The following is a 72,089-nucleotide window of genomic DNA, read 5'->3' as shown; positions in this document are numbered from 1 at the left end:
GTAGCCAGCTTGAATACTGTAGTGTTGTCTGGCGACCTCACTATTCTGCCCATTGTCTTAGACTTGAACGTATTCAAAAAAGGTTTTTATGGCATATTTCCTATCAAGCTAGAATTCAGAAATCTATAACATCCTATAAAAATAGACTAAAATATTTTAAAATGATTAGCTTAGAACAAAGAAGAGACTTACTGGACCTTACGTTTCTATATAAACTACTTCATAATAAAATTGATTGCTCAAGCTTACTCTCTAAATTAAATTTCAGGGTGCCTTACAGATATCCTCGAAAACCTATTACGCTGTTAGTACCACCTCTCTGCAGAACTGTTTTTGCTCAAAACTCAATACTACCACGTTTGTGTAAACTATACAATGGGCTTAGTGATTTGCTCGATATCAGTACGGACTCACCTAAGACTTTCCGTAAAGTTATTACAGAAAGAATGTTACAATAGCATATAAATGTAAATATGTAAACTTATAGTACTTTGTAATGTGGTTTTTGTTATTTCTGTTCTTCACTTTTCTTTTTTTTTCTCCTTTCAATGTCGAAATATTGTTACTTAATGTTAATCAAGCACTTTAATATTTAATTATATAATTGTAATCGGAGCAAGAACGCTATGCATGCAGTTTTTGCTTTTGAATGGGTGTACATAATGTATCTTATTTTGTACATGATTTCATTGGTGTGTAATTTATGTAACATCCGCTAGCAAAACATAATAAATAAATAAATAAATAAATAAACTTAAGGCGGCTACTATTTTTCATTCTTGATTTTTCATTCGTAATATGAGCAAGGTATTAAAATATAGATTAAATATAAATAAACAATTAATATAAAAGCATCACAGTTATATTAATAATTCAAGCTATCGTTACAACGCAACAAGTTTGTCAAACATCAAATTGACATTGTTGCCAATCATCGTGGTTTATTAATTAATGCTGGTGCGTCCCAATAATGTGTACCGAACTCGTATCGTATCACTTAATGGTTCTCGTCATTAAAAGCTGGAAAATACGACCGAATTTTATATACAGTGGATCTATAAAATCACTAATTAAATGAGATCCGATAAGTCAGAAATTTAACTCGGCTTAGTCACAACGTTAACAATAATTCGACCGTCCACGCGGTCGAATATTCCAACCAATTAAGAAAATTTATATTAAAAAGAAACCCATTTGTATAGTGACAGTATTTTTATTAATTATATTTTAAACAAATATCATAACATTTTGTAACAGGATTACAGTAATTATAAAAGTAAATCCCTGTTTCCAAACCAATTTGAATTATGTTCAAAGCATAATTTGTTTTCAAAGTTCTAATTCATGTTTGCTGCATAAGAGTAACACGACTGTATGGTTTACAATTCATTATTTTAACATAATTTGAATATGATCTCTTGTTCTACGTTCGCGTGGTATTTTAGCTTTTATAGCGTAGACATAAAACTGATTGTACATAATAAGCTGTTGTTAGTCTGTTACATGAATGATATATGAGTGTAGAGGTATTCTTTAAAAACAACTTGGAGCTCACAACAGAACACGATCCTGATTTATCGGAATGTGATAACAATTAAGAACATTTTCAGAGTGAGAATCGAAGCAGCTCTTATAAAACAGCATTGCAGGGCTCATCATTAACAATAAAATATGTAAATTATTTGCTGTCTGATACCTGCCGGATTCTCCGCTAGCTAAGAATTATAATACAACGTATATTTTCTTATCTCACCCACCTGTATTTAACCCTTATGTGAGTGACAAGTAAAACACCTTTAACAGAGTGACGAGGTACCCGGGTACCTTCATACAGTTTATAAGTAATGTAAACAATCAAGGTCTGCTTTTGTGTTACATATACTTTGAATATTATTATTTTAACTAAGCTAAACAGTTGACAATCTGTGGCGATCAAAGTGGAGGAGAAGTGGAGTGCGGTACATGGTTATCGACGCGCAAGAAACACTGAATCCATTCATTGCATCGTGCTTGACATTTGACTGCATACGTTTGTTTCTATTGTTCGAGTATATTTATATTTTGTGAGTTTATAATTATTTCATTATGAATATCGGAGCGAGTACTTCTCAACAAAGATCACGTGTTCGAAGATATAATTCAACAGAATTACTAGCGATATTAGAAGAATCTTCTAGTGACGAGGGTGAGTTTGTTGCTTCTGATAATGAACATGATTATATTCCTTTGGTTGAAGAGAGTAGATTTGAAATTTCGGACGTTGAGCCAGAAGCTGAAGTCGAAAATGAGATTGATTCTTACGATTCCGATGCGAGTTTTGAAGGGGAATCGCTTGAAAATATTCTTATTGCAAAAGATGGAACGCGGTGGCAGTCTGAACCACTTCCCAGAACACAAACTAGTAACCGAAATATTCTTCGCCAACGGGGCGGAGCTGCATCTTTCAGTAAACTTTATAATCAAATGGAAATATTCAAAAATATATTGTCCAATGAAATGTGTGACATAATCTTGAGGGAAACTAATCGTAAAGGGACAAAGGTTACTGAAGCATACAATAATAGACTGATGGAAAATTACCCTGATATTAGCAAGCGACCAAAACAAAAAATATTCAAACCATTCACAGAACAAGAATTGGATGCATTTTTTGGTATTCTAATCTTTAGTGGGGTGCATAGATCTAATAAAGAGCATTTGACTGAACTTTGGAAATCCAGTCACTTACCATTATTTCGTGCTGCGATGTCCCATGATAGATTCAAAATGCTGCTACGCTTCATAAGGTTTGATAATGATGTAACGCGCCTTGAACGTTTGTTAGCTGATAAAGCCGCTGCTATACGAGATATTTGGACTATGTTTATTTCAAATTTGAAAAAACTCTACAAGCCTCGTGAATGTATTACCGTTGACAAACAGCTATATGGATATCGTGGGCGGACTCGCTTTACTCAATACATGCCATCAAAACCAGAAAAGTATGGCATAAAAATATTCTGGGCTTGTGATGCAAATAATTCCTACCCCCTAAATGGACTAATATATACAGGAAAGTCAAGTGATGGCATGCGTCAAACAAATGTAGGAGAATGCACTGTATTAGATCTAGTGGCTAAATATAAAAATTCAGGGCTCAATGTAACTACGGATAATTTTTTTACGTCGCTGCAACTGGCTCATTCCTTGAATTCATGGAATATGACACTTGTTGGAACGGTAAGAAAAAATAAACGGTTTCTTCCTGCAAATATGCAAGCACACAAGGAGAGGTCGATTTATTCCTCTAACTTCGCATTTAGCAAAGCAGCAACTGTATGCTCTTACGTACCTAAAAAAAAGAAAGCAGTAATAATGTTGTCATCAATGCACATGTCACCAGTAATTGAAAGTTATAAGGAAACTGCCAAGCCTGAAATAATTTTATATTATAATAAAACCAAAAGTGGAGTGGATAACATGGATAAGCTTTTAGCAGAATATACTGTAAAACGCAGAACAAATCGGTGGCCTTTAGCACTTTTTTACAACATCATTGACATTGCAGCTTTGGCGGCATATATCATTTACATGGAACATAACCCACAATTGACCTCGAGTGACAGACGTAGAAAATTTTTAAAATCATTGAGTTTACAACTGTGTAGTAAAAATATAGAAGAGAGATCAAAAAATTGCATTGTGACATCAAAATTACATGTGAGATCTGCAATGCAGGACGTGCTTGGTCGAGAACTTAGGCCGTCAATTTCTTCTGGACCTACAACTTCTATAAGTCAGACTAGACGAGATTCTACCGGGCGTGTTGCAGTCGTCGGAAGTTGTTACCTATGCAGAGAACTCAAACGCAAGCAAAGAAAAACTCGAAAAGCTTGCACCAACTGCAGAAAACCAATTTGTGATGAACATGCAGTAACTCGTCCAACATGTAACACCTGCTTCGAGAGCTGTACTAATTCTGTATGAACAAAGAATTTGTAACTATTATAAAAATAAAACATGTTTATTATTTAATTTTAATACGAAATTATAAATGCTTTTTTCATAGTCATACAACACACAAAGAGGTACCCGGGTACCTTGTCACTCGATTGTGAGTTTAAAATATGTTTTGGTTTCCACAAAACATTGTAAATAATAGACTTGGTCAAAACATTAAAAGATATGTAATTTATAAATAGTTAGGAGCTCTCACGAAGTTACAGGTACCTACGGGGCGTAAAACATACTTTTTTTTAAATTTAAAATAGCCAAAGGTACCCGGGTACCTCGTCACTCACATAAGGGTTAACTAGCGTGGTGGAATATTATTCAAAATAATTATTTACATCAGAATCCACCATATTGTCTTTAAACTTTTACAAAATCTTATATTTCTTAAGTTTTTAGTCACTTTTTATTGTTTGCTTTAAAAGAATATATTTATGTCATACTTAATTACAAGCGCAATTTCAATAAAAACTTTTAAAGATATGACGATATTCAGCCCTACCTACCATTATTTTTATTAACAGAAACAAACGATGAACAAATTTAATCAAGGAATAAATCCACAATGTTAACACGCGCCTAAAATTAATTAATTCCAATCTTGATGTTTGTTCAGTGTAAACCTATCAGGACAAGTAATAAATGAACAAAGTTTCACAATAGTCACTTTATTAGTAAATATATATTATGTTATATATATATATATATATTTTTTTATAGATAAATGAAAGTTTCGACGGCGATACCAATCAGAGCTGAAAACTGAAGCTCCACAAGCTAGTATAATATTTAAGCCGTTGGTTCTTTTTGACATTTTTTTTTGTTTTTTTTTTTACTCTGTAGCTGAAAATAGTGGTCATCTTCGAATGGTATGAATATCATATTCGAAATATGAAACAGGAAATTTAATGAAAACATTTTAGGTATTGGTTAAAAGGTCAGGTTGCTATAAAAATATATTTTGTGGCGATGAAATTTTATACGAAAAATCCTTTATATTTGTGAACTACGAAAAGTAAGTTTCAGATTTCCTTAAAACCACCTAAAAATTAATATAGAAGCTGAAAGCTTGTATAGTATTTCATTTTATTTATTATAGAGGCACGAAATAAGACACCATCTTGATGATGTCCATTCTGAAAGAAGACCTAGCCTTCTATGACATATCATAGAAGATAAGTTTTCCATCAGAATCATAATTCTGTACGTATGATAGTGCACAAGTTTATGTACAAAACCAAGTGCAATCTTTATTTAATTACAAAATCCGATGGAAAAGCACATCCGATACAAACAAAAGAATTCATGGAGTATCAACAGATTAGGGGCGTTTCGAGGTACGCCACTGTAAAATCCGTTAACTTCCTGATGAAAAATTGTTTGCAACAAATCCAATAATTTCTTTATTGACTTGCATTTTAACCTAGGTACTCGTTGTCTGTCGCCGTATAAGCCAGCCATTAAGCCAATAAAGCAGTCTGAAACATGATTACGATGCTGTGAAGCGCATACGAGTATGAAAATATGATTATGGGTAGGGTAAAAACTTTAAATTATTCTTTGTTTCTCATCCTTGTTGTCTAAATATTAATGATGTTAGGAAAAACTATAAACACAGGATAGTATTTACTCCTAGTTAATTTAGTTCTTCAACTGTGTTTTAAATTTAAATAAAATCATTAAAATTCATGAACTTACAGGTTATTTAGACGAAGCTACAAAGATCCGGGCCTCCTAAATATTCATAGATTCAGTTTGTTTTCAGAAAGTTTACAGAAGCTAAGTATTGATCAGAAAATTTTACCCCAACGAATTTGAATTCATTACGCTACTCTGCCTCAAAGTAACTTCATGCTGCTACGAGTATCCGCTCGTGTAACCTTAATTCCTTAAAAGTCTCTCTAATTAGTTAAATTACTAAATCCTTTATATTCGTTCTTCTTTGATTTCTTTCACTATATATACACTATAACTGTAAAAATATTACAACTACTTGATTATATAAATTAATAATATAATAAATAATTAAATAGTAACAATTTCTTACCATCAAAGTCGAAGTCTTCATTTAAATAAAATATACATTTGAAATAATATTGTAAGATTCTAACAAATGAAGATGTACTGACAAATCTTACTTTATTTCTTTAACATAAGAAGCAATCTTAGGCCTGTTACTCGCTGTCAACGTCTCGGTATTATCAATAAACCAGGTCGTTAACAATGTTGGTGTAACAAAATAGACTATCTTTTCAGCTTATCAACGCGTAAGAAACGACATTATATTCTGAGTTATTCGATGACAACATTAAATTATGAATACACTAAGTTTCATAAACCAATTTGCTTAAGCTTTTGAACACCTCCTTCTCGCCTAATATTATTCACTTCATAAAAGCCCTCGGCAAGAACCTCTGAAATCTGAATGTCTTCATAGACAAACAGTTTTATTGAGGCTATAACTTACAGTAAAGAGCCAATTCAAATGACGTCACACGCCTTGCTTAAAGTGCTCTCTTAGACTCAGAGTCAATATTATCTTTACATTGACTACTGTTATTTAAAACTGAATTTAATTTTGTATAAAAAATCCATTTCGCTTTTTCTTTGTTTAATATAAAAATAAATTAATAACTATTATTTTATATATATAAATGAGCTCATAATACACTTGATGAGTAGTTATATGACTAGAGTATAAATGACCTAGTTTTATGTGCATACCGATATGTCCCCTTGATACTCATATCATGAAGGTTGTGGCTTCGAATCACCAACTTTTAAATTGTCTTATTTGTATTTATAGTTCATATCATGCTTTTGAATAAAATCTGTCACCTGCATAGCCTTAGTCAAGAGTGGAGGAATAAAGGATAAACTAAAAATATTTAAAGGAGATAAGGCTCTTTCCCAGAAGCGGGATTAAGAGCTATTACTTAGGATTTTAAGTAAGTAGATAGTTAAATCTAAGCAACAAATTAGAATATATAAAGATACCGTTATTTTACCGTAGAAAGAATATTTAATTAAGAATATAAGAGCTCAAAACAAACAAACACATACTATAATAGCTTACAAAAACTGTCATTTTAATTGTACCTTTGAATACGAGCGGAAGTAAACTATTCTATAGAATTTCAATATTAAACCGATATTGAAGAAGCGCTTGATCCATCTCCTAGGATTAATCTCTTTAGCTAAACTTGCAGAGCCATTTTGCCGTCGACTGGAGAATTCAATTGCATATCGATTTTCAATTTTCTATTCACTTATACGTATCTGTTTGAACGTAATAACTTAATTGATTTAATGTATGATTTTTTATCTATAATTTAGTTTTGAAACACTCGGAGAAAACTTTTTCACATGATTGTACTATTATTCTATTTGATAAAATTTCAAACGTAGGCATTTCATTAGAAAAACGTCGTCCCTTTGATTGCTCTATTAAAAGGTACTTAATAAAAGCTATCTTCATAATTGCATTAAGTTTTTTTACGGGCATTATTATATATCTAAAAAAAAAATAAGCAAGCCATAGTTCTGAGACGGATGAGTTTGAATCAATTTTACGCATTCACAAAAGAAAAAATAGAAGGTTAGTATCTTATTTTTTATCATAGCGACTCCTTTATTTTAGCTATACGAGTATATCTATGTACACTCATAAGTATGATGAAAAAAACATACGAAACTAATCAGTTGCATATAATTTTGATTTAACGTAATAGCACAAATGTGACGTAAAATTAAATCGCTTAGGAAATCACGGCTCCGAGATGTGAAACTTAATCTCCATCTCATGATCCGATGTAAAGGAAAACATCGTGAATAAACCTGAATATGGCAGTTGACAATCTACCATGTTTATCGGCCCACACGCATTGGAGCAGCGTGCAGCTTACTCCCCAACTAAGTAAGCTACAAACCTTTCCTTAAAATAGGCGATGGGTCCTTAGGCCAATATCCATCAGTTACTTCGTTAAATTATTATTTAAAAACTAACAAATCAGCAAGACATATGTATCTTTGTTTGAAATAGATAATTAACTGTATTACAGACTATTTCTAGATATTATACATATAAAGCAGACAGGAGTCCTTTTTTTTACAATAAATTTTATTTTATTTATAATTAATAAAAGGAGTAATTATATCTCTTTGATTAATAAATAATCAAAGCAAGGTCTATACTTATTGCCTTGTATTGTCCCGCTCAACGAGGCATATGGCGCCGATTAGACTCGACTGGATTCGTTGGAGTGGAAGAATGGGAACGGAAATCAAAGAGCTAGAATACGATCACTACGGGAAATATTACGATTATAGTTATAGTTAGAATGATATGGGTATATTCAATGATTCTCATAATTTGAATGAACTCTTTAATTGAAATTGGAATATTTTACTGGGAGAGATTTTCTGAGGAAGTATTTTGATTATAGTGAGAAAACATTTCTTAAGATTGAATCAGATTAAACTTAGAATATATTAATATTAGGCTTAGAGCAACGAATGTCTACGATCATTACAGCAATGATCTTAGTATCTTATCAATGTATAATGGGCAAGATTTACGAGATAGCCTTTTTGTGTATAATTTTTTAACAAATATTGCTAAAATGTAACATGCCTTAGTCAGTTTTACATCATCTAGGAATAATAATAAATGCATAAAAATATATGGACATATTCTATTTATAAATATTCACAAACTACGTATGAAAGGAGTCGTTTCAGTCATGCATTACTAAAATCATCCATATATTGCAGTTTTTTCAGAATAATTCCAGATCTTCTATAGTTCAGAGTAAGAGTTTTAGTAAAACTTTTAGTTTTAGTCTGAAATGTCATTTATATACATATATAGATATGCAGACATTTTTTTCTTTTTTGTTATTCGTTGTGAAATCTGTGACCTTTTGGTTTGCCTCTTTTAAATACATTATAATATATACATTGATATATTTTATAAAATTTATATGTTTATAATGCGTAAATAATTCTAAAAATAAAACGCGAGGTATCGTGGTCTACCCGGTTGGAACGAATTTGCTTTTGCTATATATTATTTAATAAATAATAGACACAATGAAATAAAATTGATTTTAATAATCCCCTGTGTGTATTAAAATGTTATCAATAGATACGTTTAATAAAACCGTGTATAAAAAGAGGGAGGGAAAGATCGCCTGGAGTAGGCATAACGCTTTTTCCTCATGTAACGTTTCCTCATGTTCAACCAAATCATTGTACTGTAAGCCGTGTAAAATAATTTCGTTCCAAAAAATAAAATTAAAGTAAGTAATAATATAGCTACAGCTTCGATTTAATTCGATCCTGAAATGCTTCTAATAAACATTGTTTACATGTTCTACCAGGCGCCTTTGTGCCGTTGAAGTATTCTGAAGGCCAAATAGGTGCCACTAGGTCTCGACCAAGATTTGTCAACATTACGCTTGTTAGACTAAATTAGTTCTTATTACAATACCAAGTGGGACCGTTTTCGTGATTACTATCATGCGTAACTTGCACTGCAGTATTATCATGTTCATGGACAAGGTTAAATAACAAGGTCATTATATTTACAGGTATACTACACTATTTTATGCAATATTTTCTTATATAATTATAGTGTAGGAAGTTAATTCCCAATCTAACCCTTACTATAACTAATTAAAAAGTTTTGTAAGTATCCTAATATATTTTCAAAAGTTGTAATACCTATATGACATAAATTAAAAGTCTTTTTCACTCCTTAAATTAGTACCTGACATCTATCTATCTATTCCAATAAAGATACTTTTTGTGTGCCTAACTATAAAAGTTACTAAGCCAATATACATAAAACTTGTACCATAAGATGCAGTGCTTTTTCAGAGGTTTTATTACATAATCATAATATTTTCGTATGATTTACTCCGCTTTGCAATTAATTCCGCTGTAAATTTAGTATATTCACGTAACAAGTATGAATTGCAAATTGCAAATTTTTTTTATAACCTGATCATTGTTGTCAGTAAAAATTAAAAACAACTTCTGCAATCTATACAGTAGGTAGTAAAGGTTCATTCCAATTTAAATAGTGGGCTATTTCTGTTTTTGTACTTAATAGTTTTTATTACAATTTCGGAAAGTCACCAAAAATTACATAAAAGGTTACAATTTTAGAAAGTTTACGACGAAACTGTGTTGACTTTTAAACAGCTTTATAACAGAAACGATATTATTGTTCAATAATACAAAGACTTCCAGTAAAGTTTGAGAATTAGGTAACTATGTCTTAATTTTGCACTAAAATCATATGGCCCTGTGGCGCAATGGATAACGCGTCTGACTACGGATCAGAAGATTCCAGGTTCGAATCCTGGCAGGGTCGTGATATAAACTGTTTTATTTTTTAATTGTAACAATTTAAAAACCAGCATAATATCAAATAATTAATTTACGTTGCTCTTTCACAGCTTGATTTAAATGCGGTGATATTGTAAACGAGAATATAAGAGATAATGAAACGATAATTAAATTCAGAGCCCTACGTGGAAAATCAATCAACGAACGATTGAATTTTCGTTTGTTGACGAATGCATTGTTGTTTAAGGAATAAATTGATGGCATACGGTTATTTATTAATCTCGATTAAACAGATTAATGTTGTTCTGTTGCGTATATGTTATAATTAATAACTTTTTGAAAAAACATATGTAAAAATAACTGCATTCAAAGTTGATATATAATGTACATCACAATATAAGTTTTGCCGAGATTGATCCCATTGCGAACGTTTTAGAACATAGTGCAACGTGCAAGGTTTCGTAAATTGACAAAGAAGTGCCTTAAGTGGTACCCAGGTTTTGCACTGTTTCATTCGTATTTCACGCTGTAATATAACAGAACGTAATATTGTTGCCAGCGTTATGTGATACTCCTAGGGCAATTTAGCATTAAGCACGAAGATTAAATTGTATTATTTAATTTAACGGCTTAATAAATATTAAGCTTTCTTTGTGTAAATAAAATATATTACTATCATTTATTTTTAAGGAAAAAATTGTAAATGAAGAGGAATCTTGTAGCGTGTACTTATTTTCGTCAATGAGATGTCATTAGTTCCCTCATTTCCGCAGTGCGGAACAAATTAACTGCCTTAACTAGGGCTCGTTACAGGTGGCTATTCGTTACCACGGCTCCTTTCAGTAGCAAATTATTAGAGTTTCCGAGCAAACTTTTTGAATAATGGACTTCCATTCGATTTAAACGAGTGGAAAAATATAGTTTCTATTACCTTTGAAATCCTTTTCAAAGGCACAGATTCAATGTTCAAAACATTTTTTTATTAGATTTGTTTAATTAATTACTAGATATAACTTTCATTTATTTCTGGACAAATATTATATGTAATATCATTCCTTTTCCCTACTTGTCCTTAGATAAGAAAACTGTTTCACATAATTAGTAAGGATACATATTAACCATTCATTGTACACACAGTTACAGTTTCGGAAGTAATTAGTTAATGTCATGACAATAAATGGCTTCCCTCATCTTCACAATGTCGGGTTCTAGACACGCGGAAGCGTGTCAGCCAAGTTCTAGTATAGCAGAACTGGCGTGCAGCACCGTGTGTAATATTACACGAACCATTTGGAGCCACTTTTGACCTCCTCATAACTCAAAAACTATTTGACATAAATGTGTCAAATTTGGCTCATATATTGAGACTCGCGAGATACATATGTGTTCCAAATTTCATAAACGCATCTCAAATGGTTATTTAGATATTAACGTCTAAAAATCGTCATTTTTATCACTGACTGACCTATAGATCAAAACTATAACCTACTTCCAGGTGACCTAGAAAGTTCAAATTTGGCATGCAGGTAGATAATTAAGCCAATATAAAGGAAAAAATCTGAAACTGGTAATTTTTTATCATATTATTATAATTTTTCATTTTATTGGGTCTATTAGGAACACTTATATATTTAGTTCCTGTAATAACTGTAATAAAAAAAATGATGTAAGAACCAGCAATCAAAACTTATGACAGCCGGTCCTTATGTGGATTTTAAGGTCTTCACGTGAATATATAACAAGTTGAATACCACCCTTAAGTTTTTTAAATCCAAATATTTCCGTTTTATTACTTATGAGTATAGCCGACTTCCGTATTTATTACGTTATTAACTAGCATTTAGTGCACATCAATGGCGCAAAATCATTATACTTAAAAAAAAAAAAATAATAGGCATTTCGGTACACAGCGCGCGACGCGACGCCGGAGCAGCGGGATAGGAGCGTTGCGATTAAACCTTAACGCGGACGTGTCTGAGCGAGTGGCAACCGCGCTCATAAGAATTATTTCAATGCCTTCCGATGGAAGCTGCCTAGTCTATTCGACTGCATATTTTTTGTTTGAGTATACTAGTATACAACAATAAAATAAGTTTCGTGAGACTGTAGTAGAGTATGTATATCGTAACTGGAATGATTTAAGTTTGTACTCTAGCGCTACAAACGGGGATCCTTATTGCTTGGAAGAACAGTATCGAGCAAGCATGCTGATGTCAGTAAAGGACTGGTGAATGGATTCAATGGAAAAATAGAGAAGATACATTGGGGACGTCGATAACAGCAATAGCGCACGTAAAATAACAATTTAATTTAAACATACTTTAATTTGCGAACTAGAAGTCAAAACCAAGTTACAGATATTAAGTAATGTACATATATGTTCAAAGGAAACAATTCTCTATTTGCTTAGCATATTCTACTACAATAAACAAATCACAAGGCCTTCGCCTAGACGGTGCTCTTTTCGACATAGGCTCCTCTATATTAAGTAAAGAGCAGGCTTACGTTGGCCTCTCCAGAGTTAAAACCTTAGATGGAGTACTTATCAATTTAAGTCCAATTCAAATCAAGACACAAGAGAGCTCTATTGTAGAGTACAACCGTCTGCGCACGTTATACCACCCCTACTTGGCCAAATTAAGTATAAACAGAAAACGCGTAAAAAAAATCCGGACACTGAATGGGCAATTCACTCGAACATTTCAGAGGTACCTACAAGAAAAATAAGAACGTATCAAAAAAAAGACAATTATACCCCGTAAACGTAGGAAAATAGAATAGTTTAACAAAAACCATTTGGTATTAATTTTGTTATTAATAAGTACCTACTAATAATTTATATACAAAAAGTAGTGATATCCCATTAAAAACATAAATGTAAAAATGAGAGCCAAGTTAAATATTATAATATATACCTTGGTTCTTGTCTTCAACGACAAAAGAAGTGAGATCTAAATTTGTGCCAAGTTAAATAGTCCCTTCTGAAATTTATTTATAGCTACATAAAATATCATTTCTTCTTATAACTTAGGATAATATATTGTTGCCTAAGGTCTGACTTGGCTAGTTCTTATATGTTTATAAACACAAATTGTAGTTTGTGTTTAGAATAACAAATTATAACTCAGAACATCTAAGAAGAATGGAGGACAGGTCAGTATTGCTTAGTTAGTATACGTACATTAAGAGCTGCGATGGTCCAGTCTCTAGAAAATATGAATCTTAACTAGATATTGCGAGTTCATATCCAGACAAGTACCATTGAATATTTGCGTGCCTAATTTGTGTTCATAATTCATTTGTAACAGGCTTAGAACTTACGAAGGCTATAATATAATTCGTATATGAGAACTAGCCAAGTCAGACCTTAGGCAACAATATATTATCCTAAGTTATAAGAAGAAATGATATTTTATGTAGCTATAAATAAATTTCAGAAGGGACTATTTAACTTGGCACAAATTTAGATCTCACTTCTTTTGTCGTTGAAGACAAGAACCAAGGTATATATTATAATATTTAACTTGGCTCTCATTTTTACATTTATGTTTTTAATGGGTATTTATGAGACATCAGAATTATCAAAACGGATTACCTCGCTCTGTTATTAATGAATGGATTTACCTCTTGATACGAAATTTAAAATATATAGAAATTAAGTAGAACAACACTTTAGGTAAATAAAAAAAAATTAAAATATTTACAAGGAACGTACACATTCAGCCTAATAAAAAAATATAAAATATTTATTATATTATTTTCTTTGTTTTTTTTTTTCAAAACGAAATAGCTATTTTTGTTTATTTTTTGTTACTAGGCAAAGCTTCATAAAATCACAACACAATTGGTATATTATACATATCTCTTGGAGGTAGAAATAAATCACTGACAGATTGTACTTTTGATTGATGACAACCATTTCTTTTCAGCGTCTCAGGCGTCTATTCAGAAAGTATTCTTATTAAATATTTCTGAACTGATATTTTAAGGTATCAGAATAAAGTATGCAGAACCAAAATATTTATCATACTGTCTCGTATACATTATTATGTATTTACTACAAAACTCAAAGTATTATTTAGTGGATATTAAAATATCAGTTAATAATATTATAACAATAACATTTTGGTATCATAATATTAAATAATTAATTTAAAAAAATGGGTTAATCTTAATTTTGATGTTTTACTTATTTTCTCTAATATTTACCAGATGTACTTCTTGTATTATATTCTCATTATCTTATCTTAAATAATAAAGGTATATGATTTCTTTAAAATATACTTGTAACAATTTAGCGTTATTTTTTTAAACTCTTTAGTTTTCGATATTCTATGTATGTATTCATTTAGTTTGTTTTGTTTTCTATATTTTTGTTCAACGAATTCTCTACTGCGAAAAATATAAAAACCTAATGTAAGGTACATTATAAATATATTATACGGGGCAGGTTTATCTTTGTTGTACAAATATATAATTGTATAATAATTTGGGCTATATATAATAAAATAAATCAAAAAGGTACTATTTTGTTAAGTATTAAAGTAATATATTTAATATAATAAAGACTAATTTTCCTATTACAAAGGCCAAGAAAACAAAGAAAAGAAAGAACCAAGACATACTTTTTACTTTAATTAATTTTGTCGCTAGATTGCTATGCGTAACGCATTTAAATTATACACAAATAATGTTCTTTTTGTGACAAGTTCACAAAAAATGCTGCTTATTTTCGCAGTTTTGTATACGATTTTCATTCGATGCAAAAGTAGATGAAATTACCAGACATTTGTATTTAAAGCCTAATCCTAATCTTAAGCCGAAATAAAGTATCAAGTTCATGTATGTAGATTTAGGTTTATACTAGTTAGTTTATACCAAATGTTGATTTAATAATAATAATAATAATATTATTATACCAAATGTTGATTTAATTGGGTAAAAATTACAAGCAAGTTATAAGTTGAGCCTAGATGGCTCAATGATTAGAACGTTTAAATCCTGAACCTGATGAATTCTGATGAATTCGTGTTCAAAATCCGGCAATCACTACTGAATTTTCATTTGCTTAATTTGTATTTATAATTCTTCTAGTGCTCGACGATGAAGGTATTCGTCGTGAGGAAACTTGCATGTGTCTAATTTCAACGAAATCATGCCAAATGTGTATCCACCAACCCGCATTGGATCAGCATGGTGAAATAAGCTCCAAGCCTTGTTCACAACAGGAAGAGGAGTCCTTGGCCCACCAGTAGAACATTAACAGGCTGTTACTTTATAAGTTAAAAAAGAAAGAACATTCTTATAAGCACAATCGGTACTACACTCGTACTTAGTACTATTACAACATTTTAATTATAAATAAATATTGTTTTGGCTTTAATTATTTCTAACAGATATATTTTTTTAGTCAGACTTTTAGACTTACATTTGCTCAAGAAGGAAACGAAATATTTTATTAAAACAAATAATGCTCAAGACACTTGGCTCGCGCGAGTTTTGTGGATTTATTCGCTTTCATTGTGATGTTAAAACAATGGCTTCTCGAAAGACTTTTAGTCGTTTTCTTAGAATACTTTAAGAATTTCTTGTCGACATGTGTCAAAAGTCTCGGTGAAATTGTTTTGTATAAAATGCCATTTTAATTTGTCGTCGAATATTTATAATAATAATTAAGTCAAGTCACAACATAGTCAAAAATATTTTAAGAATTAATTCCAACAATTTTTTAGTTAGCTTTGAGAAGACGGAACTTCCTTAAGACACTTTAAAGGAACTTCCGTAGGCAAAAGCTTTTGAAGGCTCAAAAGTAATATAATAAAATTCTTTAAAAAAAACTATATTAAAAGGCAAATTTAATTCGCTTTTAGCCCAATAATTGACTTAAGACATATTTATTAATTAATTTAATTACAAGATCTACCATCTTGTAATGAATTTAATGAGAAACCATTACGTACTTTAACGTCAAATAATTATGCTAATCAGCTACTCTCCCTTTGAGGAGAAGGTTTGGAGCATATTCCACCACACTGCAATACACATGTGGCAGAATTTCGTTGAAATTAGACACATGCAGGTTTCCTCACGATGGGGTACATGTCAGTCACCTCCTCGTGGTGTACCCTGGGCAACGGGGCTGGCTTGAGCTTGCTCGTCGGCCACGGCTAAGACTGGCGGGAGGGATGCCGCCGGGCTGCTCCTGGTACGTCCCTGATCGGCGCGCTTTCCATGAATATTCAGCCGCCTTAAGGCGGCTGCCGCTGGTGGGGTCGCGGTTGCATGCCCTTGGCGATCCCGTGGCCTCACCACTCGGCGGCATGGTGGAAACCCGAGGATGGTTTTAGTGGGTAGGACAGGGCATTAGCACTAGCGTGCCCTGGCACGGGGCATTAGTTCCCGGTTGAGTCCCACATACCCGTCCCGGTCCCCCGACCGCGTATGCGTAAATGCATTTCCTCCTCGTTAAACAAAAAAAAAAAAAAGGTTTCCTCACGATGTTTTCCTTTACCGCCGAGCACGAGATGAATTATAAACACAAATCAAGCACATGAAAATTCAGTGGTGCCTGCCTGGATTTGAACCCGAAATCATCGGTTAAGATGCACGCGTTTTAACCACTCGGCTCTTAAAAGAGTATATATATATATATATATATATATATATATATATATATATATATTATTTTTTATGAATTTTGCACAACATATACTGTTGAAGTAAAAGTGTACTGGTTAAAAACCCTTCATAAGTTAGAGAGCCCATCCATTGAGAAAGTTTATAAATTAATGCTATATAACATCGTGCTACCACCGACGGGCGGAGTAGTAAAGTTTAACGTGATCGAAACCGCTCGGACTTAATTTAGAACAATTATATTGATGCTTATGCTTAAGTAATAAACAATTCAATTTAATAATTAATACAATTGTTTGTATTATTGATTTTGTATTACCCCTAATGAGCTTTGATGATAAAATTTTCATTGAAATTATTGGATAGAGAATGGAGTTTAATTAATAACTAAACCCTCATCGATTTTAAGCACTGTGTCAATTTCTCAGCAACCGATTTAATTTATAACACATCTAATATGCTGTAAGGCATTATTATGTAAACATATACGCGAATAAACTAATACAAAGATGTATGGCCCGCCAAAGCCAATATTTAGCTTTGCTCGAGACGGCCTAAACAGAATATAACAAATACACACATATTATTATCATAATTGGCTAACTAATATAATAGGCCAGTAAATAAAGCCCGTGAAGGTTAAATAATTAGTATCATTATTATTTTTTGATATGTGGTTTAGGACGTTAAAATAATAACAAATTAAAATTTTCAACCCTCTGGGGTGAACGGTTGAGAGGGTGAAAAGCGTTTTTGCTTATAACTTTGTGAAAAAAATTGTTAGATGGTTGAAAATTGGACAGAAGGTGTAAATAATTATAACTTACCTTGTATTAAAATTTCAACCTTTATTGTTTAGTTCAAAAAAAAGTTATTAACAAAAAAGAATGTTTTTTGAACAATGGTAAAACTTGTTTAGACGGGTTGAAATGTTTATAGAAAGTTGTTAATGAGTAATATATTGAAGTGTCACCCTAAATGTTACTTGTTTTATTGTTTTTTCATAAACAAATTCAAATTTAACAATAATAAATGTGAAAAAAAAGGGGGAAAATAGGGCAAAATGATAGTTAACTTAGAAAATTATCATTAACATTCGTATTACAGGTACGATTATTGCAAACAACATTTTATTATTATTTGTTAATTAACAATTACATGAAAATCATTGTTTTTAGTTTTAAAAGCTCAAAAAAAAAGCAAAAACATTGAAAATTCTAACGGCTTGAACGAAGCAATTAAACAGCGATCCTTATGATCGTTTCAACGGTGCTACTTAAAAAATTAAATAAACAAATACAATAATTAATAACATTTGAAGAAATTTATTTTTATATTCATAAAATAAGCATTTAAATTTACATTACACATTCTCATTTCACACATTCTAACAACGCTAAGGCAATTTTACAAGTAGAAATGTTCAAATAAATAAGGTAAAAAAAACATTCTTTTTTGTTAATAACTAATTTTGCACTAAACAAAAAAGGTTGAAAACTTAATACAAGGTAAGTTATAATTATTTACACCTTCTGTCCAATTTCCAAACATCTAACAAATATTTTTCACAAAGTTATAAGCAAAAACGCTTTTCACCCTCTCAAACCCCTAGCGTTCACCCCAGAGGGTTGAAAATTTTAATTTGTTATTATTTTAACGTCCCAAACCACATATCAAAAAATCATAATGATACTAATTATTTGACCTTCACGGGCTTTATTGACTGGCTTATAAATGACGATCCCCGTGATCGAGTAGTGTGTACACCGGTTTTCAAGGGTACACCACTCCAAGGTCCCGAGTTCGACTCCCAGTCGAGTCGATGTAGAAAAAGGTAATTAGTTTTCTATGTTATCTTGGGTCTGGGTGTTTATGGTGACGTCATTACTTCTGATTTTCCATAAAAGTGGTAGTGCCACACTGCATACCTTCGGGTTGCAGCCGAATGGGCCGGCACGCCCGGGGAAGTACCACTCTCGTACTCTCGCGTTTGTGAGAGTTCCGGAGGCCCGATCCCCCCCCCCCCAAACATGATGGTTGTGCAGAATTTGGTTACATTACCCCAGGAGGGTACCATCAGCGACTGCGGTGGAGAATCCCTCTCTGGGCATCCATGCTCAGGACATACTCCACTTGAGCAGGGATGCCCAGGCTGCCCTCCGAATTCTGGGAGGGGCAATTTTGCGCTCGCCACTGTTCGGGGCAAGCGGAGCAGGCATCATAAGGCAACCCCTACCACCCTCACTGTGGACTTCTGCAACATAAGGGGACTCAACTCGAACTTGAACGCCGTCTACTTTCACCTTGAGACGGCGAAGCCGGCCTTGCTCTTTCTTACCGAGACTCAGATATCTTCTCCTGCCGATACGACTTTTCTTTCCTACCCCGGGTATAAATTGGAACATTCCTTTGTACCACGAGCTGGGGTGTGCGTTTACATCAGAGATGATATCTGCTCTCGACGCCTCGGCAGCCTTGAAGGACAGGACCTATCAATTATCTGGCTGCGTGTAGATTATGACGACCATCCACGAATCTACGCTTGCCTTTATAGGTCCCATAGCGGTAATGCCGAAACCGACCGACTGGTTGAGCACGTCCAAATGGCTACAGATTCCGTACTGCAGCAGATCCCATCCGCAGAGGTCGTGGTTTTTGGTGATTTTAATGCCCACCATGCCGAATGGCTTGGATCACGTACTATTGATCATGCGGGTAGATCTGTTCTCGACTTCGCTTTAGCATATGATTTGACACAACTGGTCACCTCGCCAACGCGAATACCGGACGTGGAGGATCATACAACTTCCCTGTTGGACCTTCTGCTGACTTCTCATCCGGATAGCTATCAGGTTATCGTCGATCCCCCTCTGGGCTCGTCGGACCACTGTCTCGTTCGGAGTACAGTTCCGGTTATGCGGTACTCACGACCTCGTTTCATGGGCTGCCGCCGCGTGTGGCACTACAAGTCAGCGTATTGGGATGGGATGCGGTCCTTCTTTGCCTCCTACCCATGGGGGCAGGCTTGTTTCTCGCTGGATGATCCGAGCGTTATTGCCGACTCTGTTGCCAATGTGGTGCTTCAGGGTATGGAACTGTTCATTCCGTATTCTCCGGTGCCCATCGGTGGCAAGTCCCAGCCCTGGTTTGGTCGTTTCTGCAAAACGGCCTCACGCCGAAAATGGGAACGTTACCATGACTGGGCTAACGCATCAGCGTCTCGTGATGTAAAGACCACCGCATTCAGAAAGGAATATAACTCTGCCTCTAGGTCCTTCAAAAATGTGATTGCTAAGGCGAAGACGGAGTACATTGGCAGAATTGGCGAGAGACTGGTGCGTCTCCTTTCAGGAACACGTGCGTTCTGGTCTCTCGCTAAGGCTGTTCTTGGGAATTTCTGCCAGCCTTCCTTTCCATCTCTGCACAAGGACGGTGAGTCATTGGCCCATACCGCGAAGGAGAAAGCTGATCTTTTAGGTTCTCTCTTCGCGTCGAATTCGACTCTGGATGACCAAGGAAATTCACCACCAATAATCACGCGATGTGATACCACGATGCCGGAGGTTAAATTCCGGCAAAGTGCAGTTCGTAAAGCACTTTTTTCCTTGGACATTCATAAGTCGAGTGGACCCGATGGCATCCCTCCAATCGTGCTACGGACATGTGCTCCCAAGTTGGCACCGGTCTTAACGCGTCTTTTCCGGCAATCTTACGCATTAGGCGTCGTCCCGATCTCCTGGAAGACTGCTTTAGTGCATCCGATTCCCAAAAAGGGTAACCGCTCAGACCCATCCAATTATAGGCCTATAGCCATCACCTCCTTGTTCTCCAAGGTAATGGAGTCCATTGTAAACTGTCAGCTCCTGCGGTATCTAGAGGAGTACCAGCTGATTAGTGACCGCCAGTACGGTTTCCGTCGGGGTCGCTCAGCCGGTGATCTTCTAGTTTACCTTAATCATAAATGGGCGGAAGCAGTTGAGAGCAAGGGGGAGGCATTAGCAACCAGTCTGGACATAGCGAAGGCCTTCGATCGCGTGTGGTACAAAGCACTTCTTTCGAAGCTTCCTTCCTATGGGCTTCCCGGGAATTACGCAATTGGATTACCAGTTTTTTGGCAGATCGGAGCATCAAGGTCGTTGTCGACGGTGCATGCTCCGACCAAAAATTCGACAATGCTGGTGTTCCACAAGGCTGCGTTCTGTCACCCACTCAGTTTCTTCTGCATATCAATGACTTGTTGCAAATCAGGAACATTCACTGCTATGCAGACGAAAGTACCGTTGACACCTCATACACCGGCCGTGCTAATATTTCTCGGGAAAACGTCGAAGAAAACCGGAACAAACTTGTGTCTGAAATCGAGTCTTCGTTAAACGAAGTCTCGAACTGGGGCCGGCTAAACCTAGTCCATTTCAACCCCAAAAAGACGCAAGTTTGCGCGTTAACCGCTAAAAAAACACCATTCGTCGTATCTCCACGATTCGAGAACATTCCGTTAGCCGCCACAGCTAGTATCGGAATACTTGGCGTTGATGTTTCGAGCCTCGTTCAGTTCCGCGGTCAACTGGAAGGCAAAGCCAAATTGGCATCAAAAAAGCTTGGTGTGCTCAGCAAGGCAAGACAGTATTTCACGTCGGCCCATCGCCTAAGACTATACAAGGCGCAAATTCGGCCTCACATGGAGTACTGCTCTCACCTCTGGGCGGGTGCTCCCCAGTATCAGCTCCTTCCATTTGACCGTATCCAACGTAGAGCAGCTCGAATTATCGACGATCAAGCCCTTTCTGATCTGCTCGATCCTTTGGCTTTGCGTAGAGAAGTTGGATCACTCTGCATCTTCTACCGAATTTTCCACGGGGAGTGTTCCGAGGAATTCTTTGGATTAATCCCGGCAGCTGAATTTCACCTTCGGACATCTCGACAAAATTCTAAATTTCACCCGCACCACTTAGATGTCCGTAAATCCACAACAGCGCGATTTTTAAGGCATTTTCTGCCTCGCACGACCACTCTGTGGAACCAGCTTTCGCCGGCGGTTTTTCCGAACCGATACGACTTGGGAATCTTCAAGAAAAGAGCGTACTTATTTCTTAAAGGCCGGCAACGCACCTGTAACCCCCCTGGTGTTGCAGATGTCCATGGGCGGTGGTAGTCACTTTCCATCAGGTGAGCCTCCTGCTCGTTTGCCCCCTATATCATAAAAAAAAAAAGTTTTGGCTTTAACTTACATTGGGATCAGAGTAATTTATGCGATGTTGTCCAATATTTATATTTATTTATTTATAATTGGATCCATTATGTAAGATGTCCTTATTAAAACCGAGATTTGAAATAATTTATACATAAATATTCAGTAAAGAAGCAACATATTGCAACATATACAAAATTATTAATAATACAATTTTCCGATATCGCCCCCGAAGTTTGTCGATTTCAAAAGCTCTTGTAATTGTTCACCCCTAAACTACAATTTACAGAATTGGTTATTTAATGGATTTGGATTGTTTGGTTATAGAGTTTAATCATTGTTATAAATATTTTATAGTTAATTCTTCTTCATATACAACGTTATATATATTTATGAGAATAAAGGAAGAGATATTTTACCTATGTTTAGTTATTTGTGGATTTTACTACCTTACGAGCAATAAGACCACGGTGGCCGAGGTGGTCATTGAAAGAGCCTCATCGAGGCTTATATATAAAACCGACGAAAAGTCGATCAGGATGAATTCTTAGTAAAGAACGACAAATATAAAACAATTATATGAATAAAACATTTTCTTTCTTTCGTAATAATGTAATTTTTTTATTTAATAAAATATTTTTCACTCGCTTATTCAACGGATTGTGAGGTGAGAAATTCTGCACACGAATTTTCACGGGTACCTAACACCTGCCTCTCGACAGGAGTAAGATCGCCTGAGTAATTACGTGAAAACGTAAAAAAACTCACTTTCGATTTGATAATATTAGTTAGGACCTGAGCTACTATAAATTATATCATACAAAAATGCAAAAAAGATACGCATAGAAACCACACAAATGCAACACGAAGTACCGAATAGGTTTTTCAACGTAAAAGATTTTTCAAAGCTAATTACGAACAGTCTAAGTGCGATAGAGGCTTTGAGTCTGATTTAGCAAATTGCGACAAGCTCAATCAATCAACGCTGAACAAGTAACGAGATTCCTAACACTTCTATAACATGTTGAGCTACTTCCCTTTTTGATTGATTATAACTGAGAGCACTTCATGTATATGGGCATCATACAAAAGGTTATTTATATCTGCTTTTAGGAAAGTAATACCTTCGTTATGTTGTGGGTTTCCTAGTTTATCGTTTATTTATATTTCTATTATCAAAAAGTCAATATGTAAATATTATTTTATAAGAACGACTTTTAGCAGTTTCCCTTTTATATTACGGGTATTATTTTATAATCATTATCTATAATAGTAGCTGAATGCAACTCATAATATTTTGCGAAAGTTTCTATGATAAATATGAGCATAAAATAAAATTTGTTTGTATAGAGAAGTCAAAGTTAAATAAAATAAAAGTTTATCAATAAAATAAATTACTTTATTTTTTTTTCTTTATATTTAAATAGGACCTAGCAGGAAGTATACTCAGTGTTGGAATATACAAAAATTCAAGCCTCTATACATAATAGATTTCTCTTTCATTATATTATTCAATCTTTCACTCATTCACATTCGCTCACCACTCATTCAATCAACGAACAGCTTTACTTGATTATTTAATATTCATTATTAAAAACATTGTCAAACAGTGCAGACGTGTCTTATTATACCTACCCCATTTCCCTTCAGGTTATGGGCCCAGGTCATGTTTAAAGTTGTTTAAATAATTAAAATTAATAGTAAAAGTGTTACTCAAAATGGATTCGAGAAGTAAAAGAAATATACAACAATTTAACGGTGATCGCTATAGTACTTGGAAGTTTCGTATAAGGTCACTACTAGAAGAAATGCAGTTATTGCCTGTTATTGACGAAGAACCACCACCAATACCAGATAATGAGTGGATTAAGAAGAATATGCTAGCAAAAGGTACGATTGTAGATTACTTGGGTGACACATTTTTAAGCTTTGCAAGAGGTTCTTCTACTGCAAAATCCATAATGGCCGAACTAGACAAAGTATATGAGCGGAGGAGCTTAGCGACTCAATTGGCTTTACGTAAACAGTTACTTAATATGAAACTACAGCCAGATGTGACACTATTCGAACATTTTAACAATTTCGATAATATCATTACTGAATTAATATCGGCTGGTGCAAAATTGGATGAGATGGATAAAATATCACATTTACTTTTAACTCTACCCACATCATACGATGGTGTTATAACGGCACTGGAAACACTTGGAGAGGAACAATTGCATCTATCTTTTGTAAAAACTCGTCTTCTAGATCACGAAGTCAAACTAAAGAATACCACGACGACAGAACTCAAAGTTTTACATACATCAACGAATAAATTCAAATCGCAGAACAAAATTGGATTCGATAAAAGGAAATCATATAATTATTATAAAAAGAAGTCATACACCGGAAATTCATCATATAAAATTTCAAAATTATATTGTGATTATTGTGGACGACGAAATCATATGAAGAAGGATTGTCGATTTTTCAAAAAGTTACAACAAAATGGAGGTAGTAGCGGCAGTAAAACAGCAGCTGCGAGCGCTTTGCAAATCAGAAACGATAACGAGGACAGTTTCGCATTTATGTTTTCAACGTGTAAGTTGTCAAATTCTTATAAATATCATATTAATAATATTGTTTTCATTTTAGATTCGGGTGCAACTGACCACGTTGTAAATAGTAAGGAATTATTTTCTTCCTACTCAGACTTCACAATACCGATTAAAATTGGTATAGCTAAGAACAATGAAAGCATTCAAGCGTTTGGTAAAGGTACAATAAATGTCACTACTAATTTAGGTTTTCAAGGGGCGATTAATAATGTATTATATGCGCCGGACGTGCCATGTAATTTAATATCTGTATATCGTATTCAACAAGGAGGTATGGTTGTTATATTTAAAAATAACAGTGTTTATATTAACAATAGTATCAAGTGTTTAGTATCGAGTGTTATCAGTAATAATTTATTTAAATTAGTTTTTCAAGTGCATACGCGATCTCAACATAATTTAAATTTGTCTCAAACTTCTACATCTTACGAACTATGGCATAAGCGTCTAGGTCACTTAAACAAAAATAAATTTAACATTCTAAAAAACTTAATTGATGATAGTTACCTAATTAATGATATTATGCCTAATGATACATTATGTGAGTCTTGCATACTTGGTAAACAGTCGCGGTTGCCCTTTGCAAAATCAAAAGATAAATCAGTCAGAAATAGGCCACTTTTTATAGTTCATTCCGATATTTGTGGTCCTATTACACCACCTACATTTGATGATAAAAATTATTTTATTACTTTTATTGACGATTTTACTCATTATACAGTAACGTATTTGATGCATTCTAAATCTGAAGCATATAAATGTATGAAAGACTACGTAACAAAATGTGAAAATTTATTTAATTCTAAAGTTGTTAATTTATATTGCGATAATGGCCGAGAGTATCTTTCAAACGAATTCAAAGAATTTTGTGTTGACAAAGGGATAATGTATCATTTAACGGTTCCTTACACCCCACAACAAAATGGTGTATCAGAAAGAATGAATCGTACATTAACCGAAATGGCTCGAACATTGGTTACAAGTGCGAAATTAAATAAAATATTTTGGGGTGAAGCTGTTTTAACAGCTACTTATTTAATTAACATACTACCCACTAAAACTCTGATAAATAAAACACCATACGAAATGTGGCATGGTAAAAGGCCGAAAATAAATCATTTAAAAATGTTTGGATCTACTGCATACGTTCATAACAAAGCTAGAAAAACTAAATTTGATGAGAAATCTTTCAAGTCAATATTGATCGGTTACGATGCAAACGGTTATAGATTATTCAATATCGAAAATAATCAAGTTTTTATAGCTCGCGATGTTATTTTTGACGAGTTAAACTTTGAAAAATCACGCCCTACACGTAGCAGTAGTGACAACATTGAAACCCTTTCAAAATTTAGTAAGCCCGAAATTGATTCGGCAAAGCTAAAAATAGATCAACAACAAGATTCTTTTAATGACAATTCGTTGGACGGTTCATCGAATACCACTAATTTAAGACGTAGCGAAAGAATTCGAGAATTACCCCCAAAGAATTATAAGCAAATGCACGATCTTGATTTATTTTTATCTCTTTTTAATGATACGCAATCTTTACCTACATCATATAAGAATATTTTCGATAGGCACGATTCTGATAAGTGGTTGAACGCTATACAGGATGAAATTGAGTCGCTTCGAAGCAACCAAACGTGGACATTAGTCATTAGACCGAAAAATGTTAATATTATAAGTTGCAAGTGGGTATTTACAATTAAAAATAATGAATTTGGTGAACCTACACGTTATAAAGCTCGGTTGGTTGCTCGAGGTTTCACTCAAGAGTATTTACAAGACTATCACGAAACGTTCGCACCAGTGGCTCGGATAACTACTTTTAGATTTATATTAGCACTGGCAAATCAGTTTGATTTACATTTACACCACATGGACGTTAAAACCGCGTTTCTAAATGGTATATTGAAAGAAAATATTTATATGGAAGTACCGGAAGGTATTTTAGCAAGTAATAACCAGGTTTGTAAATTGAATAAAACATTATATGGCCTAAACAGTCGTCCAGGTGTTGGTATGCACGGTTCGATCTCATTCTCAAGGAAATGGGTTTTAAGAACTCTGAATTAGATCCTTGTCTGTACATATTAGATAAAAATTGTATAGATAAAAACGTGTATATAGTTCTGTACGTTGATGATTTAATTATTACTACTAAAAATAGTAATTTATTACAAGCGTTTAAAAACAGTTTAATGCAAAAATTTCAAATGACTGATTTGAAGGACTTAAAACTATTTCTTGGTATTAGAATTCAAAGAACAACTAATACAATTTCTTTAGATCAAACAACATATTTGCAAAATGTTCTAAATAAATTTTCTATGAAAGATTGTAATCCATCGAATTCACCTTTTCCTTCTAAAATCAATTTTGTAGCTTTAAATTCAGACACTCACTATGATGCACCTTGTAAAAATGTTATAGGATGCCTTATGTATGCAATGCTTTGCACAAGGCCAGATATTTGTGCTTGTATTAATATATTAAGTAGATATCAATCTAAAAATAACGAAGAGTTGTGGAAATATTTAAAACATCTCTTACGATACATTAAAGGTACAATTAATTTAAAATTGGTTTATAAAAAATCTGAATATAAAGAGATAATAAGTGGGTATGCAGATTCCGACTGGGGAGGTGACGAGAACGACAGAAAAAGTACAACTGGCTATTTGTTTAAGGCTTTTAATAATTGTACAATTTCGTGGACCACACGAAAACAAAATACTGTCGCCGTCTCTTCAACGGAAGCTGAATACATGGCTCTCTTTGAGGCTGTGAGAGAAGCAGTCTGGATAAGGTCATTGTTAAATAGTATTTCTATACAAATAACAGAGCCTATTGTAATATTTGAAGACAATAATAGTTGTATATGTATTGCCAATAACCCCACAAATCACAAAAAATCTAAGCACATAGATATAAAATATCATTTTATTAGGGAACAAATCGCTAATCAAATAATAAAGCTAGAACCTATTTCCACAGGAAATCAACTAGCTGACATGTTCACAAAAGCGATACCCTCCAAGAGATTTATAGAATTAAGAAAGAATTTAAATTTGTTTTGAAAAATAATTCATGTTTTGTGTTAATCAAGTAAATGAAGGAATGAGTTTATTTAATAAATAAAACTATGGTTTATGTAACTAAATAGTTAGTATTTTATTTGTAAAAATGAGTAATGAAAGAAATTATGTTATGGTATTGTTATATTATATTAACTTGTATTTTTGAGGGGGACTGTTGGAATATACAAAAATTCAAGCCTCTATACATAATAGATTTCTCTTTCATTATATTATTCAATCTTTCACTCATTCACATTCGCTCACCACTCATTCAATCAACGAACAGCTTTACTTGATTATTTAATATTCATTATTAAAAACATTGTCAAACAGTGCAGACGTGTCTTATTATACCTACCCCATTTCCCTTCACTCAGAACATCGTTTGTAAATAACGGAATTATAAGGCAATAAATACATACACACAATAGGAACAAATACAAACATAAATTTTATTGATAACCGCCTTTTTTAAATAAAGTGAAATTAAACAAATGACTCCTGCTTACGTAACGTCACATAAAACGTAAAAGCCTGTTAATATCCCGATTTTGGATAAAGGACATCACATCTTGAAGATAACGTTTGGTCTATCGTGCTGTTCCACTGTAGGCCGTTGGACACAGATGACTAAACTTCATCCAACAAAATAATCTAGGTTTTTCTTTACCACACCACACCAGGCTTGAAGATCGAAAACTACTTAAGTCGATAAAGTTGAATGTGCAGAAAACCGAAATATTCAAGCACATTGTATGTTATATAAATATTTGCTAAACAAATCATTTGATGCGCGGAATTCATCGAAATTCTGTTTGTGAGGGATGGTAATACACAAAAGATCTTCCGAAAGATAACAATGAAATCACACCAAAATCAGTTAATGGATATCCATTGTACAGGCGGTGTGATGTATTATACCTATATATGAGGAAATCCATATTTGGTAACACGTGAACACGTGCATAGACGAAGGAGAGCAAATTGATTAAGTGGGATTTTTAGTGAACAACATGTTGGTATTAGCGTATTTATAAGTTTATACATAAAAAGGTGTATCTACTAATATATCTTCATACATGCAAATGAATAATATAAAAAAATAGCAACCAAATGTTCATTAATTTATTTGTATTTACGAGTTAAGTACAGACACTTTTTTTATATTACCTTTAGTGTGCACTGTGTGTGTATTGAGATTGCTTACGATAAATTTATCGAAGCGTGCTATTGCAAATATCAGCGAATGGCGTAAATGCTTAAATAAAGCTGACAAATTAAATTCTCTTAATTAAATATGACGTGACGTCACGTATTTACTGTTGCACTATCTACATTAAAATTTTCCAATGAATGCAATGACATTTTGACATGAATTTAAAGTATTTCTTTATAAAGACTTCTCAGGAAAAATATTTATTAAAGTAATTGTGCGTGTTCATGTGACATTTGCTTCGATTATATGTTCCAACGAATGAAGCAGATGCTTTAAATTTAATCTGACAATATTTGATGAACTTTACCAAAAATATCTTAGATCGACTATAACTTATCGCCTTTTTCCTGATGTATACAATCTTTATACTAGTTTAAATGTATTGTTCCTAACTGCTTATGGGTTAAGTGAAACACTTACACAAACTGCAATAAATCACAAGTTAAAATCAAGCAATCTTGGTTGCATTGCAACTGGCTTTAATGGCGTCGCTTCATTTTTGAAATTGGAGTAAGAAACCAATAAATCCACTTTCTGATGAACTTTTCATGCGTCCACTTATATTTGTGTAAAACAAAACCCATTTAGTAAGAGATTAATTTATTCAGTACACATTAAATTAAGAGGTGAAATTAGCACGCTGCTCCAATACAGATCGGATACACGTGTGGCAGTTTTTTTATTATTAGCAAATTGACAAATGTACCACCTGATAGTAGGTGATGATCACCGTCTATAGACAGTATCAATCAATAAAAGATTAATCATTCCTTACATCGCTAATACACCACCGACCTTCGGAACTAATGTGCTATGTTCCTTGTGCCTGTTATCGTTGTTGGCTCAATTAACGCTTGAACCGTAAAAATATACCATTGTTGTTTAGTTTTTTCTATAATACAGCAAATATTATACGCCCCTAGACTGTAAACCATATTAACAATTCCTTACATCACCAATGCAACACAAGTCTCGAGGGCTGTGTTATGTCCCTTGTGCCTGTAGTAACACTGGCTCACTTATCTTTCAAACCGGAACAAAACAATAAGTTTCGCTGAGTGGCTTTAGAACGTAATAATTGGATACCTACCCGTAAGTCCTAAAGTCTTAAAAGAAGCCTGGACCGGCTTTTCACTCAACACATGCAGATTTCCTCGTAATTTTTCTTCACTGCAAAGCAAAAAATATTAAATATAAAAACAAATTTTGTACATGTAAATTCAGCAGTGTTTGCCCAGTTTTAAACCCAATACCTTCAGTTTAGATTCAGGTGTTTTAACTGCTGCGCCACCTTTGACCTTATATTTAGATAAATATATGAATATTAATTTTAAATAATTTTTAATTATGGAAACAATGGACACATAAAGGAATCTGCTATAAAAATAAGTTGTTAAAATAATAATAAAAATCTAGATAGAGGTGAGGTTAGGTTATATTAGAAACTTGTTTGTATTTTTCTGACAATTTACAACCTGGCTAGATTCACTAGAACCTAAAAGTCCTTGACTCCAATTATCCGGTAACAAAAAAATAACTCGGAAGTTCTGTACGTTTCATAAAGAATTTAAAAATCCTTTTTGCAAGGAACTACTAATATTCTTATTTTCTTCTTCATTCAAACATAAAGCTTTTGTTAGGAGTCAGAAGAACAACGGCGTCGAGAGCCATCGAACCTTTCAAAGGGATCGAACCTTTGACTTTATCGTTATACAGCCTTTTCGTTGAGCTATTGACGATCAAGAGTTACTTTAACATCGCATATACATACATACAAATATATTTTATTAAAAAATGTATATACATCAAACAATCTGCTATAAAACATATGGTAAGCGTAACAAAACATGTTTTGGAATGTGAAGGGAAATGGGGTAGGTATAATAAGACACGTCTGCACTGTTTGACAATGTTTTTAATAATGAATATTAAATAATCAAGTAAAGCTGTTCGTTGATTGAATGAGTGGTGAGCGAATGTGAATGAGTGAAAGATTGAATAATATAATGAAAGAGAAATCTATTATGTATAGAGGCTTGAATTTTTGTATATTCCAACAGTCCCCCTCAAAAATACAAGTTAATATAATATAACAATACCATAACATAATTTCTTTCATTACTCATTTTTACAAATAAAATACTAACTATTTAGTTACATAAACCATAGTTTTATTTATTAAATAAACTCATTCCTTCATTTACTTGATTAACACAAAACATGAATTATTTTTCAAAACAAATTTAAATTCTTTCTTAATTCTATAAATCTCTTGGAGGGTATCGCTTTTGTGAACATGTCAGCTAGTTGATTTCCTGTGGAAATAGGTTCTAGCTTTATTATTTGATTAGCGATTTGTTCCCTAATAAAATGATATTTTATATCTATGTGCTTAGATTTTTTGTGATTTGTGGGGTTATTGGCAATACATATACAACTATTATTGTCTTCAAATATTACAATAGGCTCTGTTATTTGTATAGAAATACTATTTAACAATGACCTTATCCAGACTGCTTCTCTCACAGCCTCAAAGAGAGCCATGTATTCAGCTTCCGTTGAAGAGACGGCGACAGTATTTTGTTTTCGTGTGGTCCACGAAATTGTACAATTATTAAAAGCCTTAAACAAATAGCCAGTTGTACTTTTTCTGTCGTTCTCGTCACCTCCCCAGTCGGAATCTGCATACCCACTTATTATCTCTTTATATTCAGATTTTTTATAAACCAATTTTAAATTAATTGTACCTTTAATGTATCGTAAGAGATGTTTTAAATATTTCCACAACTCTTCGTTATTTTTAGATTGATATCTACTTAATATATTAATACAAGCACAAATATCTGGCCTTGTGCAAAGCATTGCATACATAAGGCATCCTATAACATTTTTACAAGGTGCATCATAGTGAGTGTCTGAATTTAAAGCTACAAAATTGATTTTAGAAGGAAAAGGTGAATTCGATGGATTACAATCTTTCATAGAAAATTTATTTAGAACATTTTGCAAATATGTTGTTTGATCTAAAGAAATTGTATTAGTTGTTCTTTGAATTCTAATACCAAGAAATAGTTTTAAGTCCTTCAAATCAGTCATTTGAAATTTTTGCATTAAACTGTTTTTAAACGCTTGTAATAAATTACTATTTTTAGTAGTAATAATTAAATCATCAACGTACAGAACTATATACACGTTTTTATCTATACAATTTTTATCTAATATGTACAGACAAGGATCTAATTCAGAGTTCTTAAAACCCATTTCCTTGAGAATGAGATCGAACCGTGCATACCAACACCTGGACGACTGTTTAGGCCATATAATGTTTTATTCAATTTACAAACCTGGTTATTACTTGCTAAAATACCTTCCGGTACTTCCATATAAATATTTTCTTTCAATATACCATTTAGAAACGCGGTTTTAACGTCCATGTGGTGTAAATGTAAATCAAACTGATTTGCCAGTGCTAATATAAATCTAAAAGTAGTTATCCGAGCCACTGGTGCGAACGTTTCGTGATAGTCTTGTAAATACTCTTGAGTGAAACCTCGAGCAACCAACCGAGCTTTATAACGTGTAGGTTCACCAAATTCATTATTTTTAATTGTAAATACCCACTTGCAACTTATAATATTAACATTTTTCGGTCTAATGACTAATGTCCACGTTTGGTTGCTTCGAAGCGACTCAATTTCATCCTGTATAGCGTTCAACCACTTATCAGAATCGTGCCTATCGAAAATATTCTTATATGATGTAGGTAAAGATTGCGTATCATTAAAAAGAGATAAAAATAAATCAAGATCGTGCATTTGCTTATAATTCTTTGGGGGTAATTCTCGAATTCTTTCGCTACGTCTTAAATTAGTGGTATTCGATGAACCGTCCAACGAATTGTCATTAAAAGAATCTTGTTGTTGATCTATTTTTAGCTTTGCCGAATCAATTTCGGGCTTACTAAATTTTGAAAGGGTTTCAATGTTGTCACTACTGCTACGTGTAGGGCGTGATTTTTCAAAGTTTAACTCGTCAAAAATAACATCGCGAGCTATAAAAACTTGATTATTTTCGATATTGAATAATCTATAACCGTTTGCATCGTAACCGATCAATATTGACTTGAAAGATTTCTCATCAAATTTAGTTTTTCTAGCTTTGTTATGAACGTATGCAGTAGATCCAAACATTTTTAAATGATTTATTTTCGGCCTTTTACCATGCCACATTTCGTATGGTGTTTTATTTATCAGAGTTTTAGTGGGTAGTATGTTAATTAAATAAGTAGCTGTTAAAACAGCTTCACCCCAAAATATTTTATTTAATTTCGCACTTGTAACCAATGTTCGAGCCATTTCGGTTAATGTACGATTCATTCTTTCTGATACACCATTTTGTTGTGGGGTGTAAGGAACCGTTAAATGATACATTATCCCTTTGTCAACACAAAATTCTTTGAATTCGTTTGAAAGATACTCTCGGCCATTATCGCAATATAAATTAACAACTTTAGAATTAAATAAATTTTCACATTTTGTTACGTAGTCTTTCATACATTTATATGCTTCAGATTTAGAATGCATCAAATACGTTACTGTATAATGAGTAAAATCGTCAATAAAAGTAATAAAATAATTTTTATCATCAAATGTAGGTGGTGTAATAGGACCACAAATATCGGAATGAACTATAAAAAGTGGCCTATTTCTGACTGATTTATCTTTTGATTTTGCAAAGGGCAACCGCGACTGTTTACCAAGTATGCAAGACTCACATAATGTATCATTAGGCATAATATCATTAATTAGGTAACTATCATCAATTAAGTTTTTTAGAATGTTAAATTTATTTTTGTTTAAGTGACCTAGACGCTTATGCCATAGTTCGTAAGATGTAGAAGTTTGAGACAAATTTAAATTATGTTGAGATCGCGTATGCACTTGAAAAACTAATTTAAATAAATTATTACTGATAACACTCGATACTAAACACTTGATACTATTGTTAATATAAACACTGTTATTTTTAAATATAACAACCATACCTCCTTGTTGAATACGATATACAGATATTAAATTACATGGCACGTCCGGCGCATATAATACATTATTAATCGCCCCTTGAAAACCTAAATTAGTAGTGACATTTATTGTACCTTTACCAAACGCTTGAATGCTTTCATTGTTCTTAGCTATACCAATTTTAATCGGTATTGTGAAGTCTGAGTAGGAAGAAAATAATTCCTTACTATTTACAACGTGGTCAGTTGCACCCGAATCTAAAATGAAAACAATATTATTAATATGATATTTATAAGAATTTGACAACTTACACGTTGAAAACATAAATGCGAAACTGTCCTCGTTATCGTTTCTGATTTGCAAAGCGCTCGCAGCTGCTGTTTTACTGCCGCTACTACCTCCATTTTGTTGTAACTTTTTGAAAAATCGACAATCCTTCTTCATATGATTTCGTCGTCCACAATAATCACAATATAATTTTGAAATTTTATATGATGAATTTCCGGTGTATGACTTCTTTTTATAATAATTATATGATTTCCTTTTATCGAATCCAATTTTGTTCTGCGATTTGAATTTATTCGTTGATGTATGTAAAACTTTGAGTTCTGTCGTCGTGGTATTCTTTAGTTTGACTTCGTGATCTAGAAGACGAGTTTTTACAAAAGATAGATGCAATTGTTCCTCTCCAAGTGTTTCCAGTGCCGTTATAACACCATCGTATGATGTGGGTAGAGTTAAAAGTAAATGTGATATTTTATCCATCTCATCCAATTTTGCACCAGCCGATATTAATTCAGTAATGATATTATCGAAATTGTTAAAATGTTCGAATAGTGTCACATCTGGCTGTAGTTTCATATTAAGTAACTGTTTACGTAAAGCCAATTGAGTCGCTAAGCTCCTCCGCTCATATACTTTGTCTAGTTCGGCCATTATGGATTTTGCAGTAGAAGAACCTCTTGCAAAGCTTAAAAATGTGTCACCCAAGTAATCTACAATCGTACCTTTTGCTAGCATATTCTTCTTAATCCACTCATTATCTGGTATTGGTGGTGGTTCTTCGTCAATAACAGGCAATAACTGCATTTCTTCTAGTAGTGACCTTATACGAAACTTCCAAGTACTATAGCGATCACCGTTAAATTGTTGTATATTTCTTTTACTTCGCGAATCCATTTTGAGTAACACTTTTACTATTAATTTTAATTATTTAAACAACTTTAAACATGACCTGGGCCCATAACCTGAAGGGAAATGGGGTAGGTATAATAAGACACGTCTGCACTGTTTGACAATGTTTTTAATAATGAATATTAAATAATCAAGTAAAGCTGTTCGTTGATTGAATGAGTGGTGAGCGAATGTGAATGAGTGAAAGATTGAATAATATAATGAAAGAGAAATCTATTATGTATAGAGGCTTGAATTTTTGTATATTCCAACAGAATGAATTAATGTGTGTTCATCGGGAAATAATAGCGTAAGGATACTATGGGGCTTTTAGCGGCTCTAGTCCTTGATTAGGTCGCCTTTGTTAACTAAAACCTCTTTGTTTAAAGTAGCTTATCAAGCAGCCCAGTTAATTACTTTTAAACAACATATGTAATTCACTATTAAATTCAAAACAATTTATTTTAAGCGAAGACCTTCAATACGTCCATACATATCATTATATTATTTTATGTATGTTTGGGTTTATTTTTTTTATATTAGATTCAGTTAGGTTTGCCGGGCTCAAAATAAAAAATCAGAGCGGTTAGAAGAATAAACTAGTTTTCAAAGTCGGTTATCAATTGTATGTAATCATGTTAGTAAAAATGTGTTAAAGGATAAAATTGGATTATACTTTCGTCACATACGAAAAATGTGTGAAATCAGTCATATATGATACAGCTAACACCGTTATATCGTCGAGCCCGAGGGATATTATTCAACCTCGTAAACGTCTTCAGTATCTATAAAATGGATATATTTTACATAAAATCTTATAACGTATTCACCGTCCTATAAAAACGATATTAGCTGATGATATTCGGATCACTGGTTCATGAAATAAACAGCTGAATATATGAACATATCATTTGTTGTATTGTCTTTGATAATATCGTAATTACAAATATAATTAAAGTGTTTTTTTTTATTACCTTTCTTGATCGATCGACTAATGTAAGGTCAATTGTTAAGTGAATGTAACGAAAATGGTCCATTTTATGTAGATCAAAATATAAAAACATAATTTTTTTATCCGAGAAGTAAATGCAAGCCCTAGCTCATATTTTTATCTTTAAAAATTACGGGTCCCATTGTTTTGTTTGTTCTGAGACCCATATAATTTTGCCACATAACACTACATATTTTGAAGTTCCATTACATAAGTTACAAAATGATCTTGTTTTTTTCTTGTATATTTGATTTGTTTCCACGCTGATATTTTTATTGACAATTCTTTTTTGATTGTCGATTGATAAGGTATTTTTTCGTACATCTATTATTGTTCAATCTCTTTTCAGTTCAATGAGAGCACAATATTTCCGATAATATTCGTTTTATTTCATTCATCTAGCACACTGTTTGAAACAAAAATATATTGTGAGACAATTCGAAAATGTAACATAAATTAACTCTTTTTTCACTTTAATAAAACAAAAAATAGAACAACCTTTTTTTTCAAATTTGGTGTTACGAGACTAGCCCTAGTCTCCAATACGGTGCTACGTCATAGGATATCATAATTAATTATATCATTAATAATGTCACATTATTATTATTTACATTTTTTACTTTTTCAATGCTCTCGTTTTATCGAGGTTTTATTTTCCGTTTTTGCGGGATTTTGTCCAAACAAAAACGGTTAGGACTACCTAATCATTAGATAAGAATTTCCGAACAATTCTACATGTATTGAGTATGACTGCTTTCTGTAATAAAATAAAAGTGAGTTTGTGAATACCAAGCGCCTGTAAGCTGGAGAAAAGTGATTGAGGAATGACTCCAGTTGATGAAATGATAATGGGTATAGTTTTTACGATTTTTACTTTCCATTGAGATTTAATTTCGATAGACAAATCAGTATACTTGGCAATTTTTTCGGTGAAAGTTGAAACTATGTTATGAGTATTAGGCACAGCGATATCTATAAGGTATACTGTCTCATTTTTCTTATCATGTAACATAATGTCCGGTCTATTAAAGTGCACAGTCTTATCAGTTATTACAGTCCTATCCCAATACAACTTAAAATCACGTGATTCGAGGATGATGTCTGGTTTGTATTTATAATAAGCAGTTTTGTCATTGACGAGTTTGTATTTGAATGCTAGGTATTGGTGAACAATGGCAGCTATTTGATCGTGTCTATGTTTATAATCTGTCTGTGTTATTGAACTACATGCTCCTGTGATATGTTGTATAGTTTCTGAGCTATTGCGGCAGTGTCGGCAAAGGTCTGATTGTAGTGTGTGGTCTTTGATGATGTGTTTTCTATAGTTTCTGGTATGTATGATTTGATCCTGGATTGCCATCATGAAACCCTCTGTTTCAGGGAAGAGATCACCGCGTTTGAGCCACATGTTAGACGCTATCTTGTCTACAACTGGGTCCATCAAATCGCGGCGATGTCTCCCATGAAGTGATTTCTGTAGCCAGGTGTTAATTTTTTCTTCTGCGGAGACAACTACTTCATTTTTCTGTTTGGGATGGTCTTTAAGGTTGAGAGGAGTGAGTTTTATGTCTGCATGAACTATAGCATAATGGAGTGGGGTCTTAGTGGCTTGGTGATGAAAGAATGCACGTATAGAGGTAATTTGGGAGTTATGGAGATTTTTGATATCGATAAGGCCTCTACCACCTTCTTTTGACGGTAGCGTTAGCCGTTCAATGCAAGATCGTGGATGGTGTTTTCTATATTTTGTTAGTGTTGTATTTATAAGACGTTGGAACTTAATTAAATTACTTTTAGACCAGTGTATTATGCCAAATGAATATGTTAATGTTGGAATGACATAGGTATTTATTGCTTTTATAGTGTTTCGGGCATTTAGATGTGTTTTCAGTATTTTATGCAGTCGTGATTTAAATTGTTTTTCTAATATTTTCTTAGTTTGTTTCTCGTGGATCTGTTTAGTTTGGTTAAAGCCTAAATATTTATAACCAGATATTTCATCTACGGGTTCTATTATTTCACCAGTTCGAAGGCAATATGAGTTTTGTTCAATTTTGCCTTTGTTAATTGATTGTATACTACATTTATCTATGCCAAATTCCATATGAATATTTATTGAGAAGTTTTCTGTGAGATCAGCAAGATTATTAATTTCACTGAAACTATTTCCATATAATTTGATGTCGTCCATGTAGAGAAGGTGTGAAAGAGTGTAACTTTTATTATTGCATGTAAGTCTATAACCCAAGTTGGAATTGTTAAGAAGTGTAGATAGTGGGTTTAGAGCTAAGCAGAACCACAGGGGGCTCAGCGCATCGCCCTGAAATATTCCACGTCGGATTTCTATTGTTTCTGTTTCTAAACTATGGTTGCCATTAAACATTTTGAGAGTAGTTCTCCAATGAAGCATTGTATTTTTTAGAAATTCTATAATAAACGGGTGAATTTTATAATGTTCAAGTATGTATATGAGCCAGCTATGAGGTACTGAATCAAATGCTTTCTTATAATCAATATACATAGTGTAAATATTTCTTTTTTTGGTGATTGCTTGCTTAGAAACAACTGCATCAATAGTCAGCTGCTCCTTGCAGCCTAAACTACCCTTCCTACATCCTTTTTGCTGTTCCGTTAAGATATTTTGTGAGATCACATGACTGTAAATTAATTGACTAAGACAAGAGGTAATGATCTTATATATAGTTTGGAGACAAGTTATGGGTCTATATTTAGCAGGATTTTTTAAATCAGTTCGGTCTTTCGATATCATATATGTTGACCCTAATGTGATGTAGTTAGGCATCATTTCCGGTTTTTTTATAAAAGCATTTATATGACAAAGTAGCAACGGATGTAAATATGTAAATTTTTTATACCAGTAGTTGTGTATTTTATCAGATCCAGTAGCTTTCCAATTATGTGTTTTGTTTATAACTTGTTCCAGAATATCAATATTAATTTCATCAAATTTCATTTCAGGTAAATCTACTAATATTTCCCTATCTCGTTTAATCCAATCGGTTTCATGGTGTGTTTTAGGATTAGACCATATGTTAGACCAAAATTGATGTAATTTTGTTGCTTCTGGCATATCTGTTGAAGTTACGTTATTACTATCTTGTATATTTGCATTAAGGTTTCTATAAAATAATTTCTCATTGTTATTAAATAAGCCATTTTGTTGTTTTCTAAGAGTAGTTTCTTTATACCTACGTAACCGATTAGAGAGAGCGGTTAGTTTTTGTTTCAGAGTATCGAGAAAATGAGTCAGTTCTGTATTAGCATTTTCATGATGTGAATGAATTTTGTAAGCTTTTTTAATATTTTCAACTTCGAGTTTTATTTTCTTACTCGTATTGCCGTTAATGTATTCTGTTAGTCTTCCAATCTTTACTCTAAGGGCCGCAACTTTATCCTCTAATCTTTTTTGCCATTTAGGTATAAGCCTTGTCTTGTGTATAGGTTGGTGATCACTTATTTTGCATCCATTATATATAGAAGCTGTAACGCCGCCACAATATATACCGTTTTGAATTTCACTAAAATCGGATTCTGGTGATATGTGGGCAGGAAGAACGGATAGGTTTATATATTGTACTATGCTAGCAAATTTTTTGGAGGTCTTTTGTTTAGGAATACTGGGTCTATCGGTGGGATCCAAGTTTTTATATTTATTTAAAAGTAACAAGAACGTCTCTTTAATTTGATTTTGAATGTCACTGGACAGGTTAGGTAAATGTTGTAAGTTGTTATTGTGTTCAGTACCTTGTACAGTGTTATAGCTAGTATCAGGTTGTAGAGTATTTTCAGAAATAATCGGTAGACTTACAGGAGTTAGAGTAAGTAAATTGTCCGGAGCTGCTGTTGTTGCTGTCTGGGTGCTATCTAAAGGAAAATGTTGTACTTGTGATATTTGCAAGTTTGTGTTACGTTCAGTAAGATTTGTGTTATTATTGCTATGGCTCGCTAATTCTATTGCGATTTCATCTTTTAATTCTTGAAGTCTATCGGTGCTTATAAGTTTATTATTTATAATTATTCTACGTTGATCCGCTACGCGTTGTTCAGATACGTGAGAAAGGTTAGGGTATTCTAAAATAAAGCATTGATGTAATGGTCGTCTGTACGCAGTTTTGTTTGTTTCAACTTTAGTAATTCTGTAATAGCTTCTCATAATAAATTCATTTAAATCGTTATCCCAGCGCATTCTTTGGCTACCGCTTACATTATTTTTGATCTGGCCAGGATTCTTTTTTAAGTAGTCACCCGCCTCTTCACGTATCATTTGAATTTGTTCAGTAGTTAATAAATTATTTCGAACTATAGCCCGGCGCTGGCCTCCTACATGTTGCCTGCTGGCCTGCATATCCGGAAATTTTTCTGTGAATCTAGAATGAAGTTCGGGAAGGTACGATCTTGTATTAGTTTCCATAGATGTTAGAATGAAATATGTGCGTAGGATAAAGATATTCATAGCTTCGTTCCATTTCCTACGTGCACGTTTGCTAGCTTTGGCGGGTGCAGGCGTAGCTAATAACGACGTTATCGATCCAGTGGTATCGGAGTCCGAGAGACTAGCATTGGTCGTCTGATAGTTAAAGATTCCCACCCGGAGATTCATCTTGCCCCTGGCGCCACGGGTTAACTGCCTACTATCATCAGCATCCCCCATGGAGCTACCGGGAACTAGGGGCTTATTTAAAGGATTATTATTCATAATTTTGTTCATTTGGACGAAGAGAACTCATCATATTAGTCCAAATTTGATGAGCGCACAGTAAGCTTCCTAACTGAGCCCGTGGACGCCGCCGTTGGTATACTTTATATTCTTCCGCCGCCGTCCTGTAACCGACATCCTGTGCTAATGCCAGTTGTACTATCTAAACCTTAGTAAGACGTTCACGCCTAAAAGCTTTAGATAGCTCCCCTGATGGATATACCGCCATCGATCGGTCGCCATTACCTCGTTGGTTTGTAGCAGGGTGCACCACGAGCAGGTGAGGTTGGCTTGGAGTCTATCCCCCCTTATTAGACTCCCTTACACCCCTTATTATTATTATTATTATATATTATTACAATTACTATTGTAATTAATTGATCAATAATTTGTACAACTTTAGTTGATATTATTTTATAACATTTAATACTGGCATGTAACACTATTTCTTATTTTAAAAGTCATTGAGCTGTCATAAGGAAAACAATTGGATGATTGTGGGCATTGTAAAAATATAGAGAGAGATTGAAACATCATGGTACAACATAATTTTATTTTGCCATCCCAAACTACTGAAATTAAGTAGACTAAGAAACCATCCATACACTACACTATAAATTTTACAGGATATTATATAAAAAACACAATATTGTCGTAGATGCCAATCCCACCCGTCTCTGCACTAACAATAAGTTTCTCGGGGTCGCTCTCAACTAGTATCAAATATTTGCATAAGCTATGTTACTTGTTATGTATACGGCTTGGTGTTTGTATAGTGTGTATTACTGAACAACGCAGTGGATTCTAGAACAAGACACACTAGTTGTCGCCTACGTCTTCGCATGCGTTAGGGATAGTTGTTAGGTGTAAGGTATTAAAAAGTATATGTCTTCATTCCGAATTTCATTAAATTCGTTAATATAAGTGCTTTGACCGTAAGAGCGCATACTTTCGCATTTATAATTTTAGTACCGATTGCATCACTTTTTTTTATTTTAAATTTATATTTAGGTTTTTTTACGAACGAAACGTAAAAAAATTGTAACTTTGTATTTATTATTTAATAATACCATAAAATTATTTCGATGCATACAAATTTCCTTGAGTTAATTAATTTTTAACTGTATATAATTTAATATTTGAATAAATATGCTCGTGCGAATGCAAACCCAGTCCGAATAAGATCTTCTTGTATGCATTTTATTGTCTTTTGCCTGTAAAATTAAATTACTTTCAGCGATAGTAGTACCATGAAACATAATCTTATTTTTTTGCATGCGAAATGAAATTATTTCCATGGGGAAAATCTGCATCTTTTTATTCTATTAAGTCAGAGAGATATCTATGAAATCAGACTATATAACGATTACAACTTTAATTATTGTCATCAAATCAATTGTACCATAAGTGTTTCACATCCATTTTCAAATGATACCCGGCAAACCCTAGAAGCTGCTGAAGCTCTTCAACATATCTCTCCTAAGATCAGTGTAGATATTTCTGTCGAAAGAAATATCTTTTCCGATGATTCTGCTTTTACCATACATGTTCCCAACTGCAAATTTTTGTGAATAAATTCTGCATTCATGACGTGGAGAACAAGTCATGTTCTCCTTGTCAAGAAATGCCAAGAGAAGTATCGTATTTGTTGATAAGTGTACGAAGAAACCATCAATTTCTCCGCACACCCATCAAGGAGTGAAAGAGGTTTCCATTCCCACAAGTCGCATTGGACCGTATAACTACCAAAGACAATATCTCTAATAACCCACATATTCTGATTCTGCGTCTTGAAAGGCGTATAAGTTCAAGTAAAGTTAATACTAAATAAAAATATCAGGCCATTATAAATTTTCTTGTAGACATTTTATAAAAAAAAAAAGTTCAATGAAACTAAAAGAACGCTTTAAACTAGGCACAAGGCATTTAATTAAAATCTAATCCATTTTAATTCTGCACGCGATGTTTCCGATTGTGTATAAAGTAAGTTAAATGGGAAAATCGTTGTTAAATTAACGTTAAAATACTTAAACGTAAGGGAAAATAAACAAAACCTTTCATCGTAGAATTAACTAAAAAATAAACTCATTTAAGATATAATTACATCAATTTAATATTAAGAAAATGGGCAATTTGTGTGTAATTAATATCCTAGGATCAAAAACCTCGTGTTACCAGACACATAAAACCATCCGATGTTATTAAAAACTTTTTCATTCACCCTGATACAAAGCTAATTACTTACCAGTCGTTTATATAAAAATGTAGAACAAACTCTTTAAAATTTTTAAAAACGATTTGTTTTAAATATACCGCATATTTTAATCGTTTTTAATGGAATTTTAAATGTCTGTTTGTCTCTAGAATTTGATTTTGTTTACTATTTGTTATAAATATATTTTGAACTTTATATATACAGTTTCAGAATACGCCATTGCTAAATAAGAGTCCAAAATAAATAAATATTCTCTAAAATTATTTCTGAAAGAATTATTATACTTAACAAAATTATTTGCCATCAATAAGGAGTATGCTTAACTTGCTTGGCATTGTTTCTGATCTGATGCCTAACGTCCCGAATAATTCAACATCTGAGAGTTAGATTATAGAGAACACACTCGTGCACTATAACCTATTTTGCGTTTATAGATTTGCTCTTTAATTAAACTGTATAATTGTCTATTAATGATTACGGATTACAATTCATTCGAGGTGTATTATTTTATATCATTTTATTTGTTTTACTTGAATAATCACAGACGAAGTAGCTTATGGTAATGAGCACGGAGGAGGTTATTGAGGTAAGTACCACCCACTCACGGGCTTTTCTATCGCTCTGACAGCAAAACTTTGTAATTCTCGGTTTCGATAATGAGAGTGTACGTTTCGATTCTTACGATTCACAACGGCAATATGAAATGTCTCCTGCAATTCGAAATTATAATAAAAAATACGTTGCTGGTTCACTATAACATTATAACTATATATATTTTTAAATATATTATAAAAATCATAAAAGTGAAGTTGTTCCTTGTAAATGGCCGTGAGGGTATATAGATTATAAGCTTAGCATTTAAATTTCTTAGAACTACTCGTTCGATTTGAATAATTACTTTATCATTAGACAAAGTTAAAGAAGTTTGTACAACTAATGCTACCAATTTAAGGAGCTAAGTACTAACTATTAACCCTTCGAATTTCGAAGTGATGTTATACTAAGATATATTATGCTTGTTAATTCTAAAATTATAATGTTCCACTGTTGTTACATAGTATCAATTTTATGTTCAAATACTATTGACAGGTTTCACTCATACCTAGTTAATGTATAACAGTCATTAGATATTAGACATATATTCTTTGATATTACTTCTGATGTCTTTACTCAGACGGTATACTTTATGCTTTCTTCCTGTTTATTTTGTTCAATACCCTCTCTATAAGCGACCAACCCAAGGCAGGGTCTTGCCACCGATGGGCACTGTAGAATACGGAATGATCAGTTCCATGCCCTGAAGCACCACATCGACGACACAGTTAGTAGCAACGTTTGGATCATACGGCGAGAAACAAATAGGACCTCAAACACTCGGCGGTACAAAGGAATGTTCCAATTTGTACCCCGGCCAGGAAAGAAAAGTGGTATCTAGTGGTCTCGGTAAGTAAAAGCAAGGCAGGCTTCGCTGTCTCAAGGAGAAATTGAACAGCGTTTAAGTTCAACCCTCTTATGTTGCAAAAGTCCACAGCGAGGGTGGGAGGGGTTGCTTTATGTTTCCTGCTCCCCTTGCCTCGAACAGTAATGAGTGAAAAATTGCCCAATGTTTCGGAAGGCAGCCAGTTTAGGTGGTATACGTCTTGATGGATGTTCAGAGATGGATTCTCCACCACAGTCATTGATGACCGTGTAATGAAACCAAGTACCTATTTTGGTATTGACAATTTTATGCTATTGACGATACAAAACTCAATTCTTATCAGAGGATCAAAAAAATACCAAGATTAAAATCTACAGACTACAGATTCATTTTCTTTAATTTTCTTTAAGTCGGTGCAGACATTTGCTACCTATCCAAGCAAATATAACTCTAGCTAACTCTTTCTTTTATAGTCATATAGTCATCTAAAGAACTTCTGAATAAATAAGAATTCTGCAAAATTTATCAATTTGATTTATATTTGGTCTTCGAAGGTTTGAACAGATTTCCTTGATATGGGTTTAGTTAAAATGATAACCAATCAGACTTCGTAGAATGCCAAAATCTTTATAGAACATGGTCACACAAAAATTCGATTCGACAAGCATGCTATGTAAACTTTTACTATGCCTTTATTGCCGTTAATTAAAAATATACTGAAATGGTATACTATCTATGTATAACTTGTAATTTCTACCGTATTTTTGTTAGTCGTTTAATAGCTTAGGTTAGCAAAGAAAATAACAATAAAAACATTTATATTACAATGTATTTTTTGTTATTTTTTTTTCCTCATTCTGTGAAAAACTGCTATAAGTTATAACTTGATGGTAGGGTTTTGAGTAAGCCAGTCTGGATAGCTACCACCTCGTCTAGATAGGTACCATCCACCCATAAAATATTTCACCACCAAAAAGCAAGGCTTAATATTGTTGTGTTCCAGTTTGAGGCAGTTCAACTTAACAGACACAAGGGACACAACATTAGTTACTTAGTTCCCAAGTGTAAGTAAATTACAATATTATTTTTTATCATATCCTTTGATATTTGATATTTCTACTACTACTACTACTACTACTGGAGACTACTTAGCTTCAGATGGACCAAACCTTCACGATATTTGAATAAAAACAAGCGATAAAACCGATACTTAGATATTTATTTTCTGTTACGCTGACGTTCCTTTATTTACATTTTCCGAATGAAGTAGAAATACGTTATATAAAACAACTTAGCTAAACTTAAACATTTTCCTAAAGTTTTTTATATTGAACAAGCTTTTAAAAACCGTCATCGCATCATCGAAATGAAAGCTAAAATTATGATTGATGTATCGCAGACAGACAAAATTGAATTTCTCGTTCGCTCAAAATGAACAAATTAAATCAACCTACCTTCAATACACAGGCCTTGATAAAATGTGTGTTGAATTCATAGATGAACGTAAATTTATTACAATAACTCAGTCAAATGCTCGGTCGCTACGACAGCTTTATCAAAATAATTAAATATCAGTCAGTAAATAAATGTTAAAGATTGAAGTATCTGAAGGAATTACTTAAATTTTGTATGTGACTCTTAGTCACTAAAGTAAAAATAAAGAAATAAATAATGTAATATTTCTTGGTTATATCGTATTAATTAATATTTCACCGAAGTCGGAAGAGAAAATTCTCGGTCGATCGCGATGAGAACCCAAGAGAACACTAGAGTAACGCAAGTCTCTTTTACTGATAAAAAAGTAGTTTGGAGCTTATTCAACAACGCTGCTTCAATGTTTGATTCAAATTAATATTAACACATTCTATAATATTTTTATATGGGTACCTAATGATGATATGATAAAAACAATAAGTTCTGTGCGATATTATGTGTTCTTCTAAGTATGTTTTTTTTATGTTAAAAGACTGCAATTTAATTCAAAAAACGTATCGTACACACGGGGTACGTACGTCTCGTGGTACTTTTGATGTGTAACAGGAACTAAAAAGGTTAATATTTTTTTTCTTTCACTTATATATTATATGTTTTTTTTTTTTATATTTAATAAAGTTATTATTTAAAATGACTTTTGTGAGTATCATTTAACCGTTAAAAAATGACGATAAGAATTATATTTAATTATACTATTAACCCTAGATCACTAGTTTTCGTCGTTTCGACTACGCCGTATAAAAGAGAGGCTTCTAAGGGTTCATGGAATAAAATATTTATGATTACACTATCATTTGTTAACATGTATATGTTTATAAGCTTTTTATTTACTAAACTCACATTTTAATTACCTTGACAGTCTTTTAAAGGACTACTAATAATTTTTAAAAAATGTTAATAATTTTCCTTATGCCATCTAGCGGATTTTTTATAAATGTGTTAGTATAAATGTCTATTTTAAACTAGTTATTTATTAGAGTTTGTAAATCGTAAATATTATTTAAATATATTAAAAGTAGTTTGAGAAAATATATTATCAATGTTTTTTCATAAAGTATACATTAAGTAAAATATAGTTTATAATTATATAAATATACTATATAGTTGTCTATGACATTTAGGTACTGTATTTTACACTTAGGTATCTGTGTCAATTTGTCTCTGGCTTTATCACATGACCACTTTATTTTGTCCCCGTGATCAAGTTTAGAAAATTCAAAAATAATTACGCGCAATGGCCAAAGTAGAAGTTGAAGTTGACATCCATGAAAATTCACTCGATAACAGGTAAAACATTATCGGCATCTTATATAAATGTTTCGGTCTCATTTCTATTACATAATTATATTAATCTAAAGTGCCAGCGAAGGTCAACATTAGTTTTGCAATTTGGCAAATATTTCTTCTTTCGTGATATTATTTATGTTTGAATAACTTCGTTTTATTTGTTTATTGTGGATATTATTTACAGTGCAGATAGTGAGTTGCTGGGCATGGTCGATGAAGGATCATTTGGTACGAAATAAATTGTTGTTTTTAAATTCACATTGCTTAGTCCGAACAATGTACGAATATTTGTCAACATTAAAACATGATAATATTATTCAATTAAATCTTTCATTTAATAAATTAAAAGAAGCTTATTTAACTAAGTATTAGCATACTATAAGTAAATAAATGCATTATTTGAATTTCAGGGAGTGCTGAGTGTGAAAGATCACATTTAGTTTCACAGTCTTTTCTGGATGGTAATGAAGAAGATAATAGCTCCTCATATAACTTTAAGGATTTATGTAAGTTTAACAAGATGAATTTAATTTACAATATCACTACAACTTTTCAATTAAATATGAGAGATATAACATAAAAAATTCATTGTTTATTAAGAATATGATTAGGAATAATTAAAAAATACTATATTTCTTTGTTTTGTAATCTTGCACTTATTTGTTTCTAGTCAATTTGTAGTAACAGATTAGAATACACATATAATTTGAAATGGGTTATCTTTGAGTGGGATTATCTTTTTCAGCTGGAGCAGTGACATATAAACTAGTCCAAATGACTGGTGAAGAAACACCTAACACTATGTCTTCCCATTCTCCAACACATGGTATGTTGTAATAACTGATAATAATTTGAAAAATAGAACGTTTTGTTTATCTCATTGAAATAACAGTGAAAGTATACATTCTTTTATATATTTATGTATAATATTTCTGTTTTTGTAAACTTTTCATAAATAAATATCATGATTAACCTCATGCTGTACAGTGCAGTATTTGTGTATTGATTGTAAGTTAAAGAAAAAAATATATAATTAGTGTACATGTTAAGTGTAATTATAACATTTTTATATTGACAGTGATACCCAGCGGTGAGTTTTATGTCATAAGCAACCCAGTGCAAGTATTCGGAACAACTGCAACACAAAAAAAAGTAATTAGAAGACAACCAATGCAAAATAAAGCTATAACAGCCAAAAAGGTAATGACTGAATCTATTTAAAGATAATAAATTATAACAAATATTTTCGGATAGCTTAAATGATTACTTTAATATATTCTTAATATAACTTCAGCGTGATGACAAAAGAAGGGCAACCCACAATGAAGTGGAAAGGCGCCGAAGGGATAAAATTAACAGTTGGATCACAAAACTAGCTGCTCTAGTACCTAATTCTGGTCTTCCCGACACAGCGAGTAAGGGCGGCATTTTAGCTAAAGCATGTGACCACATCACTGAACTCACCGAGAAACAGAAGAAGTAAATAAAATCATTTTGAGTTATTTTTATATCTCATGTTCATTTGAATAAAAAAAATATTTGATTTTAGATTGGAAAAGCTGGAGGTTGATAATGACAAACTTGTATTAGAAGTCTTAAGGCTCAATCAAGAATTAACAGAACTAAGGAAAGAGAACACCTCAATGCGGGTACAGTTAGCGGACAACTGTCTGATTTCGAGTACACCTAGCCACCGACCGAAAGGTCAAAAGTCTTAGCTTAAATTAGTTTAATAGTTGTAATGTGTAAGTGTTGGACTAATGTTCATGATGGAAATCCAAGGTGCTGAGTACTAAGCTTAGAAAGTGACAAGAAATTATGGTAAGTAGCAGGAATAAATTATAAGTTATAACTGTTATTGTGTAATTGTTAACTCTTGATTCCACATGCTTTTTATTTGAATGTAATAATTGTTAACTGAATGTTTCAAATGATTAAATCTCTTGTAATATACTGAAAATGACTCATTTGAAAGATAAGATCAAAAATTTCATATGAAAGAATAAATAAGATATTGTTATTCGTCCAGCTTGATAAAGTTTGCTATTTATTTTTTTGATATTGTTGTATTTCGTGGGGTAACTACAAATTAATATTGATGTTATAAAAAGTTTATTGAATTATGACAATATTGGAAATAGCAATAGTAACAAAATTCATAGAATAATAGAATTAAATATCTATATTTAATATTTATCTATAGAAGTAGTGTTACTGTTGATCTGCTACATCACATTTTTTCGTTCAACAAATGATTTATACATAAATATACATTTTTTTTTTTATTTCAATACTCCTTGTCTATATCAAGTTTTCGGTTAATCATATGAAGAATGAATTTTTGTTTGTGAAATAAAATTAAATGTTATGTTGTAAATGTTATATTTTAGTTGTTAAAACCAAATTTATAATTTAAGAATTAGGTAGTTATTGTTTTTTTTTTTGTATAATAGGGAAATACATCTTATTAAGCTAATATCACTGTATTTCTTTAATATATCAATTAATATCTCACATACCGAATGAATTTATAAGTAAACCGAGGTATTTTTTATACTTAAATCCTAATTATATATGCAACTAAAGATTATTACAGTTGATTTATGATATTAATATTCTTAATTTGTGCATTAATTTATATATTTTAAATTGTACCAAACAAATCAGGCCTGGTGAACCTTTGGTGCTCAATGAGAGTATGAATTGTATATAATTGTGAAAATTATAAAGGAATAACAACATCTGCAAACTTGTTTGACAGTTGATAGCATCAAAAGTAAAAAAGTATTGTACACCAATTTTGTTGATACTTTCGCAATAAAAATAATTTTAAATTCGAAAACAATTGTATTTGGCAATAAGTGAACAGATTTTAAGACATATTGGGATATTTGGTTGATTTATTAACCTTGTTTAAATCAAGTACACATTATTCTGGAATTATATGGAGTTTATTGGTGTAATTAGTAAGGTTATAGTTAGAGGCAAAGGTTCTTCGATACTGATATTACATACATGAGATGGATTTTGTACAGAGAAATTAAATTAATAAATCAAAAGTAAAACGATTTTTTAATAATGTATTTATATTTATTTACACATTTTCTTTTTGCTTACAAATATCGTATTTAAAATACAAAAGCATTTGTAACAAGTATTTCATTTTCTACATCATTTTTCTCCTTTATTACTTCCATCTGGCGATGGATACATAATTTGGATTTACTTTGATGAGACTTCAAATCATATGCTTTGCAGAACTTTGTATCACAGAATTGACAAGTGAAAGGTTTCTCGCCTGAAATAAGATAATTAATAATTATCCTGTTACCTCCAGAGATTAAACAAATATAGGGGCAGCAGTAGTGGGTTCAATTTATTATTTTATATTATTAAGGATTAAAAAATAAGTTACATACTGATAAAATCAAAGCCCTAATGACTAGTAAGTACCTGTATGACATTTCATATGTCTGCTAAGAACATCTTGCCGGATAAAACGGCGAGGACAATATTTACACTCATACGGTCGCTCCCCAGTATGTTTCCTGGAATATAAACATGTTTATGTAAATCGAAGAAAGTTAAGTGAAGTAAAGGCAAAAAAAAAACATTCAATGCGATTTGCCATTAGCTCTGCTATATTTTGCTCTATAAATTGTTCTTGATTAATATATAAAACATTATTCAACTTTTATCCACTTTCATTACACTAACAACGTTCTGAAAACAATTATGCTGAAATTCAAAATGCTTTTTTTCGTGATGAGATTATCATCATAGATTAGTCAGATATCCAATTCAAAGTCAGAGTTGTTTATTTGTCTTTACTCTTGCTGTGGTTGGAATACTAAACAAATCTTGAACATGATTGGCAAATATATTAATCGAGAGGGTTTTGGCAAATATTATCAATACCTATAATACTTTATCATTATCTGTGAAAGTGAGAACTGTTACCTCATATGGATTACCAAATCGGAAGTTCTATAGAAGCCTTTCCCACACTCTTCACATGATATTGTAAATTTATTTAGGTGCCGTCTTTTGTGGATATTGTAATTTGAAGAACTGCTGCATACTGCTCCACAAACGCTACAAACATATTTTTTCTGAAAATAGAATTGAAATTATATTTCGCTATTTTGGACTTCATGGATTTCTATACCTACTCCATTAATGAAAATAAAGACAAACAATTAATTATTCTTTATTGTCTCTGATTCCATGTTTTTATTCATGATTTTTTTTTTAATTATTGTGATGTTTAAAATGCAAGACTATTGCTGTTATAAATTATAATTATATGACAAGATGATTGCACACTACCCTAATTACTTAAACATAGTATTTTTATTCACAAGTAGGTACATTTAAACAAAAAGAAAAAAAGTAATATACTTAATTAAGAGTTATATTTACTAACTTTACTATTACTGTTCTTTATTCTGATCCCCGTGTGAATGCTTTCATGTAATCTCATCCCAGCCTCGGTTTTAAATGTCAAGGTACATTTCTTGCATTCATACGTTTTTGGTTTCTGAAAAAAGGAAACATATATCAATTACAGCTTACTCAACGCGACTTCAGACAGCTTACACTTTATTTCAATAAAACAATGTCAATATGTTACAGTAAATAAAAACAATAAAACTGGCGAGCATACCAAACCGCATAAAATAGCTACAATAAAAACTGCATCTATCACATATTTAATATTATTTATTATACATATAATTATTAATCGAATAATATTAAATAGAAAATTTATATTAAATAAATTATTTATTAGAATATAATAAAACATACAAAGTATATACATTGTATGAATTTATATAATTTTTTTAAATAAGATGCTCATACTAAAATTACTCAAATTCTTGTTCCCATTATTTGCTTTACTCACAATTGGCAAAAATTGGATTGAGACATATAACTCAAAAAATGGTGCTGGATGTTGTTGTATTGAGATATTATTAAGATATCAATATACACAATAAGTAACTCTATAACATACCTGATGTCTTTCAAGGTGCTTCACAATACACCTTGATGATGCAAACAGTTGTCCACAGAAGTCACAAATATACTGTTTCCTAATCCGTTTCGTTTTTGGTTTCTCTATTTTAAATTTGTGATATTTTGTGCAGTGTACTTTTAATGCTATCAAATTTTTAAACTGTCGTTTGCACATTTTACAATAGAAGTTTGTTATGCAATATTTATTTTCTATAGGTGACATGGATCTTTTCATATCATTGTCATCTGATTCTTTCTCTAATGTTTTATTAAAATATCTATCTATACTCTCAACTTCATCCATGTCCATTAAACTATTACTAAATTCAATATCTTCAGTATTTTCTTTTAAATTTACATGATTAACATTAAGAAATTCATCTATCACATCAATATCTGGCTGTATATCTCTTAATTCTTCTTTACGGTGTTGACAATCTAAATTCTCTTTTTGTGTCATTTCACTATCAAGATCTATATTATTTCCAAATAGAATATTTTTTATCACAGGTGTAGGAGGTCCTGATATATTTGGAATCACTGAAATGAAAAGTAATATTTTTGATTACTAAAATGATGAACACTCGGTTTGGTTTTGTGCCAGTTTGTCTGGGTAAGTACCATATAAATTTAATCTAATTTGTTGGTTTTTTTTGCTATCCTTTTTCTTATACTATGACAATTTGCAAGCATGAGCGTCACTCATACTAATGCACACCGATAATTGATATAAGCTAACTTGTGTGTAACATAAGTGATTAATTAATCTTGTATAATGACAATTCAAAAATGTTTGTCAGGGCCTTACTAAACTTAAATAACATATATTTTAACCAGTAAATTAATTGCAGGATCAATATATGTTATTATTCACTCCTTTTTGGGCGTGCTGGAAGAAATCTCTTCAAGGGATGAGCATGCCTTTATAACAAGTTCTTAAGTGTCAAATAAATATATTTATGGATACTTACTGGGAGGGGTAGAAATCAGTTCTTCCAGTGAGACTTTCTGGGCTGTGTCATTTCTCAGCGCATTTTCTAAATTAACATCTATTACGCATTTTTTATCTTGAACTATATTCAAATTAAACTCATTTTTAAAGTCGTTATCATTCAAACTAATGGCCGGTTTACATGTAAAAATATTTTCTACATTATTTTGTGCCACATTTTCAATAATCAATTCTGGATTATGTTCTTCCATTTCACTGTCTTTTAGTTGGTTAGTCAATTTAATTGGACTGAATTGATTCTCATTAATAGCTGAACGAGGTGTAGAAAAAGGACTGAAACTGAATCAAATAATATTTAAAACAATTTTAACAGAAATTATAAACATTTCAATTATTAACAGTGTTTCCACTTGGATGTCATTTCTGCAATCACATTTTTTATTTTTAGTAAAAATATAAAAACAATTTTTTACCTAAAATCCAACCTATAATCACTATCAACTGAGACATCATCCTGCAGCCAATGGGAGTCTAAGGAGTCTTCCAAAATATCTGCTTCCTCCTCTATAACTTCCCTGATAATGCGTGCCTCACTGTCTGGAATTTCTTCAGCTTGAAGGATATCCGTCATGAAGTTTTGTATGCTTGTACATGTTGATTCTGAAAGATATCCAATAAAATATATTAGTATAATATTTTAGTCTGTTAGTGAGGTTTAATATAGAAAATTGAAACTATTAAAACAATTATCTAAGAAATAAAATTAGGGCTTATCATAACTAGGAACACAATATAATTGTAAATGCAACACAAACTGTTTATTTACAGCTTATTGAACTTTAAAAAATCTTACCATTATCATCATCCCGGATCTTTTGATGAGCCGGCGTACTGTTTCCAATATTTATTGGAAGCCTGTACAAAAATATTATTTTAAAAATTTCAGCTGTATTACTTAAAAACAAATAATTAATTACAGCCAAGAACATAGATTATATAATTATAATACCTGAATTTTATGGTTTCATCAGTGTTTTTAAGAAATGTGCTAAATTCTATGTTTTCACCAGATTCCTTTAGTTCTATGTAACTTTTGAGCTTTTTATCCGAGTTGCGGCAATTCTTTTTGAAATTACACGCCGTCTTCATGTTTATAGAACATTCCTTACATAATTGGAATATGAAAGTGTCATTTCGTTTGACCTAAAAATATTTATAAATTTTTAAAGTATAATGTTAGATAAATATTAAAGTTGATACACCTAATTTTAGTTAATGTATACGACGTATTCAACAAATTTATAAGAAAGATGAAACAAAAAGGTGCTTGAAAGATAATTTTGAAACAAATTGTACAATTATATAAATTACCTGTAAACCAGTAGAGTACACAAATAACCTTCTATTTTTTTCACTGTATTGTATTAACTCAATCGGGTCATATTTCGATAAACATCCTCTACAGAAACTCTCCATGTTTCATATATATTGCAGTTAAAAATCAGTTTTTTTTTTTGTTATATATTTAAAGATTATTAAACGAATTGTTAACCGACTAGCTTGTTTAGTTTTTCTTTATTACTTTTCAACAGTTGCCATATATCACCTTCTTAAAAAAAATTGTTTTCTTTTCAAAAATATTTATATTCCTGGAAAAAGAAAACAAGTTTCGACTGTTGAGAATGTTGAGTTGTTGACATTAATTGACTTTGACAATGTCGTTTCTGCATTAAACGTCAGAATACGTTATGGTCGTTATATACAGTGATGCCAATCTCGTAACACAGTAAAACTGCAGTCTGCTATCCGTATAACTGAAAATGCCCAAAAACGACTCTAAATATACAATTGTTGTCATTTATGCATCAATATTTTGTCAATATTAGGCAAACAGCGTTGAGTGCCGGAGCCGCTAGGAAAAAAGATGATGCGAACAAATGGTGCAAATGTTCGTCGTTTGCTGTTGTAATATTTGTACCTTGAAGTAAATAAACAAAAAACCTTATTAAAAGTATATCACCTCAGATTTTTTTAACAGAAAAATAATTTTTATTATAATTTTTGGAATATTTTACTCCTTGTTGATTTTGAGTCTTAGTAGCACAAGTAATCTGTTTTTTGTCATCGCTACTGGTAGCAACTAGCATATTAAGAAGTTGTTTAAAATACTGTTGTTATATTATAAGGTTCCTCAAAATCTATATAAATTGTACTAATAATTATATTTTTAAGAAAAGATTTAACTGATTTTCTAAAAGCTATAAAATATGTCGATAATGTCATGTCTAAGCATTAGATATAATTGGTACAACAATTGATATAAATATTATCGATGGCAATCCGTACAAACTGCAAACACTATTTGACATTTCAAAAGAAAAACTTTGAGGATAACAAACGGAAGAGATGAATCATTGTTTATTGATACTTTTAATTTGTTAACAACAGACTTTGTTGTGGTGAGCGATGACAAATTTCTGAAATTGTAACTTTGAATAATACTAGTTAATACATCAAGTCTCAAGATGGAAACTAACGAAGGAAATAAGCTGGACTCTCCAGTGCATGTTAATATTAACAGGTCTATAAGAATGTTACACTTCAGCGACGGAGTAGAAGAAGAAATAGAAGAAGAAAAGGTGAATGAACTTCAAAGTGTTAAAAAGATTGATGAAAATATAGATCCAGTGAGTAATGGTCAAAACTTTACATTTTAAAGTGTCTAACTTGACATTTTAATTGGTCAGTTTATAATATTTTAAAGTATAAAATCTAGTAACAAAATCTAAAAGCTTTCTAAAAAACCTTATGGAAACTGAATTCTAAGTTTTGACAGCCACATTAAAAATTACAATGACCAACAATAATGTTGTGTTTATTAAAGTATTAAAGCCAAAAAATCTCCGAAAAAGTATGAGAAGGTTAAAAAATGAGGGAATGATAAGTAATTTTTGTAAAATCCTTCAATGTCTCCTTTAAATCCAGTTTACTGATTAGGAACTTTATCTTAGATATAAGCATCTCTAACATACATAACATTGTCAATTGTGAGTAATTGAATTTATATAAAAAAACCAAAATATGGTAAAGTAGGGAGTTTTATTTTAATACTAAATACATGGGATTTCTAACAAATATAACAAGAGTATACTCACACTTGTTTTTTCTAACATTCTACATAACATTCATAACTTATTATTTATGATTCTAAAATGTAAAAAAGGTAAAGGTTGTTCTGCTATATGTAATAGTAAGATCATTTTGTGGTATGATACAAAGATCATGTTTTAATGGCAAATTAATTAAACAGTTATAACAACATTAGGTCTTCTGTTAGCTAATTATCATACAAAATATTAGTACAGTAACTAAATTGAGAAATAATTTGGAAATAATATCTTATATTCATATTTTTCAGAAATCATTAACATGGGGACCTTGGTTTTCACATTATGCTTCAAGGTCTGGATCAAAGGTTCTGAATGCAGTGGATTATGCGGGGGAATCATTAGCTAATTTCTTTGGAATAACAACACCTAAATATCAAATCGAGATCAATGAATATGAAAGATTACAAGAAGAGAAAAAGAGGTTAGAAGATGAATCAGCCGGTTGGGTGCCAAAGAATGGAGGAGGTGATATACCTCTCGTCCTAAATGAACCTTTAAAAGTTATGGGAAACTATGATAACATGGAAGTTTAAAGCTTTCAATTACTTTAATGGTGGGAAAAATTGTAATATTAGAAATTAGTCTAAGAAGTAATCAGCTTGAAATTTACAGAACACATCAGTCTGCACTTTTTTATAATGAGAAATAAACCTCAATATATAAAATTTAGAACATATTATGATATTCTTTTAAGAATTATATTTTTGAATATTATTTATATTTGTAAAGCCAGCACAAAAGGTAAGGTCAAACCATATTTACACATTTGCTTTGTAATCATTATGAAATATTATCTGAATCATTGGGTTCAGATATTTCTCGTGAATTATCTTTACATAGCACACTTACCTACTTACTTACAATTAAAGTCTTTAGTCTTAACAAAATAAAATTTGCACTTATTAGCATGTAAATGACATTTGTTGATTTAAAGTTAGAGTAGGAATTAATAGACACAAATGTGTAATAATAACTTGTTTGTATATATTTTTTTTTTATTTAAAAATAATGTTTAGGGCAATTGTAAATTAAAATGTTTAAAAAATTAAAATTTATTAAATTCATGAAGTGTATTTAATTTTACCGTCAATTTTGAAATTAAACAAAAAATGTTAAATGAGTTATGATTGATATCAATATTATAAGGAATGATTTATAATCTGTTCTCAAATAAAATATCTAATATACTTTATTTATACTTTTCATTTTTGTGTGTGTTGCAAGTTTTAGTACTCTAACCGGAACTTAATCGTTACTTGCTTAATAATAAGTTCTATTAGATTTTAACAACTATAACATGATCTTAGAATACAAATATCTTTAAAATGTATTCAAATGTGTATTATGCTTGAAAAAACTTAATTGAATTTGTGACTTACTATAAATATATTTTTATACTTATCTGTAATTAAATTAAAATAGTCATTATTAAAACAACACATAATCACTCTTAATTGCCCACCTACTTAATTCCACAGCTTATACCTACAAAATGACGTTATAAACATATTGCATTCCTTTGTAACTTAATTTACACTAAATTACTTTTATTTACATATTTATGTGTTATTTATTATATTTAAATAAATTGTTTTAATCATTGTTTTTTTATTTTACTTCATCAGTTATATTATGCTTGTATCTCGAAAAGGCGGCGTTTATTTTGCTTCTACTTATTGTTTTATTTTCCAAGATAAACGTAACAGTTGATTTGCCTTTTGTGTTATATTTGCTACTCTCCCAAGTTGGTGCCTTAAAAGTGGCCTTTAACGTTATGATTAAAAAACATATCGAATATTATATGCTTAAATTATTATTTATTATTTCCTACCCAAAACGCTGTAAGAAATGTTATGTATAGTTTGAACTTTCAAATGAAGTCTTGCTAAATAAACCAAAAAAAAAAAACCTCTATAATTTAATGTACTTTTATAAAAATAAATATATATGGGGTATATCCTTACTAGTCCTAGGTAGTAGGTAGTTTTGTATTATAAATAAATGAACTATTGACTTCAAGTCAAACAGGAAATGACACAAAATGAGCTTTAGAGAGACTAGGTAATTTTAATTAATATAAAAGTAATTGAACACATACTTCGACAGAGTACTAATATTTATTAGTTGAGAGCCATCTAGCGTTGAGTAAAATTATTATTTGGTATTATGTTATCAGAGAACTTGCCAAAAAGTATAACTTATTCTGAGTATAGGTCGCTAGATGTCAGCACTTTTAGATTTCTTATTGAAATAAAGAATGGAACATATAATTTTGAATACTTATCGTTATTTATTTTATAGTTATTAATTCAGTTTTAAAATTAAAAAAACTATGTCATTTTTACCAATTTATATAGCATTCGAATGGTTCGGAAATTTATTTCTCTAATGAACTAGAATATTTAGAAAAAAGATTTCATTATTTTATTTGTCTTCATATTGTAAGCAAAAAGAATTAATATTAAAATGTAATAAGAAAAAAATGCAAGTAAAATTAGACCTTAATACTATACATTTAAGATCAGCTTTGTAATAGTTCAAAAGAATTATAAATTACACATTGTCCGAATATGTTTTGTTGTAAGTGCAATCAGTACGGCCAAAGAAAACTAAACTTTAACATCTTTCCATACAGTTCAAATTTGTGTATATTTTACACACATGTTATTGTTTGTCAGTGTTTAGCGTGTGATATGTCGAAATGTAAACGGTTCGAGCTGTGTCCGCAGATCAATATGCGTGTTGCGCGAGGGTGTTTAGAGTCGTGCGATTGGCCACAGTGTATGGGGCGGGGCTCGTATGTGAGGCGCGGTCTGTTAGAACGACGCCGAATTTTGGCGCCAAATTGCGCGTTCTATTTTCAAGAGTCAAGAGACCATAGAGTATAGCAAGTATGGAGTTCGGGTTTTTTTTATCAATGTTTTTCCTGTTCTATTTTAAATTTGATTGGACTTTATTATTGTGTATTGAAAATTCGTATTGAATAGTTCAAATTATTGATTAGTCAATCAGGTACCTATCATACCTACTTACTTAGTTATAAGGTTTTGAAAACGTTATTTAATAAGGATACATTAAAACAAATACAAATAATACAAATTTTAGAATTAGATAGAAAAATAGGTAGCTTTTGAGAGATTAGGAATACAATGAAAATAAGACTAAGTAGATAGGTATACCTAGGCACTTAATAAACTTATAAATACATATGTATACGTTCATTAAACTTTTGAAGGAATTTTGAAGGAAGGATAAGAAAATAAAAACTTTTAAGTATCTTCTGTAAGTAGGTAAGCTACCTAGTAGATATCTACCTATAGTATGTCAGTAGGAAATACATGAATTTGGTACATAGGTAGGTACCTAATAAATTATAAGTATCTACCAACGTACCTATCTATCTATCTAAATGTTGAAATCTTTCTTAAATTTTAAATTTAATTTTGTTTTTATAGGTTGTTTACCTATAAACTAAGTATAATCCTAGATTTCTTGTCTATAAGTACCCAAATAGATCTCAGTAGGTATATATTTAAATGTTTTTTTTGGTAGGTAGGTACCCATCTACTCACCTATGTGATGCTTAGATTACTAAGTTAAAATGTTAATAGTAGGTAGGTACTTACTTGGTTGTATGTAGGTACCTACCTATTAAGGTATAGGTATATACCTATTATTGTATTTAGTTAGGTAATGCATTAATATTTAGGTATCTTTTTAAGTAGTATTAATTACTCTGCAATTAATAGGTATATATAAGTAGTGTTTTGGGATGAAAACGTCTAGGCTATTGAGAAATAAACAGAAGATCACGTGATTTCAGATAATCTTTCTTTATTATCAACTCATTCAAAGTTCATGTCTTTATACAATATACCTAGAAGCACCACACTTCTTCAATTACTAAATTACTTAAAAACCAAAGCAATTAAACACCACTAATTAAAAAAGAAGTAGGTCTGGGTAAGAATCGCCAGATAAATAAAGGAACCGCCTTTTTTACCTTCTAATATTGTAAAATACTTATTATGATTCACAATTATCATAGTTATCAATAATTTGTGCACCTATCTTCTATAACTATTTAGGTAAGTTAATGGAATTCATAGGTTCTCGTTTAAGACTTCTCGGTCATCCCCAAAGTAAGAAGAACAAGAACCGGGCTATGTTAATCTCTGATCACCACCTGAACATCCCTGCCACTTGATGTATATTTTTTTAGATGACATCTCTTGGGTAGGTAACCTACCTTTACAAATTACAGTAGGTAGGTACATTTATAATTCTAAAATCTACCAGGATCATTTTAAATATTCAGGTAGGTAGGTACTTACATATTCCAGTAGGTAGGTATCTGTTCTTATTAAATGTAAATGTTTATATACTGATACAATGAACATTAGCTTTTATCTAATAGATAAAATATTAACCTACTCCTATGTCTTATTAGTTGCAGTTGTTATATTTATAATAAATGTTGCGTAAGTAAGTGTTGCTAGCACACAATAAATCACATAATTTACGACAAACGCCGTAATTATTAGCTAATTCAATAATTCGTTAACACACAGGTCACAATGCGGTGCAAAACCAGTGTTGCTAGCGCAAAAATGTTTCCCCTTATTTCGTTTAAATAAAAATCGCTAATAAAGAGAGGCGCGTGGTAGAACTTGTTTTATAAGCAATCAACTAGTATTTCTGGTTATTCTGGTTCGTGCTTTATTTTGCATATATTCGCGTTTCGCGGCGAATTTGTATAAATTATTTGTCGACCAGTTTATGATTGTTCACGCTATTTGATTATAAATAAATAATCCTGATATCGTTGTGTTAATTTCGATCGTGTTGTTAATTTTAATATTATTGTATGAATCTGGTATTTAATTATGGATTTCTTTTGTATAAACCAGGGAAACATAAATGATAATTTATTTATATTATGTTACCTAGGTATGTAGGTGCCTACGTAGATAGGTAGGTAGCTTTAACCTACCTACATATACCTAGGTACTTGTGTTGCATCGCCGTCTTAACCCAATTCAGGGAGCCCAGGGCACACGAAAGTATGTAAGTAAGCACTGATAGACGATAATTTGTTTTTGTAACATTAATACAAAAATGATTTACTGCAGAAACCATGCGAGGTCCTTTTGAGAATGGGAGCCCTGGGCACCTGCCCCATGTGCTCGTCTGGTAAAGACGGTAATGCTGTGTTGTATAATTAACTCAAGTGACCTACCAATTAAATATTTACAAAAATATAGGCAGGTAGGTATGATGACTAACGAATCATGTACACAAGACCTAATTTACTAAGAAATCAAAGACTATTGTAACAGACATACCTACCTATTTATCGATTAGTAGGTACCTATTACACATTTTTAGAGTTTCATATCTGCTGACGTATTAGGTACTTTGGGGTAATGTTGTCGACTGACATTGTATTGATCCTTCAAAAAGTGCTACTGTGGATTTTAATCATTCATATAAGTAGTGTAGGTACATGCTCTGGATAAAAAAAGTGAATCTATTCGTTTTTTTAGTACAAATCTTCGTTAGAGAAAATCAATTCATATATAAAATGTTATAAGCGGTTAATCACGAAACTCGAATTTAGGAAACGTTAGGTTGGAATGGAAAATTCAATAAACAACAAGACTGACTGAAGAAGAATCTCGAAGACACTGCGTACATCACCTAGACGTATCTCAAGATACATATTGGAGAGATTTATGTTTTTATTCAAAGGACGAAACAATATTAAGTACGTAATATTAATCTTAACAAGTTCTGTAAAATAGATACCAATCGAGTTTCCATCGTTATATGGTATCTGTTATAAATTGTTTTAATTTAAGTAATTACCATACTGCCCACAGATTAAGAATAGTCTAGATCTCTACCGTACGTTTATTAGATAGTTTGACATTTGACACCCCCGCCATACTTTATCTAACATCCTATACTTATATATTATTTAAAAATTAATTACAACTTTTTGAGCGACAAAATGACTTACCAATAGTATAATGATAATACCTAATTATTGTTACAGGTTATAAATGCAGAATTAGGCATTTTTATATATTAGTAACGTAAGTTAGTACAGAACACTAAGTTCTGCCACGTTTTGGCGGACATCATGTTGTATGTAGCCTATTCTAAATCTGTGATAGGTAGTAACCACATGACAAAATTAAACTAAGATAAATAGTTTTTGACAATTTCGCACAAGCGTTTTTTTATTACAAATGTTATTAAGTTTATCGTATTTATTTTAGTACCGTTACCGTACCAGTAAATATAATAGTTTTGGTGCAAAATATGTAGGTAAGTATCTAGTATTCATTCCGTTGAAATAATGCTGATGTAGTGACCAAGAGATAGGTAAAATAATTTATTGTAATGCGTTTGTTTTTATTAATAAGATTTAAAATAAAGTCAAGCTGGCTTAATTTTTTTTTGCTTAGACTATTTATAAAAACAATGTTTTTATTAAAAGTTTTAAAGTAGGTACCTGAGTACTGACTGAAATAGCATTTAATAAAAGACCGTAACTATATTTCACTTGACAACATAACTTCATTTATTAAGTAATAACGTAATATAACAGTAATGAAGTAGGTGAGTATTTAATGCTTAATATTATTGAATAATAATGATGACGTAACCTGGTACCTATGCAAATTTTATATTATTAATATTCCCAATAAAAAATCTCTAGATGATACTTCCCGATAATGTTATTTTTATTCCGATCGTGTACAACATTAGCAGTTAAATAAGTAAGTATATTAATTATGTATGCGTTCGATGCAAGCTTATTGATCAGAATAATATTATCACAATGCGTAACTGTTTAGATTTTCGATGCAATATTCAAATTTCGCACTCACCTACCGATAATACCAAGGGTCTACGTGGCAGATGTTCTACTTTCGACTTCGCAATGTTGTTTATTAAAAAAAAAATCTTTTGTGGCCATTTAAAAAAGTGAAACTTCCTAACAATGCGCCATGCAAATTAGAAAGGAGTTTGGTTTATAAGGGTTTAAAGGAACGAATTTGATTCGCGAATTTGACTATTATTTCATACACGAATTCGGTTATTTTTCTTTGATAAAACGTAACATGCAAATATTATTTTTATTCATTGCATTTGCAAAGAATTGTATGCTTTATTTGTAAGCAATAAAAGGTAAAATCGGATGTTTAGGTTCGGAAATTTGCATAAGCGTCGCGCACCTTTCCTCTGATCCTTTCTATGGCAGTTTGACTGACAGGGTTTAGCCTGAATGAAATTTGAATCACGAATAAAGCGCTATTTACTTCTGTTATATATTTTAACGTAAACTGTTCTTTATTTCCTTTAATCCAGTATTAGTTTAGTCAGTTTAAAGAACATGCTTATTCCAAATGGTAAGCTCAAATATAGGAAATAAATAAAGTTTACTAGATACGTTGTAAAGAAATATTTGTATATACATAATTATCGTATTTTTATTAACATCGTCTAATCATATTTACAGTATTTTCTATTTTTAATTTTGTATATTTCATACAAAATAAATTAAAAGGTGGTATCGTATTATACAAGCAATACAAATGCGGAAATACTACATAAATCATATTACATATAACCCTCTGCCGCTTGTCTAAAAATTTGCAAACCAGTTCCCAAACCTTAAACTGTCGGGGGACACTTAAAAAGTTTTAATACGAACACAATGCCCGCACGGCCGTATCGGGCGGGCAGTGACCATCACAATGGACATACTAGCCGATTAATTCGCTACACAATGACCGAGGGTAAGGTCCGAGAGGTCATATTTAGGTAGAAGGGTTAAGGGTCAGTAAGGGTTACTGGTAAATAGCAGCGTATGTCCTACCAATGCGGAGGGAGTGACGGCGGCGACGCAGTTTTGAAAACATGCGGACGTTGACGGGTTAAGAGAAATTTATGCGTTTTGGATTTATTTGTTTATCAATTTTTGAACATAATTAAACATGAATTACAAGTTTATATTAAATAAAATAATAACTTCATTTGATTTGATCGTTCAAGTTATAGTAATAATGTCAGCTTTATCAAATATATTTATATGTATTATCCACGATAAGTTTAATTAATTTTTACTGCATCTATCGTTAAAAACGCTGTTCTTGTATAAGTACCTACTATTTTTTATAAAATAATTTTATCTAGCTGGGTGTCTGCGAATATCACGAGTAAGCAATATTAATTACAAGTGTTACCACAGGAAGCTAACTGAACATAAAATAGGGAAACGTAACGAAAGTTTCAACCACACACGAATTGAACAGATGGTTAACTGTGCTTTCATTTTGTGCAACATTGAAGGAAAATGCCTTGACCTTTATATTGTTGTAAGTAATATAGGAAAAAGTATCGACTCCTAAGAAAAAGTCTTTATATACCAATGGGCATTAACTGTCCCGTCCTTGTCGAACAAACTTATATTACTATTCACTTGGGTACCTATTTGGGGTATCAATATTTCTTTTCTTTATTCTTTCTTTCTTTATTAACTCGAGTTATATCCTCTTATGTAATATCCTATTCTTGCATGTCTTATAACAATTAATTACTTACTGTTACTAACCTATATACAATCTTATTGTAATATTATTTATTTATAAGGTCATACGGTAGTTGTTAAATCATATTATCATGTACACATGCTTGGGAATGTAATCTAGCTCAAAATTGTGTAAGTCCGTAATATTGATGTTTGTTCTGATTGTATTATATTTGTGTATCTACGAATAAATAAATAAATATTAAAAATGTATATAATATTATTGTATCTGTGCGACTCGCAAGGCGTGCATTTAAGAATAGGTAAGACAATAACAAAAAAATATTTCAAACTTGGTATAAGTAATGTTATGATACACAATTGATAGAATTTATTGTAAATAAGCAAGCGTAAACTACCATTTCGGTTATCAACAAAAGTGACAACTATTACAGAATAGCACTGTATTCTGTAACTCACTTTCGAAATCAGATCTACGGGTTACGCTGTTTTGGGATGTAGCGATATGTTATGTGATGCGTTTAATGCAACAATTGTTATATTCAATGTCTCAGCTCATTATGAAATTTCAAATTAGTCTTCTCCGGAGTTCCAGTGGTTCGGTATGAAACTGTGTCGTATCCACGTTATACGTACCTACCATGACAATTGGCTTTTCTATCAGGGCTCGCTTTCAAAGCCTATCTTACGTTTTCACATCTGTGTTCAATTGTTTATCCATATATTTTTATTTTTAAATACAACACGCAGTAAATCATTCAAATTGAAACCATTTCGCTTATATTGTTTTACAATGAAATCGCTCTCAATAGAAATCCATATCTAAATCATTGTCACACGAAGTCAATGGAGGTAAGTACTCTTGACAGAGTCGGCACGGCAGATGAAATCAGAGCGATAGTTATCTGCCTAAATAAAACCCTCGCTTCGATGTTAGAGGCACGAAGTGTGAAATTTGCTGATATTATCTGTGCTTTGTGTATTTGACATAAGATACAGCTTTATAAAATTAATCATCACATTTATTTTGATCATTGATTTATAATTTAAAATTATAGGAAACAAAAAGTTCATTAAAATCATAATAGGTAGTATTATAATAAATTTATAGTAATTTAAACTTAGATTTAAAATTAAATCGTAACGTGTTAAACCATCTTATGAATTAATAACTGAATACCTAATATATATTTTTTATACAAATCTATACTAATATTATAAATGCGTAAGTAACTCTGTCTGGTTCCCTTGCACGGCCAAGATACTGAACCGAATTTGAAGAAATTATGGTATTAAGTTAGCTTGAAACCCGAGGAAGTCGTTCCTACTTTTTTATGCCTAGCACCTGACGACCGAACCCTAAAATACGAGCTAAGCCGCAGGCGACAACTAGTAGGTATTTCATATAAATCTGTTGTATTAATTTGTGGCAAACATATAGACCTTCACATTTATATTATTACACATTTATATTTACGTTAAAGCACTTGACAAGGAAAGGATTTTTTTTTAAATGGGAACTACAATCATTTATATTTATTTGTATTGTAGGTAATTTACTTATATTATTTCTTAGAAATCTTCAAAAAACAAGTTCCATATTACTGAATTAGATATCAATTTGTATAAAATTTATAATTGATATCTAAAGATTTTCGACATAATTGTAAAGCAAATCCAACTTTAACACCGTTTTAACGAAGCATCACGAACCGCAGTAGCAAAGGGCTCTTTGTACCTATTACTGAATTAAAAAAAAAAAAAACGTTTTCAATATCGACGTGTCTAACCCTTTCACGGTGCATAAAAAGACCAATTTTATATTCGACCCCGGTGTCTCATTTCAATAAAGTGTAATAAAAAAAAAAGATAAAACTTTTTTACCCACGATTCTTTGGGGTCATATTTTTTATAGGGTTGAATCCTTAATTTGCAACAAGGTGCATCGCACGCAAAGTAGGGGATGATTTCGATGCATCGAGAGATTTAAATGAGTTGTATAGAGAAAAAGTCGAAAGGGTTGTTCGCTGGTTACCGGTTATTTTTTCCCATCATCCGACAAAAGATGTTGGTCCTGCTTGACATCGATGTGTCAGAAATTATTTGTTCATTCATTTATTATGGATATTTGACGCGTATTCAAATCGGAATACAATAAAAATCTAAGTATTGATCATATTTGTAATAAATATATTACATATTTTTTTTAGTATCATTTCTGATTAATTAATTACTGGAGATTAATGATTTTTTTAAATTTATAATGTTAAGTGAATGCATTTTATAAATGTTTTCGACATATCAGCGACCTATATATAAATAGTTACTTTCAAATCTAACAAATACTAAGAATATATAAGTCAATAGAAATAATATCCATAACTAATATCCTATTAATAAAAACTTACTTAAAAAGTAATAGCAGTGTTAGCTAACTAATATATAATTACTACTTAATAATAATTAGCTGCCTTTCTGATACACTTTTAACCTTTTTTTCGAATCATTCCGATTATTTCTTTTTTTATGTTTATTTTATTTTCTTCTAATTTTGACGAGCTTATTTTGATTTGTCATTTATAAATATTATTACGTTCTAGACTAATACCATACTAAGACTGTAGATATAGAGACTAACCGTAAGTACGAAAATACAGTTGTCAATATATGCAAGTGCTTGCAAATCAATGCGCTTGCATATGAAGCCCTGTTTAATCATACAAGCATCCCTGGGACTATTCGTCCCAGTTTCTCTGAAGCTATACCTACTGAATATATTATATCCTCGCGTAATGTTACGTACTTTGTATTTTATAAGTATAAATTATGTATCAAAATTTAAAAAATAGATGTGTTCGATTTTATCTGTTCGATAAATGATCGGTTAGATATAATCAAAAAACTATTTAAACAGAAACGTTCTTTGATCGTTATTATTATTTATAGCCCGGATATAACTGAATTATTGTCATTAGAGAATATTTTTGGTGGTGGCCATTGACCTCAAACATTTAGTACACGAACGATGTTCTTAACAACTACCCAAATATAGTACAATTATAGTATGTGTAAGTTTATGAATAAAAAAAATACCTCTCGTAAACTCGTTTTAAAAAAATGGTCTACCACGTTTGATTGATCTTGATATTTAAAAACATATAATTATAAAATTTAATGTAAACTAAAAAGCTTCCAATCGAAACATTCCATCGTTGAGACTATATTGGTAACTATTTACCGTCATAGTATTTGGTTTTTTTACTTTATGCCATGACACATACCTATTACCTACATTATATATTATATTATCTTCATAAGAAAATCTTGACTTCAGTATTGTTTTTGTTCATAACTAAGAGCGTGTTGCGTAAAGATGTCGAGTGGTATCACTGCAGGGTAAATATAAACACGGTGGTGTTTGCAATCAGTCGGTAATCACGGATCGTGGTCGTGCTCGTATGTACCTTTTGTAGTAACGTCGACAAAGTAATTGGGATATTGATATTTTTATACTTTTAATAAACTTTTGGTTTAATCCTAGCTCATAATATAGATGTGGCAGTGCTTGTTACGCTTTCAATAATATATATGTAATATTCAAATAAATATTATCAAGTTATGCAATACAGTATAGGATACATAATCCTGTACTTTTCCCCCCTTCTTACACGCCGGCAAAGTCACGTGCGGAAACTAGTCTACTAGAGTTCATTAATAAATTATGAATGGAGTAAAACATAAAGGTGAAATATTGTTAAAAAAATATCGATTTGGATTAATTTTTCCCCTAAATATTTTTTAAAATAATATCCGTCAATTTTGTCATACGTAACGTGAAAACGAATTAATTGACCTTGACAATTTTTGTCGTATTGACTGATATTCAGCTGATATTCAGTGTTGCCATCTGGAACACTTTTTGAAATTGAAATATAATATAAATGAGTTGGAGAATAAAATCATATATGTACTTATAGCTTAATTATAGTACATAGATTCATTAATAGATTGACTATAAAGTTATATGAGAAACATTAAATAAGCCAATAACAAAGAAAACGAGATAAACTGACATACACTCACATGAACACACGTATCTACATAGATAAGGTAAGTTTGAGATAAGGACAAAAATTAAACGAATTACAGCTGTTTTATTTCAGTTTATTAATTATACATTACAATTAAAAAAATAATAACATCTGTGTCAGTCAAAACCACTAAAAGCTATTGAAAACAAGTATAAAAAGAAAGTCGATCAAAACAATGCTATAAATAAATATTAACAGGCAGAAATCTGAAAATAATAATCTATTTCTCACGTAACCTACTTTCGTTTGAATCTACTAACTACTTCGTGTTATTTCGTCAATTTATTTTGCAATCTGTACTTTAGATACCTGAGTACCAGCACAAGCGGGCAATTTTAGATCTCTGTCCTGTACAGGATTTCCCTTTGCGACGTGTGCCTTCAAACAGGAAAATGTTACCCCCTTTGCCAGCCTCCCTCCCTGCTTAGTTGACGAACAAAGAGGTTGGTCTAAGGATTAAGGTATAGCGAGTTTCTGTAATTAGAGCTTAAAATGTTATATAAGTTAAAAATGGTTTTTAAATATTTAACTTTGTATGTAATGTTATATATTAAATTATTTAACGGTGTCTGTAACTACATGTTATTCAAAATAGATTTTATTTTAAGTAAATAACATTTTAAATTATTTTTCCTCTCATTCTCCATATTTTTTTATTCTGTTATAATTTAATCAATAAATTTGCGGATAATTAAAATCGGTTCACATAAAATGAAGATTTCGAGTATAATGTCAATCCTTGTTTTCTATTCTTAGAAGTTAATAAGGGATATTTTTTCTCAAATTAATAGGTATATCTATAATATTTTGGTGGTAGGGCTTTGTGCAAGTCCGTCTGCGTACATACCATCCACTTATTAAATATTCTACCACCAAGCAGCAATACGAAGTATTTGTATATGTTTCAATTCCAGGTGAATGAGTCAGTATATCTACAGGTATATGAGCCATAACATCTTATTTGGTTGGTAGAGCGTTTGTTATCTAAGTTATAGTTAAAATTCCTTAAGACGTCAATATCTATGATCAGCGGTTTTGCTCGTCCGTCTGTCTATGCAATAAACATAGGTAGACAATTAAATAAATAAAATATATATCACAATAGACACAACTATCGATGAACACAAAAAAGACCGAATTTATTCCCTTGTTTTTTGTTAGTAAAATAAAAGTTTAACGAGGTATATATTTTATAATTAGTTATTTCTCTTATATAAAGAGCCTCAAATAAGTATAATATAATCTATATTATCAAACCCCAATAACATTTATTTGTGTAATAATTTGAGAGCACTCCTTCTTTTGAACGATGCTTTATAAAATTGTTACCCGAGACATCTAACGTTTGGTCTTAAATTTGTAAGAACGACTCGCGAGCCCTTAACTAATGCCCGTTTTAATTTTTGTATTTAAATATAAATAAATTTTGTATTGTATTTTGATGTAGTAGCTTATAATTTAGTTGCAACATACGACACACGTAGGTAAAACACATACAACACACACATACAAACAAAAAAAAAAGTATTTTAATTTATCTATTACGTAATAAACCGAACATTGAATACTTAGACCAAGCGCCTAAACACGCGAGAGCCACCCTGCTTAGGCGACCAAACAGGGTGGCTATGTACTATCATGATATATAGTGCCCCTTAAACTTAAACGGATTACCTTTGATATATTACTTAGATTCGCAATTCAATCTCGGATAGTTGATGTAGCGAGATTTGATTGGTTTTCCAGAAACACTTTTACGGCATTAACATGCTATAAGTTCATTCAAGAAAGCTTAAGCTTTGATCTTATTGGAAAACGAGTTATCGATCGATGTTATGTTATCTTCTTTGTTGTAATATAATCAATGTATGTGTTTTTATAACAACAGTCGTACTACTACTCTATTATTAAAAAAACACTATTATAAAAAAAAAACACAATCGAACTTTCGTGATTTAAAAAACCCAATATTATTTTTTCTCTATGATGTCAGTCTCGATTTTTTTTTTTTTTGATTAATCGAAGGCCTCTGTTTTGATGTCTTATATCATAATATGTATATTTATGACGTCATAATTCTAACTTAAAATATATTTTTTGTAGTTAGTTATAATAATAATAATAATTATGTCGTAGGTTCTTTTGTCTCGTATGGACATTATATTATTTATAAAATATATTGAGTTGGAACGTACATCTGAGTATCGTAGAATTAAATTGGTCACAGTTTGTAAAATCTCGATCCACATCTCATGAAACGATTGTTAATGTCAGAAAATGAAGCATTGACCATATTTAATATATTCGTAATAATTGTTATTAATTTACGGTCGTACCTATAAATTATGTTAAAAGAGTGTTTAGTTAAACAATGATTTATCTCTTTCTATCATCTAAGATTACACATTCGATATAAGATGACACAACATTGCTAACTAATGTACAGGTAAAGTAGTTAATTATAACATTTGAAGGATACACGACTCAACAGGCATATTATTCGATACAAGGTTATATTGATGATAAAAAAAGCGTGGAGTTAATGCTTGTTGACTTCCAGGCAGGAGACATAACATACATACATATTTTAGATATTGAAAAAGAATAACTACTGAGTTTCTTGCCGGTTCTTCTGAATAGAATCTACATTCCGAACCGGTGGTAGCTTTACTTTAAATAGTTAGTTAAATGACGATTCAAAAGTGCTTGTAATAGTCTACCTGAATAAATTATATTTTGAAAATAAAAAAACATAAGTTTGTTGGTAATATTTCACGAATAAGATACGAATTAACGAGTAAATACTGTTTAGTGTTTTAATATGAAGCTTTTATTAAATTTCTCCTGTTGATATTATGTGTCAGTTTAATCCTACAACTTAATTTTCAACCAGTTTCGCAAGACCG

The 72,089-nt window shown here is 31.7% G+C and overlaps 4 protein-coding genes and 1 non-coding gene across 6 annotated transcripts; 4 read left to right on the top strand and 1 right to left on the bottom strand.

Moving 5' to 3' along the window:
- The first annotated feature begins 2,085 nt into the window (after window positions 1-2,085).
- Window positions 2,086-3,966, top strand: LOC125068973 (piggyBac transposable element-derived protein 1-like). The gene has a single exon (XM_047678379.1). It carries the CDS (start codon window positions 2,086-2,088, stop codon window positions 3,964-3,966), a length of 1,881 nt encoding a protein of 626 aa, XP_047534335.1.
- A 6,330-nt stretch (window positions 3,967-10,296) lies between these two features.
- On the top strand, window positions 10,297-10,369 carry Trnar-acg. The gene has a single exon. It is a non-coding gene; the product is annotated as a tRNA-Arg (tRNA).
- A 36,897-nt stretch (window positions 10,370-47,266) lies between these two features.
- Window positions 47,267-50,346, top strand: LOC125068843 (upstream stimulatory factor 2). Its single transcript, XM_047678176.1, has 7 exons — window positions 47,267-47,388; window positions 47,573-47,616; window positions 47,799-47,894; window positions 48,134-48,214; window positions 48,467-48,588; window positions 48,683-48,867; window positions 48,938-50,346. Exons 1-7 carry the CDS (start codon window positions 47,336-47,338, stop codon window positions 49,104-49,106), a joined length of 750 nt encoding a protein of 249 aa, XP_047534132.1. The 5' UTR covers window positions 47,267-47,335; the 3' UTR covers window positions 49,107-50,346.
- A 22-nt stretch (window positions 50,347-50,368) lies between these two features.
- LOC125068842 (zinc finger protein 391-like) lies at window positions 50,369-55,042 on the bottom strand. Its single transcript, XM_047678175.1, has 10 exons — window positions 54,731-55,042; window positions 54,369-54,562; window positions 54,213-54,274; window positions 53,833-54,019; window positions 53,379-53,698; window positions 52,406-52,947; window positions 51,815-51,928; window positions 51,349-51,500; window positions 50,842-50,936; window positions 50,369-50,686 (listed from the first exon to the last, which is right to left on the bottom strand). Exons 1-10 carry the CDS (start codon window positions 54,833-54,835, stop codon window positions 50,517-50,519), a joined length of 1,941 nt encoding a protein of 646 aa, XP_047534131.1. The 5' UTR covers window positions 54,836-55,042; the 3' UTR covers window positions 50,369-50,516.
- A 669-nt stretch (window positions 55,043-55,711) lies between these two features.
- LOC125068696 (protein FAM177A1) lies at window positions 55,712-57,617 on the top strand. Of its 2 annotated transcripts, none has more exons than XM_047677979.1 (2): window positions 55,712-55,998; window positions 56,778-57,617. In XM_047677979.1, exons 1-2 carry the CDS (start codon window positions 55,885-55,887, stop codon window positions 57,060-57,062), a joined length of 399 nt encoding a protein of 132 aa, XP_047533935.1. In that variant the 5' UTR covers window positions 55,712-55,884; the 3' UTR covers window positions 57,063-57,617. The 2 variants fall into 2 exon arrangements, with proteins under 2 accessions (XP_047533935.1, XP_047533934.1); XM_047677978.1 differs by having other exon boundaries at window positions 55,713-56,046.
- Window positions 57,618-72,089: the final 14,472 nt, after the last annotated feature.

The sequence above is a fragment of the Vanessa atalanta genome, chromosome 14 (assembly GCF_905147765.1).
Source record: "Vanessa atalanta chromosome 14, ilVanAtal1.2, whole genome shotgun sequence".
NCBI classification, from domain to species: Eukaryota; Metazoa; Arthropoda; class Insecta; order Lepidoptera; family Nymphalidae; genus Vanessa; species Vanessa atalanta.
This window is presented reverse-complemented; position numbering and strand designations above follow the sequence as displayed.

What these genes read in the sequence shown, in the direction of transcription:
- LOC125068843 (XM_047678176.1), top strand. Translation starts at nt 47,336, where the DNA reads ATGGCCAAAGTAGAAGTTGAAGTTGACATCCATGAAAATTCACTCGAT. An exon ending in ATATAACTTTAAGGATTTAT is followed by an intron (nt 47,895 to 48,133) that starts GTAAGTTTAACA and finishes TATCTTTTTCAG; the next exon opens with CTGGAGCAGTGACATATAAA. An exon ending in CTCACCGAGAAACAGAAGAA is followed by an intron (nt 48,868 to 48,937) that starts GTAAATAAAATC and finishes ATTTGATTTTAG; the next exon opens with ATTGGAAAAGCTGGAGGTTG.
- LOC125068973 (XM_047678379.1), top strand. Translation starts at nt 2,086, where the DNA reads ATGAATATCGGAGCGAGTACTTCTCAACAAAGATCACGTGTTCGAAGA.
- LOC125068696 (XM_047677978.1), top strand. Translation starts at nt 55,885, where the DNA reads ATGGAAACTAACGAAGGAAATAAGCTGGACTCTCCAGTGCATGTTAAT. An exon ending in TTGATGAAAATATAGATCCA is followed by an intron (nt 56,047 to 56,777) that starts GTGAGTAATGGT and finishes CATATTTTTCAG; the next exon opens with AAATCATTAACATGGGGACC.
- LOC125068842 (XM_047678175.1), bottom strand. Translation starts at nt 54,835, where the DNA reads ATGGAGAGTTTCTGTAGAGGATGTTTATCGAAATATGACCCGATTGAG. An exon ending in GATGAAACCATAAAATTCAG is followed by an intron (nt 54,275 to 54,368) that starts GTATTATAATTA and finishes ATTTTTGTACAG; the next exon opens with GCTTCCAATAAATATTGGAA. An exon ending in GATTATAGGTTGGATTTTAG is followed by an intron (nt 53,699 to 53,832) that starts GTAAAAAATTGT and finishes TATTTGATTCAG; the next exon opens with TTTCAGTCCTTTTTCTACAC.